Consider the following 68693-nt stretch of genomic DNA (forward strand, 5'->3'; position numbering starts at 1 on the left):
ACTACTGAGCATTCGTGCGGCTCGTCATTAACAAAACAAACCCCAAAATGTACTTGCAGATACATTGATTTTGCTTTATTTTATCATCTTAAATAGCCAGCAGAAACTAAGATTATAATCTGTGCCTTTTAAAAATTCCATTCAACAGATGTTCATAAACAGACTTGAGCCAAATTTCAGGTCCCCAAAAGGATATTCAGCCCGAGAACTTTTACAAATGGATAATAAAGTCCCGCTTTTCCCCTTGTAATCATTGCTTTTCTGAGACACTAAATCCTCTCTTAGCCTCATTACAAGTTCCCACCAGCATAAAATGTATTTTTCATTTCCATTTCCTATAGTATTGTTTTCCAAAAATGGCATTTCCCAGCACAAGACAACTCTCCTTCACTCCTTTTTAATGTCACCTCCTCAATACCAAAGGATTGTCTCAGTGACAAGGCTCTGTTCTTCTAAAAAGATGAAAAAAATCCAAGTGGTACTAATAAATATTTACTTAATGTAAAGAAAAGGGAATTCAACAGTTAAGGATGAAAATTACAGGGGGGAAAAAAAGGTGTTTGGAAAGGAAAGGCTGTAAGAAGTTCAGTGCTGTTTATGAGAACGACTGCTCAATGGCTCCTTGTGGGACACAGCGAGATGACTTCTTTAAAAGTATGGTCTAGAAATACCCCCAAATCACTGAAATGATAAGTCACCCGAGTATTTCAGCTGCAATACAAAATTAAGAAATATCAGGACACATAATGAAAATGGTGGAATGAAACCAGCATTGCGCTGACTTGTCTATGTTAAAAGGGGAAGGGGACTGAAGTGAAAGGTTTTATTTTTACTTAATTACTCTCAGTGCTCCCTGGGGACTCCTTCCAAAGCCTATTTTGTATTTGGACCTAAATGCAAGCAGGATTCAGCCTTGATCTGATTCCTTATGACAATATGTTTCTTAAATTAGAAGTCCCACAACTGGAATGTTGACACCACTGCTGGTTCCTCCAGCACCTCAGAGTCACTCCCGTGCTATCAATCCATTAACCCGGGAAGCAATGAGAACAGGAGACCACAGACTGTTCAAAATTTAAAAATCCATCCACAAAACAACACTTTGCGAGCATACAGCAGCTTTCATCCATTTCTATGTATGTGGAAATGGGAAGTCTCAAAATACTTAAAAAAAAAAAATCAACAAACCCACCTAACTTCAAGGTATTGTGAAATGATAACATATTAATTGAGCGAGCATCCACCTGTGATGCGATTTAAGAGTCTCCTACTGCAGCATTTCACACATATTCAATCCACCTTCTGGTTACAGCGTGCAAGTTTATGGTATGTAGAAGGAACAGCAGAGCTGGTTAAAGATTTTCTCTTGCTTCACATACTCTGCAAGCTTCTCATTAACTCATACATGACTTTAATCAGTGCTGAAGCACACACTTCCTTCAGCATGCAGCAGGACTGAGCTGGGGAAAAATCCTCCATAAAATATTATTGTAACCATGAATTAATAAAGAGAAGGGCAACGTTTTCCTAAAGTGGCTGCCGATTGTCATCTATAAAGGGTTAAACCGACCTTCGCTGATCCAGAAGAGGTAATAAAATAGAACTTTAAGGACAAAAATGGAGCACTTCAAGAGATTATTATGAAGAGCCACATTCAAGAAGACAAAACCTTATTCTTAAAGCACAGATGCTTCTGAAACAAGAGATCGCACGTTTTTAACAGCACATTGCCAAGCGCTTATAATGAATAAGCAAAACGAGGGGAATCAGGGTGTTTTTTTTTCCTTTTTCCTTGGAGCTCAGAGGGAAGGGGCATTCATGGATGTGGCAGCAGAGGCAGCTCCGCACTTCTGCAGGGCTGTGGAGCTGGTGCTGGTCGGCGTGTGGGGGGAGAAAACAGAGTAAAACCTGAGAAAAACCCATCAGAGCTCCTGTCCTCCCCTTCCAGCGTTAATGGGAGGGATACGAGTCCATGGGAGCTGCAGTGGGGGATGGTGCTGGCGGAGGGGGTGGGGAGAACCGAGCGAGGCCTTACAACCATCAGCAGCTCTTGTTCTTGTTCCTTTCAGCCTTAGCAGGAGGATGTGAAGCTCATGGAGCCGGCAGCGGGATGTGGGGGGGGGTGGGAAGCAGCGCAGGATCATAGTTTAGCTTTTGTCCTCTCTCCGCAGGGTTAATAGGAGGACACGAGTGTCACCGGGATAAGGGCAGGGCCGGGGGGGATCGCAGCTCCCCGCAGGGCTACCGGCAGCGTGTGCTGGGGTTTGTGGGGTCCTGTGCGAAGTCACAACACCCGCGGGCGAGGTGTGTGGGGGGGAAACGCGGGGCAAACTTCCCTCAACGTGGCGGCTCCGCTTATCCGGCACGGCGAGCCCGGGGTGCCCCGCGGGGTGGGGCGAGCCCCGGCCTTATCTGTGGGGCGCAGGGAGCGCGGCTCCGCAGCCGCGGGCAGGGAGGCAGCGAGGGAGGGAGAGCCCAGGTGCGCTGCCAGAGGGAAGGGGGGCACAGGCGGCCCCGCAGCCGCTCGGAGGGCGCTCCCTGCCCGCAGCGGGTGCGCGGGGCTGAGGCGCGATCCCGGCCCCAAAACAGGGGAAAGTTTCCCCAAACTTTGGCGCGGGGGTCCCGTCCCCCCTCAGCGAACCCCTCACGGCACCCCGCCCCCGCCGCAAGGGGAGGGGGGCGCTGTTCCCGGCTCCGCGCCGCGTTTTCCCGCTCACCCCCCGCTCCCCGCGCCTCCTCACTCCTCCGCGCCTCCGGATCCCTCCGCCGCAGCCGGCGCTGGGGCTTTTTCACCTCCCCCACCCCCACCGCTTCATCCCGATTATCCCGCCCGAAGTTGCGGCCAGGATGCGGGAAGGGAAACGCTTTTCCCACCCTGTTCCTGTAACGGGGTCCCGGCTACAGGGACTCTGGGACGGAGCCTTTTGCTGAGTGGCGGAGAAGAGGCGGTTGGGACTACTTGGCGTTCCTGCCACGGCCTCGGCGGAAGGAGCGCGCTTGAGCGAGAGGCTGTGCGGTACTGCGGCTCTCCTCAGCGCTTCCTGGAAACTCCCGCTTAGGAGCGAGGGGGGGCGGGAGCGAAAGAGTCCCAGGCCGGGAATGGGAGGGGGGCAGGGCACAGCCCTTTCCCCGTGCCCGGACGCCCCTCGAGCCCGCTGACACCCCTCAGACCGACACTCACCCCCTCTTCCTGTGCAGATGGAGCAGGGAGAAGTAAGGGATAAACTCCCTCGTAACCGCCGTGCGGGGCGATGGGGGCTGAACCTCTTTTCCCCTCACAATCTGGAGAGTGAAAAGGCAGACTCCCCCTTTCCCCTCACAACCTGCGGTCTGGAAGAGCAGACGGAAGACCCCCATTTTTTTCCTCAGAAGCTGGGAGCGCCCCTCTACCCCCAAAACTGAGGATTGGGAAGCAGGGGAACGCAACGGAGTGGGATGGGGGAAAAGAGCCCGGCATGGCCGGGGGACAGGGGGAAGAGACCCTCCCCGAAAAGAGCCCCTTTGCCCCCGAGGTCCTTGGGATGGGGGCGATCCCTGGATCCGGGGGCCTGGGAGCGGGCTGAGGCGGCGCGGGGGAGGGGAGGCCGGGCTGGTAAATGCAAAACGCTGGTACAGAAGCGTTTTAGCACAATCGGGCTGGAAAGCTCCGACTGCAACGGGCTGAGAACAAAAAAAAAAAAAAAAAAAAAAAAAAAAAAAAAAAAAAGAAAAAGAAAAACGTGAAAAGGCTCCTTTGCTGCCCTCTGCCTGCCGAGGCTGCGGGGGAGCCCGGCCGCCTCCGAGGCTGGCGAAGGGCTGACATTGCCTGAGTGAAAAAACGGAGGAATCCGAGCCAATTCGCACACCTGTGTTGCTTCCACAAAATCAGTTAGGTTGGAAGAGACATCTGAGATCATCGAGTCCAACCTTTCCTGGCTCTGGATGCACTGAGTTATCCTTTTTCCTACGTGTGGATGTGCTACTGTTCACCTCACTTCCAGACAACTTCAGTAGAGGTAAAACTCCTTCCTCTTACACTAGGCTGAAGAATGTCTCCAAGCCCAAGAGGGTTTTGGGGTCTGTGCTTTAATATTTGAATTATTTAATGACACAACAGTATAAATGCCTAACACATGTAAGCCACAAAAATTAAAAAAAAAAAAAAAAAAAAAAAAAAAAAGTGGAAAAAACAGGAGGGTAGAGCGAGTGTGCTGATAAATGCCTGTGATACACAAACACGGGCAGTAAATACCGTGTGGTTCATTAGATACGGGCTGGGGTGATCCTGCCCTGCAGTTAAAGGCCTCTCGCTTCCTCAGCCTTCTGCAGATTGGTGCCTTGTACCAGCTCCTCTCCCGCTCTGCCGGTTTCCAGTTTGCCACCCTTTAAATGTGGAGCTGTTGATCCTCTCTGTTATTACAATGCAACTCTTTGATGCCCAAAGCCCCTTCCTCCACTGAATCCACAAGTTTCAGGGATGCTGGGACTACACAGGAAAGGCAGGCAACGTGTAATGAAATTATGTGGAAGAGAAAGATCCATTAGAGCAAGGAGATACCCGTAAATCCTGTTAGCAGCCAAGTATTTCCATAGAAATTTCCTGATTTTAGATGCCCAGCACCTTTCCTATCTGTTTCCTTAACACCATTCCTAAATCCCTGCGTGGCTTCATTTACAAACCTAAACCCCAAATGTAAATTGGTGGGGGAGGATCTCTTTGAAATTCTGTCTCCTTGGGTTTTAGCTCTAAATTCCGTAGTTCAGGGTCTACTGGAAAGGGCAGCCTCCAGCTCTTGGACCAGGAATCATCTCTTGGCTTTAGACTCCTCCAGCACCGCTCAGTTAGAGATGAGCTGTGTTAACATCTTTTAGTTACGTGCTCTTTGTTGAACTTTTATTCCTTTGCTCTTTGTACCCCAGTCAGTGCAGAACAGCTTGTAAATACATGGATTTATTCTGTCTGCCCCACACTGCTTCCCTTAAACATCAAAATATTAAAACACAAAAGCTCCCCGATTACTCATCAGCAGATCAGTGACTTTACACACAGGCAGCTTTCTCTGGAGTAAATTAAAACAACTCCTTCGAAAAATTCGAGCTGAGGTGGATTGTTTCCAGATTCCCAAGAACTGGGAGGGACAATGTGCCCAACACCAGGATCCTCAGAGCGGCTGCAAAAGGTAAAGATACATCTTGGATCCTGCAATTAAGTCCAAATTAACTATTCTGGATTAATTTTGTTCAGTTAATGATGTTAATTGCCTGCCTGGCAGACTGTTTAGGATTTGGAACCGTTTAATGACTGCTACATAAAGATTTTGCAGTTGGGAGTGATTTTTTGATAACAGATCCAATACAAATCCCTGTCCGGCCTCCCAGTTGTGTTGGCTCCCCAGTGCCAGGTGGAAGGGCAGCGCTGCTTGGTTTGCAATGTTGCTTTTAAGTGATTACTACATCCAGGGCAGTATTTACACCTGCATTTTTAATGTTTTGGCTAAAAACATTTTGTATTTTTAAACTTATTCAAGTAACTCAATCCGAAGCAGACATTCTGCTGAACCCAGAGTAGCAGAATCCAGTAAAAAGGTGTTAGCTTTATAAAGCTGAGCACATTTTAACCGGGGGAAGCTGGGTTTATGGGCCCGGAGTACTTGGGACTCGCTGCATTTGAAGTGATCTCACTGAAATACCACTGGAAGGCACTGCAGGAGACCCTGCTTTTCAGCTTCCCAGCCTTCTGCCAGGCCTCTGGCAGAGGATGAGGGAAGTTTACAGGAGTTTCCTAAACGGGAGAGGAAAGAAAAGTCATTTAAACAGTGTAGTTGTGAATCAGAGGCTGAGGAAACGTGATCGTGTGAAGGGAATCCCACGGTTAAGGAGAGAAACGCTCCTGTGCCTCTGTGCTCAAGTGGAAGCCCCAGCAACGCTGCTGCCCAGTCACAGCTCCCACGTAGTGAGGTGGAGATTCCCCGGAGATTATCCAGCCAAAGCAAACACGCTGGAGGGGTCAGGCAGGTGCTTTTGGAGGAGGAGGAGGGTGTTTCAAACACACTCCTCAGCCCTCCACATGACCTGTCTGGCATCCAGCAAGGCTGAGTTAGTCCTAAGGCCAAGGGAGTAAAATGCAGGTAGAAGATAGAGGTGCCTGCTCTCCATGGCTGCCATGGAGAGAACACAAGACAGCAATGAAATTTCCAAGGCATCATGCTCATTTTTCATCAAACACCCGTTAGTAAAATTGTTTTCTTTGCTTTTGACAAATCAGTTCAAGCCCACACACATCCTGCAGGATACATTACACTGGGGGCTTGAGCCTCTTTCATTTCCCAAACAGCTCTGTCACCCTGTTAGTGATCATCTACCAAAGCACTCCATTGCACATCCCTCATGACACAAGAATTCCTAATATTTGTACTCTTCGTAATGAATGGAGGATGCATTGATGGATAAGCCAGATACAGCATAAATATCAACACAAGTGGCTAAACTTGATTCACATTTTTGGTGCTGTGGAGTTGCCCTCTTACAAATCTTTTTGCTGTTCTCCTGGCCTCAACAGATTTAGAATGGTATTTCAAAGACCACTGATGACACCATTCAGTAGCTGGCAAGACAAAGAATCCATGGATGGAGTTAATAAGGGAGATAAAAGCAGTCTGTGCCCCAAACCCAACATTTTCACTGTGCACGTGGGCTGGTTGTGTGAGCCAGATGCAGAGAGCTCCAGGGATGCTACGCCGCAATCCTACAACCCTAATTCTTGTGCATTTAAGGCTGTATCTGATTAGGCATTTCTGTATTTTCTGAGTATGTAATTATCTAGCACAGTACGTGCGAGTCATGGAGTAAACCCAGTTGGGAGTGGAGCACTGGGAAGGGGAGAAAAGGTCTGAACGTGGGTGGGTGGGTTTGTCCATGTCGGTGATTGCAGCAGCCTGGGAATACAGTGTGGAAAAAACCTTTCCTGGAAAGAAACTGAGATGAATCCCGGCATTGTGCTGCGAGCAGTTGTCACCTCCCTGTAGACCACGAATGAGGTGATGACTAGATCCCAGATCCTTGTGGGATCCTCATGAGGAAGAAATTATTTACTCAGAAGGTGGTGGGGCCCTGGGCACAGGATGCCCAGAGAAAGCTGTGGCTGCCCCTGCATCCCTGGAAATGTCCAAGGCCAGGTTGGTGGGGCTTGGAGCAATGTGGGACAGTGGGCCATGGCAGGGGGTGGGGGGGGATGGGCTTTAAGGTCCCGTCCCACCCAAATCACTCTGTGGTTCTGGTGGTCTGTGATCCAGAGCACCCCCTTGGGTACAGTCCCAAGCAGGTGACAGCTGAAGAAACAGAAGTTTCAGGCTTCTCAGAGTTGAAGAATTAAGGAAATCCAAGTGTCCTTGCTGTAAATGCAAGGTAAATTATTCATTCTCTCTCTCTCCCCCCTCTTTCCTCCCTCTAGTTCAGTTTTTCTTTTCATGCTTTAATCGTTTTGACACCAAGCTGTACAAAAGTAATTTAAAATTAACATGACTGACACTTGGTAGATAGCAGGACCCAGTGCAGGGCTCCACCTTCTACTGGGAACTGCTGAGAGGGGCTCTGGATTGGCTGCAGGACCTGAGGCAGTTGATGGGGACTAAGGAAAAACATGGCAAACAATTAATTTGCTAATTTCGTTTTCTGTTTAATTTGAGACCAGAAAATTGTCAGGCACTCATCAGCCCACGAGCAAGGCTGAGTGGACTCAGGGCGGTGCTGCACTATTGGCAGCAAGGAGGGGATGTGTTTGATTAGCCAGCAAAGCATTTTCTCCTGTGGTACAGGTGGCATTTCACAGCATGTTTGAGCTCTGAGGTTCTGCAGTGCAGCTTCTGTGTCACCTCTCCCCATTTCAGTGCATTTTGCACATCTGACAATGGTCTTTTTCACTTGGGAAGGAGGTGACGTGGACATGCGTGCTGCAGAACAGCTGGGAAAAGTTGTCACCTCAAACACAGAATGTGCCATAGTCCATCATTACCTGCTACTGCCACACGGTGCCTTGGTCAGCTGGGATGCTGACAGGGATAACTCCGCACACTGTGAGCATAATGGACCCGGATCAGGACTAATGTCCTTTGATGGGGAAAGAAATGCTCTAATTTGATTTCCTCCCTTCAGCTGCTGAGTGTGTAATTTCAGATCTGCGCAGAGCAGGCCCTTTACGCTTGCGTTTGGGCCTATTTTTGATTGATTAAATTGAATTGTATCTATTTATTTCACGCATCCAATTCAGGATTTCACTAGTGGCTCGTCAGAGTGAGAACGTGCACGTTTATCGTGAGTGAGAACTCACCACAGCCCTCAATTTCCTCTGATGCCTTTGCCGGGATTTGGTGCTGTGCGGGCGAGTGGGTGTGCGAGGAGCTGGGAACGTGTGAAATCGAGGAGCTGGTTGCCAGCAGAGGGAGCGTGGGGCAGGGCCGGGTTCAGCGGGGAGTCAGGAGGCTGGAAACGGGACCGGCTCCCCAGGAAGCATCACACAGCTCTGATAAAATATCCCGAGACTGTTGGAAGATCAGTACGATTTGTTTCCTTAATCCAAATGAACCGAGATGGGATCTCGTTTGCAAATCTGGGACCTTCTTGGCCTCCCTAATTCACAGATTCCCTCTTCCCGGCTAAGTGATGCTCCCGGGAAGCCCGAGTCACTAGATGGTACTGTTGCTGTTCAATATTGACGCCTCCGCGGGCCAGCTCCTTGGGAAACTCGCATTTCTGTCGGGAGGGAAGGACGGCTGTGTAATTTGTGAGGGAGACGTGAGCGAGGAGCCGAGAAGTAGGTCAGAGCTGCTTCCTGGGATTGGGCTGTGGGAGGGGGAGTGGAGGGGTGGCAGAGATTTTGTCAGGGCTGGTTTGATCCGAGGTTTGCTGAGCAGAGGGGCACAGGGTCAGGCCTTCATATAAACTCTGTAAAAGCTGGGTTTTGGTCAGACTCACTCGTGGTTCATCCCAAGCAGAAGGATGAGCCCTCTGTGGCCACAGCCTGGGGAAGTTTTGTCACTATGACCTCAGGGCACACCGAGTCACCTCCTGGCAGGAGGCAACGCAGCAAATCATAGACTCATAGAAAAGCTGATTTGGCTTGGAAGGAACTAAAGCTCATGTCGTTCCACCCCTTGCCATGGGCAGAAACACCTTCCACTGTCCCAGGTTGCTCCAGGTCCCATCCAACCTGGCCTTGGACAATTCCACGGATCTCCAGCTCTTCCCTAAAAGCCAACCTGCAGTGAGGGACCGATCACACAAATTCCTGGAGCGCTCTGAAATCCCCCCGAGCTTTCCAATGACATCATTGCCTGGGTCCCATCCCCGTTAGGAGGTCACCAAGCTCTCCCTGGCCAGGCTAACAAACAGGTTATTGTGCTCTGTGCTGCAAACAAGCCCTGGCCCTCCCGGCTCCAGCCCCAGTGGAGAGCCGAGGAGCTGCTGCCTGCCCGGCCTGCGCTCGGGTTTCTGTTAGAGGAGAAAGTCAGGCCAATTAAATCAGGCAGCATTGAATCTCTAATTGACATAAATGAGACAGACAGACAGCTGGGAAGACTGGGAGGAGGGGAGGGGAAGGGGAGCAGGTGCCCTGGATGAGAAAGAGATGGAAATACACCCTAATAGTACCACAGCTTTCCTTATTCTGTGTGTTTACATTAGCCAGCAACATGATGGAAAGTGTCTGAGCCCCTGCTGGAGAGAAATTAGTGAATAAATACAAGTTGCAACCATTATGGAGTTGATTAGAATGTTCCTAAAAATCTCCAACCAAACCCAAAGCAAAAAAAATCACCCTCAAAAAGACGTTTGAATTTGTGTAGTTAAATTAAGAAATCTGGTTTTTCCCATGCAGTTCGAACATGAGGGCCTGCAGCTGAACAATTACAAAATCATTTAAAATCATATTTGTTTAATTTTCCACATCTGAGCAGTGCTTACCCAGGTATTTCCCCCTCTTCTTTTACCAGGGAGTGCTCTTTTGTCTTTAACAGACCTTTCAAACGCTAATTTATACAGAAATAAGTTATTTAAATTCATACATTTCAGGAGGATGAGGCATAAAGAGGAGGAACTCACCCAGGTCCCACCCGGCACTGCAGAAGGAACCAGAATTACCAGCCTTTGCTCTGCCTCGCCCAGGGTGTGCCCTGATGGAAACAAACTGTGGGAGTTTCCTCCAAACACACCTCTGCTGCTGCACGGGTGAGAAGCGAAGGTGGGAAAGCATTCCCGAGTGGATGCAGGTATCAAGGAGGGGGGAAATACAGTTTTGTGGTGCTGGTGAATCCTCCAGTAGCACGACAGAACAGCAGTTTGGGATAATCTCTTACAAACCAACCCATAGCTTAGTTTTAAAATAATCAAGATTTGCACATTGTGGTGTAAGAACCAGAAATGTTTTTCATTTACATTTCCAGAAACTTTTGAGATCTCTTCCCGAATATTTCAACACATTCTCCTTGCCTGTTTTCCCAGCTGGGATAATTTTTTGCCAGCACAGGCAATTCTTCTCGGTATCCATGGGAATTGCCTCCATAATTAGACGTGCACCCAGTGCACAGATCAGAGCGCTCCAACCCAGCAGCTGGAACTAGGAGGCAGGTCTGATTAAATCTGCTCTGCCACGAGGAGAAAAGCCAGCTTTAATGAAACATCACAGGACTCCCTACCCTGTCTTTAAACAGGGCAGGAAAAGGGACTCCGGGATTACTTTGAGAGTGGCTGCTCGTGGTGCGCTCACAATTCACAGCGCAGAAAGCCAGCACTGAGTGATCCAGGGCCTTGAAACTGGGGATCTGCCTCATTAAAAAGGGGCTGATTGCCAGCAGCTTATTAAAGGGGCTCACTGTCTGCCTTCAGAACAGCAGTGAAGGTTGGAGGGGTCAGCAGGTGCAGATGGAGGTTTTCTCCTTGATAGTTTCTCCTCAAGCCAGTGAGATCAGGGTCAGCTTGTAGAGAGGAGCAGTTTCTCTGGGTTTTCTGCCCTGTCCATCAGTGATTGTTTGTGAGGATCCACCAAAAGACACAGAGCCAGCCAACAGCTCTTTTTTTATTGAATCCCACAAGGGTTTGGGTTGGAAGGATCTTAAAGCCCACTCAGTCCCACCCCCTGCCATGGGCAGGGACACCTGCCACCATCCCAGGCTGCTCTAAGCCCTTTCCAACCTGGCCTAGGGTACTCCAGGGATGGGGCAGCCACAGGTGCTCTGGACAATTTTCATGGAAAGTAAATGATTTCTATTCCTGCACACCCGGTTCTGCAGGTACCATGTGCTCTTCAGGAAAGGGAGCTGGTGAAAGAGGCAGATGGTTGGACGGAAATTATTAATCCCATACAAGTTCTTTATCTTTAGTTGCTGCCTGCACTTGGTGTCACAAACCCCACGACTCCTGGGGGCTTCCCATTTTAAGAAACAGAGCTGGGAGTTGGGGTGGAGCAGACGTTAAAATTCCAAGTGGTTTGGTGAGTGGGAAAAAAGCGACTTTTAACAAATGCGCTGGGGCTGGGGGATCAAACAGGGCTCTGGTCTAGACAGAAGCACACTCCCCGCCTGCCTCAGAAGTTCACAGCACACCAGCTGACAGAATTTAGCATCTCGTTTCCCTAACATGATTAAAATGCAGCTCTGTGTCCTGGGGTACTGACAGCCCCTCAGATCTCTCCGCATTCCGAGCCACGTTTCCATTTCCCCTGCTGGAGTCGCTCCCTTTGGAAACGCGGCCCTGCGGACGCGCGGCGCTCGCGGAGCCCAGCAAGGCAGGTTGCTGTAGCTGGGGTTTGAACTCAGCCCTTCCTGTAATTCTATGATTTGAATATCATTTTCACAACCCTCGCAAGCAGCAGATGAATGAGAGATTCCTGGCTTTGAGTCAAAAGCTGCGGTAATTAAATGTTTATAAAACACTTTAAGCATGCGAAGTGCTGTTGTAGACAAGGAACCAACAGATCTGGCAGATTGGAGCAGGATTTTAAGGCACACCAGCAAACAGAGCCCATTTCCCCCACTACATCTCTGTTTTAGAGCTGCTAGCAGAGGGTTATGGAGGCCATCACCAGGTTCCTTTTATTATAACCAGAATAAGTGAAATCAGAATCACTTTCTTTCATATGAATATGTGTAATTCAGAAGTTTCCCCTCTGTAAGAACTTGCCAAGCAAAGGGTCAGCTTGCTGTTCAGCTCAGGAAGGAACTACCCCGTGGGAAACAGAAATTGCTGCTACTTCTGATCTCTCACATAAAACTGGAGAGCTTCCACCTGTTACAGGTTTCTAACACCATCTGCTGTTTAGAAGGAAGATGGCATTGGAGCTCTGCAGCACTGAGAGTTTGTTTGATAAACCAGACGCGACACCAGTGAATCTGGAATATTTCTGTAATTGCCACAATTCCTTTTTTTTTCTTATTTCAAGCCCTGAACATATTTTGACTTGATCTTCATTATGAAGTGAATTATTTCTTTGCTAGAGGAAGCAGAATCCCAGTGAGCAGCAGCCGAATGTCAGGTCCACAACACTTCAGTTTTCATTCCCAGCCATGAGGCTGTGTCGTTTCAGCACCAACACAAATTTCAAGCAGAGTCACTCTCTCCAAAGCTTGGCCTGAAGAACCAACTTAAAAATGTTTTCATAGGAGAGAACCATGGTCGCCCTGGGGTATGAGGAGCTCCAAGCAAATAATTCTTTCCATTAAAAATAAAAATATTGACATTTTGCTGGCTCACACTGCTGCCTGTGGGACAGAATAAATACTCTAACCAAGGATTCTTCTGCTGCTTCCTAACGGAAAGAGATACAAACTTTGTCCCAGGAAAAACAACAGAACACAGGAGCCTATTGCACATTTAAATTGAAGGGCTCACAACTACTGCTCTTAGTTTTGGTTGCAGATATTTGTGATAACAGGTTTTTCTAAAACAAAAAGTCTTTTCTCCAGGGGGGTCCTTGGCCATTCACCCTGAGACAAGCAGGGGTTTAGACAAAAACCACCCAAAACCTCAAAATCTAACACCAAACAGAGGTTGTAGCTCTGGGATTCTTCTCCAGCCTGATCCCATCAGCCCAGTTACAGCATCACCCCCACCTCTCGCATTTCTCACCCCTGCACACATCCTTTAAAGTCAGTGGCTCCTTTTGTGAGCAGTCAGCTCCTCACCCCGGCACTTTCCCTGCACTTCGACAAAAGAGACCTTTTACATGTCAATTTATTTTCAGACAAGCATATCTGAAAGGGAGTTTCCCTCCGGAGTCGAATTAGTATTAATGGCAGGTGTTCAGTGGCACACAAAGGGAGGGAGGCTGAGCCGAGGCACTAAGACAGCTTGATGTTTTAATAACCAGAGGCAAGGAATGGAGTGGCAGCGGACCTGCGGCTTCCCCGGAGTGAGTGAAGGTTTTATTCACAGCCCCCATGTACTGCCGAAAGAAGACCTTGAAATATTTTAAATGTTTTCTTTGCCTTGAAAGAGGGATTAAATTGTTGAATATTCCATGAAAGCGCAGCATCCACCCCACATCCCGTGGAACTCACTGGCAGTCACCGAGTACTTCCGAAGCCTCCCGCGGCCTCGGGAAGCGGCCGTGGCCACCGCGAGGAGGTGGTGGCACCCAGGGGGCCTCCAGCTGCACAGGTCACCATCCACCAGTGCCTAGAGATGCTGAAAAAAGAATTACAAGGACTAACTCAAAGGTGGGAACTTGGAGACAGATTTGCATTAAAGTTTAAACAATTAGAACCACAGATCGGTTGCTCAGTGGAGTTTCACTATGAAAGAGAAGATGGTTGCTGGGAAAGCTGCTGGCCTTCGGTTTTAAACTGAATCTTGATGGGAATATTTCCCAGGCCAGAAGACATTTATTGATGCCCTGCTGAATTTGACAGAAGTCAGCAAAGGAAAGGCACAGCTACACAGTGGGAAAGAAGGGAAACCCTCTCAGCTGGGTCAGCCCCTGCAACAGAAAAATGGCTGATTTATGCCCCAAAATAGGAAAATTTAACCTGTATTCTACAGAAACAGTATTATATAGAGCTGTTCCACATTATTTTCGGGCTCCTTGACTTTGGATCAATATGCTTTTCCTGCAGAGGTTATTTCCAGGTAGACTCAGCAGTTTGAGGCTGGGTTCCGGGATTTCTGCTCCCTTGAGCTTTCATTCAGACCTATTCAGGACAAAAGCTTAAAGATCAAATCCACTATTAAATACCTGAACTAACAGAAATAGCTTTCCTTGTAAAGATGTCCTTATGTATGGAAGTTCAATCAATTTGTGCCTCTTTTAAAACCAAGCCAATTTGTGATATCCTCTGTATCCTCTGTGTCCCAAGTTACAGCTGAATGACCCCAACCTCCTGTAAGAGCAAATCACTTGGTCTCTCACCCTCCCACCAGTAGGCATTAGATACCCAACTTTCACCTCAAATAATGCAATTTCAGTTAATATGAAAACAGTACTTTGGCAAAGGTCAGGACAAAACCAGAAGAGGAAGGGGAGAGCCCAACCCGTCACAAACACTACAGTTCTCACATACAGAAAATTCACAAGTCCAATTTTATTGAGCACTGGAATTTAAAAAGTAACAGCACTTGGTTGATCTGGAACTAAAAATCAAGACATATTTTACTTATGGATAACTCAGAACAACGTGGTTAAAAGCCCCCTGGAGAGGAAGGTGGAGCCATTCTTGTTCTCTCTGTTCTCCAAGGGGATGGGGGTTTCAGAAGCTCCAGCTGCACCAAGCATAAAGTTCTTCTGACTGGAGATCCGAGCGTGGCAGAGGGGTTTGATGCTCCTGGTTTTGGGGTCTGAAACCCCAGGTTTTGGGGTCTGACACCCCAGGTATCATCTCATGGCCAGGCAGGACCTGCAGCAGCTGAGGGCTGCTCTCCCCCTGCCCACACTGATCTGCACCTGGTTGTCCCCACACCCCTGAGTTGTCCCCAGCTGGCCTCACACCAGCACACCACACGGAGGATTTAGCAAGGGCTGTAATGTTTTTCCTGACTGATATTTGAAAACATCTGCAATTTCATACAAATAACCAGTTATCCCCCAAACCAGGACAAGTATTTGGTTTAAGACCCCCTAAACCCCAGTGTTTAAGAGCTCTGATCCCCACCCACCCATGGTGGGTTGGCACCCAAGCCCATCCACCACTCCAGACCTTCCCTTGAAACACAATGTAGGAAATATTCTGAAAATCTGTGGAGGTTCCTGCAACATCCAAAAGCACCCTAAGGGACTGAGCCCAGCTCCAAAAAAATGTGATTATTGTATTGGTTGCAGGTACCTACCATTTGCACAGCACTGGCACAAGAGTCACTGTGGAGTTATAGGGAACATCATGCCACAAGTATTTTTAAGGAAGGCATTTTGATGGTGGAGTGTCCCCCTCCCCAAATCTCAGCAAAACATTAAATCCATCTCTGCTGAGGTTGGTGGCAATACCAGTAAGAGGATCCAGCTGGAGCTGGCCTCCTCCTCTCAGGAGCGCTGGCCACTCAGGCTGCACTTGGAATACAGAGAGAAAGAAATTGTGACTGTTTCAGCTTCTCACTGGCTGCTCACAGGACCTGCTTGGAGGAGGCTACAGGAGAAGAGCACTGTGCATCTCACATAATTGCTTTTATGGAATTCTCCATTTTAGAGTCAACTGGGACTGAACAAAAAAGCAAGTTTCCTCTCTTGTGACATGATCAGCTAAAAGTAGCAGAAATTCACATGAGAACCTTTGCTGGCTCCAGTCACATCCTTGAGCTCTGTTAGCAGCCCTTGTAGCAATCCTGCTGCTCCCAAAACTGCCACCACGGAACCATGGAGCTCTGGCAGTCCCTTGCAGGTCAGACTGGGGTGGGTATTTATTTCTAGCACAGTTTGTCTCCAAGTCTTGGTTTCTATAAGCACAGAAGAGTCCTGAGAGTAAGAAATTCCCCATTCCTGTTGGTTCTTGCCTCATTCCAGGACTGGTTCTGGTCACCTCCCACTGAGAGAATGTAGCATGAGAGGCTGCCCTAAGCAGCACTGCTGGTTTTCAGGGCCTGATCAAAAGCTTTGCAGCTTTTCCAGAAGGCAGACAAGGAGCACTGTCCCTGCATAGCACGGAGGAACAACCTGGGAACGGCGGGGAATGCCCGCGGATCGCTGGGGGTCGCTGGTTCTGCAGCTCACAGTCAGTCACAGGACAGCCCCTGAATGACATGTTTATTGTACGAGTCAGAAAGAAACCCTGAGTCACCGGCTGGAGAGCAAAGTTAAATTAAAAAATAAAGGGTGGTTTGGTTCAGAGGTTCCTGCTGAGGGGAAGGGAAACCCCAAATGGTAAAAGCAGCAGCCAGAGCCAGCCCAAAGCCTCCACTTTGCCAGGGAGGGGGTTCTGTCATCATCCCCCCCTGCACAGGTGACAAACTGCAGTGATGGAGAACTCAGAGATGGGAGAGCAGAGGGAAGGAATGAGCCAAACCTAGGAGGTGTCCTGCAGGAGGGCTTGGAAAAAACGTGGCGTGTTTTGTTCAGAGATCTGAGCTGCTGGCTGGGCTGGGGCAGCACGGGAGAGAGGGAGAAACAGAGGCTGCAAAATCCCCCTCACATGGAACAAACACACAGGACTTGGAGGGGAGGGAGGTCCTTGAGGGACAGGAGTGCTGCTGGCTGGGAGGCTGCAGGGCTGCCTTTGGGAAATGCATCCAACGTTTGAGGGAGGAAAAGCCCCAAAGCCTAAACCCCAAGTGTGACACAGTCTTCCAGCTGCTGTGGAGCTAGAGAGGATCAGTTCCAAGAAATGCTGTAGCAACAACAAATACCTGCTCCTACACAGGGAAGGGTGAATCAGAGCTGCTTTTTAGTGCCACTTGACATCAGTTATACATTCTAGTTCTCATATACACAGATGGATTTCTTTATAAATTGACAATTTACACGTCAAAAAAGTTTTACAGTGAAGTTCTCTCGGCAAAGATCAGTCCACATGAGGAGGAGCCAGTCTTTCAGGAGCAGGAAGGCACTTGGCCTCTTGAGAGCAAGTCCCCAGGGGAGCCCCTGCCCGTCCCCTGTCCCCCTCTTCCATAGGTGTGCAAAATCTGGCTGTTCCTGCACCGTGGGGCCTCACAGGGTGGTGGAGGGGAGCTTCTTCACCCGCCTCTGTGCCAGGATGGAGGATTCGATGGGCTTCAGCTGAGGGCTTGGCTTGGAGCTGTTCAGTGCCGAGTACGTGGCAGCCATGGCGCCCTGGAGAGGGACACAGGAGTCACTCAGGTGCAGGAGAGCTACTTCAGACTCATGGCTTTACAAGACAGGGGACCAGGGCAGCCACATCCACAAAGCCAGAAGCATCTTTCCTGTTTCTTTAAGTCTCCCTCCTGCACTGACATGCTGTTAACGAATCTCCCCTTTCTTTCCTCCCAAAAACCCCTGCTTGTGAGCCTGCCCTGGCTCACACCTCTCCAAACTTCCCTCCTGCTTTCCCACTCCAGATTTTGTACCTTTACAAGCTGAATGTCCTGGTGATTGAGCTGGCTCTGGGGTAAACTGTCCTTCTGGGTTATCCAAGGATGCTGCAGGACCTGCTTGGCTGTGAGACGCTGGTGAGGATCTACGTGGAGCATCTTTGATACCAGATCCTGCAGGCATCGTTTGGAAAGTCAGACTTTAGAAGATTTCATAATTTAAATGCAAAAATATCCACCCGTGTACACCCCCAGATTAGGATTTAAATGCAGAGGCCAAATTTAAAGTCCCCAGACATCAATGTCTTTTTGTGTGAAACATATTTTTGGCAGGCCTGGGGGGTAGAACACAGAGCAAACCCCATATGGGTCAAGCATGAGGTTGGTTTTCCATGCAAATATCACAGCCAGAGCTAAAACAAAGCTGCTGTGAGGGACTTGTGTAGGGTAGAAGCTGCAGTGCTGGTTTTCTTCTCTCTTGTGTGCTCCCTCCCCAAGCTGCTCTAAATTTACCTCACAGCAACCCCAACCCCAACAAGTATCAAACCCTACCTTGGCCATGTCAGAAATAGTGTCCCAATTGCCCCCACTGATGGAGAACTTCCCCCCTCCTATCCGAGTCAGGATCTCTTCTGGAGTGTCACTGGGACCATTTGCAAAGGGAGTGCAGCTGTGGAGAGAGGAGAGAGCCCTGCATTTACTGACCCAGGCAGGAGGAGAGGCCCAGCTGTCCCCACAGAGCACACTGGGGACAGGGGTCACAGCCCCAGCCACTGCCTTACCCTGCCAGCATCGTGTACAGCAGGACCCCCAGGCTCCAGATGTCACAGCCCTCGTCGTAGCCTTGGCGTTTCAGGACCTGAACACAACAAGCAAAGGGAAAAAGTGGGTTTGGTTCCTGTCATTGAGCTCATTGCAGAAGAGGGGCTTAACCTGGGTGCAGTCCATACGCAAAGCTTCCAGAGCTGGACAGAACAGCAAAGCCTGGGACTAAAATATCAGGATTCAAAATAGATTTATTACTACAAGTGGTATTTCTGTAATTGCCTCTTCCGGGGTGGGATGGAGATGAGAACAGGGCAGACCCACTGTGCCAAGTGGGAGCACAGGTTAGGGGAGGGGACTGCTGGAGGGTCTCAGGTCAGTAAGGTGCTCACCTCGGGTGCCACGAAGTTTGCTGTGTAACAGGGGGTCATGAGGAGCCCGTTCTCAGCCCTGAGCTGCTTGGCAAAGCCAAAGTCACAGATTCGGATGCTCTCGGGGTTCCCTGATTTATCCACGTAGAGGATATTGCTGGGCTTCAGGTCCCTGTGAACCACCTGTGGAGCCAAGAAAGGGCTGTGCTCGTACCCCACGAAGATAAAGGTCTGAAAGCTGCCTGAGGTCACTCATCCCCTGCTCTGGCCCCACATCTGCTTTGCCAAGAGGGCAACACCAGCAAGAAATAATTGTGATGGGCAGAGTTACTCCCTGGAGGAGAGGGAGCACAGTGTAACGCCAGGGAGCTTCCAGAAAAACAGTTGTGACCACACTCACCCCTTGGGAATGCAGATACTCCACTGTTTTACAGATCATGTGCAGGACTGAACTGGCTTCTCTCTCCGAGAAAAATTTCTGTCTGAGGATTTTATCCAGCAGCTCCCCTCCCCTCATGAGCTCGGTCACCAGGTACACGTACTTCCCATCATCGTACACCTGCCAAAGAAAACACGGGTGGGGTAATCAAAATGTGCTTCCACAGCTTCCCTTTTGTACTCCCATCGCCAAGGAGCAGAGGGGGATCAGCAGAGGTGGCTCTGGGGAGGCTTCCCCACCCCAGAATCATGGAGTATCCCAAACTGGAAGGGACCCACAGGGGTCACTCCTGATCCAGCTCCTGCCCTGCCCAGACACCCCAGTAATCCCACCCTGGGCATCCCTGGCAGCGCTGTCCAAGAGCTCCTGGAGCTCTGGCAGCCTCGGGGCTGTGCCCATTCCCTGGTGAGCCTGGGCAGTGCCAGCACCCTCTGGGGAAGAGCCTTCTCCTGACAGAGAAACAGCAACACGTGGAGCTGTGTCGCTGGGCTGCCCCTGCTGGGCTGAGCTCTGCCCCCACCAGCCTGCACTTCCTAAAGCAAAGCACGGGGAGGTCTCTCAAGCCACACTCACATCTTTCAGGGTGATGATGTTTGGGTGCTGCCCGTACCGCAGCAGGATCTCGATCTCCTCAGAAGGGTCTCGCTTGCTCTTGTCAATCACCTGCAAGAGTGGGGACACACTGCAGCCACCACAGGTGGGGAAGGGGCCAGGACAAAGCACATGAGCTGAGTTTGGGGCCCTGCAGAGCTCCTGTGCTGTATCCACTCCGTCCCCTCATCTCTTTAGCTCTAGAAATCCTTAAGCTTCATCAGTTCTGTCTCCCCAGCCCACAGAATTTTATGTCTTTTGTTAAGAGCTAATGTAGCCACAGCTTTGCACAGGAAGATGAGATGCTCTCCCCCCTCTGAGGGAGGAGGACACTGCTTCCCTGCTATTCCTGGGGAAGTGCAGGTACCTGCAGAGCAGCACAGAAATTGTCTTTTACATCCTAGATGAGCCTAAAGCTCATCCTGTTCCACTCTGCCAGGGGCAGGGACACCTTCCACTATCCCAGGTTGCTCCAAGCCTTGTCCAACCTGGCCTTGGACACTTCCAGGGATGGGGCAGCCACAGGTGCTCTGGGCAAAGAAGTAACAGGGGAGCTCAGCTGGGAGGGCAGGTCCCGGACCTTGACTGCGTACTCCATGTTGGTGGCCTTGTGGATGCAGCGTTTGCAGACGGAGTAGGAGCCGACGCCGATGGCCTCCTTCACCACGTACCCATCGCTGAACTGGACGTTCTTGCCGTGCAGCTGCTGCCAGGGCACAAAGGACAGCTCAGCTGGGAGGGTTCAGGGAAGGGTTTGTGCAACATGATGAGTTAACTGCAGCACAGAGAGAGCTGTCAGACTGTCTGCTACATCCCACAGCTTCTGCTCCCGGCGGGGAGCAGGAGGAGAGGAGAACAAGGCAGATATGGGTCAGTGGGCCAACGCTGCCTGCACCGAGCACAGTGCCTTTGCCTTTGGTTGCCCATCCCGTGGCATTACAGGCCCCCTGCCAGCACAGATCCACCTGGGGACAGGAAAGCCACAGCCCCGCACTGCCCTGACAGCCTGTGCACAATGTGACAGTCAGTGGTGATGAAAGAACAGGAGGCAAGACTTCCAAAGAGAACTGCCTCGGGCTCCAGGTGGTGCAGAGGTCCCGCAGACCTGGAACATCCCTGCACCTCCAAAGAGCTGTTCCTCTGTCCCCATTCCTTACCTGCACAACTGAATGCAGGGCAGGCTGGGGAGGGTGGACTTTGCCATCCTCCATTAACCCGGTTGCCACGAAACTGAAGCCTCGGAAGAGCTGATGGGCCCCTGCACTCGGGGGCACACCCGGGGAATCTGCAGCAGGAGTTGAGAGACAGCTCGAGAAGGGCCTGAGGAGCAGAAGCCTCCCCCTTGCTCCCAGGAGCTACTGTACTTTATTTGAGACAGGAGTCACACCAGCAGCACTGAGTTTACCCCTAACATCCCACAGAGAATCGTGGAATTGTCCAGCTTGGAAAAGGCCTCTAAGACCAGTGAGTCCAACAATTCCCCCAGCACTGCCAATGTCCCCAAGTGCCACATTCACATGACTTTTAAACCCCTGCAGGGATGGTGACTCCACCACTGCCCTGGACAGCCCGTGCCAGGGACTGACAACCCTTTTGGGAGAAGAAATTTCCCTGATATCCAAACTAAACCTTCCATGTGCAGAAACCTTATCCTGCTGGTGCCGAATACTCCCTGGTATGAAGTCACAGAGTGACATCTCACAGGAAAGCTGGGCTTTGCCTCAAGTCATACAAACCTTTTGGTGTCCGTGACGTGAACTCTGTGTCAAAATAAAAGGTGTCATCTGGCTGGCCCACTGCAGGCTTGAAAGGGGGCTTGATTTCCCTGCGGTACAGCTTCTGCAAAACACACAAACCCCAAAAAACAGCTGCAAAAACAGCTTGGAAGTACTCCCACAGACACCTTCTCCCAAAGGGTACAAAGGCTGCTGAGGAATGAGGGCCAGGAAGAGATTTTGTGAAACTCTGTGTCTTAGCTACAGCTCAGAGAGGTGACAGGCAGCCCAGGTATGAGACAGTTACATGACAGAGAATTTTGGTTTTGGAAAGGGTTATTGAAATGGATGGAGACAGGGGCTGGTGGGTCTCCCATAGCTGGCCAGGCTTCAGGACTGTGCAATTCCTGCTGCCAGAACTCTGTTACTGGTGCTGAGTGGTGCAGAAATTTGCTCTTGCTGATACTCACGTTCCAGTCGATGGTGGAGTAGAAAGGGTGGCGCTTGATCTCCTCTGCCCCATCTGGCCCAGACCCTGCAAGAGACACCACGGGTCATGTTGTACTGAACCCCAACAGAGCCAGGGAGGCAGCACAGCCAGGTGTCACAGAGAACCTCAGAAACCAAAAAAAAAAAAAGGTCTTACCTAATCTGTTGGCTGGATTCCTTTTGAAAAGGGCTCGCAGGAGGCTCTGAGCCTCAGTGCTCAGGAACTGTGGCATGCCCAGTTTCGCTCTGAGGAGGAAGTTAGGCAATCAGCTGCAGGTCTGAAGAAAAGCCACAAGGCAACTGCAGCACCTCCACCCCCAAAATGCACAATCATCTCTCTGGCATTTACACTGCACCCTTTAAACGGGTGGCTGATATGGCACCACTTGCCAAATAACGCCACAGAATTTCAAGAGCCCCCGGTTGCAACACCCCTACTGTGCAGACAGGAGGGAGAAACTCTTACTTGAGGATGAGGGTCATCGTCTCCTTACGGTCCTTCCCCTGGAAGGGCAGTGCCCCCGTAAGCATTTCAAACTGGGAGGGAAAGAGAAGAAGGGGTGGGTCATATCTGAGCACGGCTCAGGGCTGCACAGATCCCACTGCCCCTTCCTGCTTGTGAGGGGTCCCAAGCCTGGCTGTGCCAGAGCTCACAGGCACGGCGAGTTCCGGCAGCAGCTTGGCTCTCAGGGTTTGCCTGGGAACGCGTCCAGGCCGGAGCCCTGGGATCCAGCAGCTGCCAGACGGTGGCACCAGATCTGCACTGACAGCGAGGGCCCGGCGCTGGGGTGGACACGGACACCCCCACGCACCCCACAGACACCCCACAGAGACCCCCGTGCATCCCACACACCCCACAGCCCCCTCACAGCCCAGCACCCCCTGGCACAGCAGCCTGCAGGGACCAGCGCTCCTGCCTGGGGGCCTGGACAGCCCCTAGGGCTCTCTGGGGGTGTGGGGAGCCCCCCCGGCCAGCAGGACACACAGAGCCGTGTCTGGTGTTCCAGGGCAGGGGAGCTGGATTCCAGTCCTGGGCAGGTACCCACCATGAGGACCCCGTAGGACCACCAGTCAGCACTGTGCGAGTGGCCCTGGCGATTGACCACCTCCGGAGCCATGTACTCCACCGTCCCACAGAAGGAGTAGGCTTTCTTCTCGTGGTCTATGGCCTCCTTACTCAAACCAAAATCTGCACGAGAGAAAGCTGTCAGCACACTGCTCCAAAGATTTCAAGCAGCTCTGTGTTTCAGGAACCAGCCTTGCAGGAGCCCAAGGCTTGGTGGAGCCCCTTACCTGTGAGTTTGATGTGCCCCTCTTCATCCAAGAGGATGCTACAGCAGGAATGGAAAAACAAGTGTTACTGTCTGTGCTAAGGGCTGGTGAGAACAAGCACAGCAAGAGATGGTCTGAGATCATCCTTTGGCTCCCAGAATCCAAAGCAAAAGTTACCTGTCCCTTCTCCCAGTGCTTTAAGCTGCACCACCAAGATAGGAGTGGGACCAGGAGCAGCTCCCTCCTCTCCACACCCTCAGCTTCACAGCAAACCAAAGGCCCCAGAGCTTACCTCCCCCTGACCCCCGCATACCCCAGGCAAGGATAACCAAGCTGGAGTGGGCTCTGCAGACCCCAGCCTGGTCCCTTCTCCCTCTGAAGGCTCCCAGCTGCCTAAAGCTGGAGCCTGGAGGCTGCCACAGATCTGTGCTCAGCCTGTGGCACACACAGCTCCTGCTGGAGCCACTGATCCGAGGAGCAGCAGCCTTGGGTTGGCACCACCACCTCCCACGTGTCCAGCCCCAGGGCACCCTCCAGCCCCTCTGGAAGGCAGGAGCTGTTCCCTGACTCCAGGCTGGGCTGGATGCAGGGCTGGGCTCCTGCCTCAGCTGCCCACACGTACTTCTCTGGCTTGAGGTCCCTGTAGATGATCCCCAGGCTGTGCAAGTGGTCGAGTCCCAGTGCCAGCTCTGCCAGGTAGAACTTCACATCCTCCTCAGTGAACATCACCTGCAGGCAGGGGCAGAAAGCAGAGAGGTGCTGGGTTACAATGCAGCAGCTCTCCTGCACCTTTCACATCCATGTTGCTCCCTCCTGCCCTAAGTTTTCCAGACTTCACCCACTGTTCATGGTTTGGATCAGAATGGACCTTAATGGATCCAGTGCCACCCCTGCCGTGGCAGGGACACCTCCCACTGTCCCAGGCTGCTCCAAGCCCTGTCCAGACTGGCCTGGGACACTGCCAGGGATCCAGGGGCAGCCACAGCTGCTCTGGGCACCCTGTGCCAGGGCCTCACCACCCTCACAGGGAACAATTTCTTCCTTAACTCTAATCCAAAATGACCTTCTTTTCATTCTTGTTCTTTAGGAGATGCTCATCTGAAGCTGTTGCAGGGGTGGACCTGCCACCTGTGCTGCTGCTTTTCTGCTGGAGCACAGGGCTCCCACAAGAGCCTGTCCTGGTGCCAGCTCTGGACTAGCAGCAGGCTGGAGGCTGTTTTCACCCTCTCAAGGACTGCAAGGCTCAGTTACTTCTCCAGGCCATCAGCAGAGATGAGCTGAGCCACAGCAGCCCACCGAGATGCCAGAGCATACCCACCTCTTTGGAAAGCCGAGTGAAAAGGTCACCTCCTCTGAGGAAATCCAAGATAAGGTACAGCTTCCCCTCTGTCTGGAATGCTGAAATACAAGCCAGAGCAGGAATCAGAGCCCTGCACTGAGGGAAGGCTCCGTGGTGTTACATTAATCACTTAAATCCCAGTGGCTCCAGCTGGGCACATGCCCTGCATGGCTCCTGGGTCAAATGCAGGTAGGGCTGCTGGGGTAAAGGAGATGGCCTGTCCCTGCTGCTGAAATGGGAGCTCCCCACAGCACTCTGGCACTGCAGAAAATCCTCATTTTATGGGGGTCTGGTTCCCTTTCTGCCAGTGATACCCTCCTGAAAGGGCTGTGTTCCCAGGAGAGGTGCTGGTCACCTTACAGGAACAAAGCTGTCCTTGCCTTCCCCAGAGTCAGAGCATTAACCCTGTCAAACTCCAGCTCAGCTAGTTAGCTCTGCTTTCTCAGTTTCTCATGGTTTAATGTTTTAATCCCAGGGATTTGATGTTTAAACCTCCTCTCCCAGTCCATGCTCAGTTCCCCATTCCTTAGCTGGAGCAGCAGTGGGACCACAGATCCTTCCAGGAAAGGATTTGTGTTCAGGGGATTGTGTCTGCTGGAGCTGCAACCCCTCTCCCAGCAGCCCAGTGAGCCCCACTCACCATAGTGGAGTTTCACCACAAAGGGATGGTTGACATCAGCCAGGATGTCCCTTTCTATCTTTGTCCTCAGTCGGTCCCGCACTGTGGGAAGAGAGGAACAGCTCAGACACAGGAAAAGGCCCTGGCCAGTGTCCAGCCCCATCCCAGCCTGAAGCACCAGGCTGCTTGAGCCAGGTGTTTTCCCATGATGCTCTTAAACAGGTGAAAGAAAAGGAGCATGTTTTGCTGGGATAAAGATGTTTCTCTTGCACCCAGCCCACCCCAGGGCCAGCAGTGACATTTCCCCAGTGCTCTTTGAGTCACAGAGGATCAGAGCACTGCAGGAGGAGTCTCCTTCTTACCTTTCAGCGTTGCCTTCTTGAGCACTTTCATAGCATAGAGGTGGTTGGTGTCTGGGGGAGTTATTTTTCTCACCAAGAAAACCTGAGGCAGAAGAACACCACATTCACCAAGTACTAAACACTGGCAGTAGGAGCTGGATGCTTCCCAAAGTGGCAAACCCCAGAGTGTCCCTAAGAAGCTGAAGCTTTCCCATGGGCTTTCCAGGGAAGTGCTGTGTGTGGACTCCTCTCACCCCCCAGTTTCATGTTGCACTTTCCTCCTTTCCAGCCTTCCACTCCTCCTGACTCCTGCAGCTCCCCTGGGGCTGGGGCTGATGCCTGGGAGCTGTGACTGGAGGCACTGGGGCTTCACTTTACCACTAAAGCCTCCAGGTTTGTCAGTCACATCAACTCTGGATTTTTATCTCTACCCTTCCCTGATGTCTCATTCTACCTGGTTTTAGGGAGCATCAAAAGGAAACCACCTGCAAGTGGTGGGCTTGGCAGTGCTACTGGTTGGACTGGGTGATCCCAGAAGTATTTTTCAGCTTTTCTCTGATTTTACAAAGCATCTGCTGCATTTGCCCAGGCAGCAGCACACAGTCCTGTCCAATCCCCCTCTGTCAGGTGGTAACTGACTGACACCAAGCTGATTTAATGTGTCAGCAGATGGTCTGTAAGAGACCTGGATTACTGAAATAGATAAGAGCTACAGGCTACTTCCTTCCTCCTTCACAGAAGGGAAACTGGACCATAAACAGGGGCCAAACCCAGCCTGGGGCACACAGCAGCACTTCTGAGAAGGGAGGAACATGCCCGGGAACATTCCTGGGAGTCAGGAAAGTGTTTTTGTTGGGGATGGTTCCTTTCATCACCAGAATAATTTCCCTGGCATGGCACATATGAAGAAGTGATCTCACCTTGCCAAAAGAGCCCTGTCCCAGCACCTTCAGGAGCTCAAACTGTGAGGGATCAGCCTTCTCAGAGCCCTCCTTCACGTGGTGTGTGATGTTGATTTCCTGCACGACACCTTCCCCCTGAAACAGAGGGCACAGGGTTGGCAGGGACTCCTGACAAGGGAAAGCAGCCTTCAGGGATCATGGAACAAGGACTGCAGCTCCAGACTCACAGGAGCCACGGGGGAGAGAACCATGAAGGCTGGTGCTTGTCACAGGTATCAGCATCTGCAATCAATAAGTAGGGTAGGGAGGACCAGGTAAATACAGAGCCCTCCCTCCCAACCACAGGAGCTGCTTTGAACTGCATTTCAGAGGAGTGCTTGAGAAGCACCTTCCTTTTTGAGGCACTGGTAGCAAAAACAGGAGTGTTTATGCCACTAAAAATCCCACAACACAAAAAATACGGCACTGTTGTCAAAACAGGGCCAGGGCTGGCAAAAATCAGACATGTTGGAGCCCATCTGCTCAGCAATCTGAGCAACTCTGCAACATAAGTCTTAGTGCATCTTCAGCACATACAGATGATGCTTTAACAGACTCCAGCCTTCAAGAAGATTGAGGGGAAGCCAAGGTCTCTGGCACATGTTTTGTTTAAAACACATTATTTTACTTAAAAAAAAAAAAAGAAGAAAAAATAGATTTAATCAGCATAAATAGAATAAACTCACCAAAGGATCTGGGCCAGCACAGCCTCAGACCCTAAGGTGATGCTGAATCACCTCCTATTCCCAGCAAAACTTTTGGACCCAAAGGACAGCAATTATGTTCAAAAATGCCTTACACTCTGCTGTCCCCAGCCCTGGGGAAGCTGTGGCCAACGGAGGCTGCAGAAAGCTGGAACTACAATTTATTTTTTTCCCTTGCAGAGTGGGGGAAAAAACTTACACTTTGTTTTCTAGACCTATTCAGACACTTGGTCTGGAACCACCTCATCAAAGCAGGTTTTAAAGGCAGCCAGAGGCAGGTGCCAGCCCTGCCTGTCCTGCCCAGCCCACTGCCACCCTCCAGTGCCCATGGATGTGGTTGCCCACCTGCACCCAGCTCCCTCCCCTTCCACTCTCAGGCTGGGCTTTTCTCAGTTTAGGAAGTGGCTTTGTTTCCCTGGTGGGAGCTCTGCTCTCTCCTGTGCTGCTCAGGCACTCAGGGCAGGGGCACAGGAGCTCCCTGGCATTATCCTGCCTTTCCCTGGGCTCGGTGATCACAGGCAAGAAAGATCCCATCATCCCTTAAACAACACATTTTCATATTCCTGATGATCTCCCAGCTTAAACCAGCCACTTTGCACTTCTGGGTCCATCTGGAGGCTTAGTCCCTGCAGACAGCTGCTGGGAGGAACAGCTTCCCACCTCCAGAGCTGGAACAGGAGCTGGCCACGTTCAGCTCCTCCTGCCAGCTCAGCTCTCCAGGGAGAGAGCCCACAGCAGGGAGAGACCCGTCAGGAAGAAATTCTTCCCTGTGAGGTTCCCTGGCACAGGTGCCCAGAGGAGCTGTGGCTGCCCCTGGATCCCTGGCAGTGCCCAAGGCCAGGCTGGACACTGGGGCTTGGAACAACCTGGGACAGTGGGAGGTGTCCCTGCCGTGGCAGGGGTGGCACTGGAGGGGCTTTAAGGTCCCCTGCAGCCCAGACCATCCTGTGATCCTCCTAGCACAGAAACACTTTGAGAAGCCCTTTGGTATCTTGCTGACACAAGGGAGGATTTTCCCTCATGGACTCATCCACCAGCTTGGAATTCAACACTCAGGACTCTTGTGACGAGCTCCTACAGCCTGGCTGGCAGCACACACAAGTCTCCAGCACAAAACCACCAGCGTGCCACTGAGGTCAGCTTCTTCCAGAGCCACCACAGCAAACCATCCCAGGAGGCAGAGAAAGAACAGCAAACCAGAGTGCCCTGAACATCCATGGGGAGCAGCCAGCGGCAGGAAGGGAAGCAGAGGGAGGTGGCAGCAGGAGGGGGCAGCAGGAGGTGGCAGCTGGAGGTGGAAACAGGAGGGTGGCAGCAGGAGGGGGCAGCTGGAGGTGGCAGCTGGAGGTGGCAGCAGGAGGGTGGCAGCAGGAGGTGGCAGCAGGAGGTGGCAGCAGGAGGGTGGCAGCGGGAGGTGGCAGCTGGAGGTGGAAGCAGGAGGGGGCAGCAGGAGGGTGGCAGCAGGAGGGTGGCAGCTGGAGGTGGCAGCTGGAGGTGGCAGCAGCAGGAGGTGGCAGCAGGAGGGTGGCAGCAGGAGGTGGCAGCAGGAGGTGGCAGCAGGAGGTGGCAGCAGGAGGTGGCAGCTGGAGGTGGCAGCAGGAGGTGGCAGCAGGAGGGGGCAGCAGGAGGTGGCAGCAGGAGGTGGCAGCGGTACTGACCGGGCTGGCGAGCTGGCTGGGGGCAGGCAGCTGCAGGCTGCAGGGCTTGGCTCGCTGCTTCCTCTGCAGCCAGAGCGTCAGGAACGCCCAGACACGGGGAAGTTTGGGGTCCCTCTCCATTGTCCCATCCCGACGAGCATTGTCTGGCCCCGGGAGCTGCGGCCCTGCTGCGGGGCTCGGCGCTCTGCAGGAGCAGGAGCTGCAGGTGGCTGCACCGGCGGCGGATGCGCAGTGCGGACGAGACTCGGTCGCACGGGAGCTTCACGCTCCCCCTCCCCAGCAAGAAAACTTGTGGTTGGGGCTTTTTTTTTTTTTTTTTTTTTTCAGGTTTGCTTTTAAGAAAATAATAATCTCACAGCTCCTCGCTGGCATTTGGGTTCCCTGGCTCTGACAAGACACTGATAGAAACCACACAGAGTCTCCTATAGAAACCACACAGAGTCTCCTATAGAAACCACACAGAGTCTCCTATAGAAACCACACAGAGTCTCCTTAAAGTGATTTCCATCTAATGCTGCCTGAAGTTCATGTCAGGCTGGGAGCTTTGGGTATTTCCACAACAGGGGAAATTGTGAGAAGCCACATTCCTCTCTAAAACAGAAGAGAAAAACTCACAGGAGCCCACCCAGACGTGTGACAACACCTTGGAGAGCTGCACATCTCTGCTCTCCACTGGCACAGGGATGAGGGGACACCCACCATGGGATCTCTCCTGGAAGCTTTGGATTGGCATTCTTCACTTGCCTTATGCTGCACAAGAGTCCTTGCTGTGGAGTCTGGAGTTATTTATCTGAGAGCCACCCTGAAGGTCCACAAGGTGTTTTTAAGGGCATTTCTTGTTTCTGAGCCCACCATGACTCAGATTACGGGCAGGACAGAGCAGAGGTATTTTGAGGGCTTATTTTGCCTCCTTCCCCCTCCATACCTGTTCACCTTTGACCTTTCCATTGGAACAGACAGATGTTTCCTGCAGCAAGACCCCAGAGGGTGCTGGTAAGAAAGCAGCCCCTTGAAATGAGTCAAAAGGCACCCACACAAAAGGAAATAGCCCCGTGTCAGTGCTGATTTCTGAATGTCTCCTGAGAGTGCAGAGGATGGAACCAGAGAGACAAATTATGACTGTCTTGCCCCCTCTGCCCCCACCACGTGCTCTTTGAGAACCCATAACGAAAGAAACAAATGACTGAAGAGCAGTGAGGCAGCCGGGCCCAGCCCCACCACGGAAAAGCATGGAAAAGCACCTGCAGCTGCTGAGCACAGCAGGAGCTGCTTCACACCAACACCTCCTGCGTTCTGACACAGCCCAGGGAGGGAGAAACCCTGTCCACCCCGTGCTGCCCAAGAGAAGCACCAATCCCACAGCAGCTCCCTGTTCTCCGTGTGGAGGAGCAGCAGACTCCCTGTGCCTGGGCCTGGCAGGAGCTGGCAAATCTCGTTATGACCCAGACAATTTTTCACCTTGTGTTACCAGCGTGGGAGAGCAGCCTCGGAAAGGCAAGAAAATCTCCCCTGTACATCCACGCAACCGAAAGTGCCCGTCCTGGCTCGCTGACAAGATCAGAAAGCCACAGGAGCCACAAATGGCAGCGCGGAAAGGGGGTTGGTGTGGGGAGGAAGGAGGAGGAGGAGGATGAAATCGAGTCCAGGATGTCACGTGAGCAAGTGAGCAATAGCTGCTCTCTGCACAGCAGTCCCACAGAGCTGAGAGGGGCTGGCAGGGGAGGCAGGCAGGAAAGGGTTTGGTTTTCAGAGAGGGCCCTGTGAGCTGTGCTCACGCCCTCGCGTGTGGGACAGAATGCAAATGAAACGGATGAGTCTCCCCGGGGTGCCCACTGCAGCCCTCCTACCTTGTCTGCCGAGTCCACGAGGTCTTTCTCTATCCAAGTGATGTCAGACTTTGCCTGTGGGTCAACAAACAAATGTCAGCACGGAGGGGCTGTGATTGTCTGCTAAAGTTTCCCCAAAGATTTTGTTTGGTAAGACCGGGTGAGCTGTTCACAGCCACTGGGGTTTCTCACCAGCCATCGCTCCTCAGGATGTGATTCTGAGCCATGTGGTGGCTCCAGGACAGCAGTTGGTGCCAGTAGATAAATTTATATTGATTTGATTTGATAAACTCAGGGTGACCTGGAGGTGGGACAGGAGTTACTGAGAGGGAGAAGAGAAGGAAAAGCAAGCTCTGAGGAAGGGAGGAGCTGCGTGAGAACAGTGAGATTAGAACTAAGAATTAACTGATTTTCAGCTCCAGAAGGACCAAATCAAATTGGAGGGGCCCCTGCAGTCACCTCTTCCCTTTCCTCCTCTGCACGCTGTGCCCTTGCAGGGGGAGCAGCTGGAGAGGGTGACTGTCCCACTGCTCCAGGAGCAGCAGGGTGACAAATCTGCCAAAGCCACTGCTGAACCCCTTCCTGAGCGAAAAGTGATCACAAGAGCCTCAGCAGATCCCGGCGCAGGGATCCCTCCCACCCCCCAGGAAAGCAGCTCCATCCTGGCTCCTTCAGACCAGGCCCCAGCCCCTGCCTGGGATGGGGTGGGAGGTTGGACTCCCACAGCTTGGACCTCTGCAGGTCCAGCCCTCCCTGCTCCTGGGGGCTCCCAGCACCTGCTGCCACTCACAGCCTCCAGAGAGGCATTTTCCACAGATTCCTGCACTGCTGGGAATGAGATTGGCTTCTCCTGGAAAATAAAAGCCCGGGAAGTTGCTCCAGTCAGAGGAGGAGACAAGTTCTGAACCTCCCTGTGCCGCCTTCGCAGGGCACAGACGGCTGAGTCACCCCGAGCAGGGGCTGGCCACAGAGGAGCAGGGGGTTTTCCCAAGTTCCAAATACAAGTCCTGTTTTCTACTTTCCTCTTTTTTTTGAGGGAGGATTTTACAAGGCAGAAGCCAAGAGACAGGTTTGTTTTTGCTCGCGTTTTGTCACTTTGCTGGTTGAGACCGTCACATCTAAATGCAAGGAAAAAAAAACCACCCTGCAAAAGCTCGAAACAGATTCTGCTCTTGGCATTTTGCTTCCTATTCATCAACAACTAACCAGAAGCTGTTTTAATTTCTGTTGCTTCAACACATGCTCTGGTCCCAAAACACTCCCAAAATCTGGCAGCACCTAGGAAAGACACTTCTTAGAAAGCAGTCATACCCTCCAAAATGCCTTTTCCAAAAGAGTGCTCAGTTAAACCTGGATAAGGTCTGCCTCTGCAGGATCAGGAATTCCCTGATTCCTTGTGTCCTGCAGAAGAGACAGAACCCAGCACGGCAGGCAGAGCAGGTATTTTATCAGACACTTGCCTCCTGGATCCTTGGCTTGCTGCGGAAGAGGAGCCTCAGCATCTCCAAAGCTTTGGGCTGTTATCCTGCCATCCTTCCCCTGCTGGCTCCGGAGCTCGCAGCCCGAGCGGCGCCCGGAGCGGCGCGGGAGCCCCGGTGCCGTGCTTGTGTCGCTGGGATGTATTTTGGGAGTTTTACTGAAAGGAAACGGCGGTTTCGTATGGGGAAATGGCTTTGTGTGGCCGTGGCTGCACAATGCAGCAGCCAAACGAGAACACTGGCTGGCTTTACGGGTGCTTAGGCATGGAAAGAGCCATCAGCAAATCTCAGCGGGCTTTTCAGGAGGAGCAGCTCAGTCCCCCTGTCACACGCACGGAAACTGGCTCAGAAAGAGCAATTTCAGGCACTGCACAAGGCAGCGATGAGCAGCTGAGAGCCTCAGTAGTTTTCTTTCTCAACATTTCTCTGCCCCTGCTCTGAGCAGCACAAATGATGATCCAGCAGGGATGCTCTCCCTGTAGGATCAGTGGAATTTCAGCTCTCCAGGGAAAGGGCCAGGAGGGAGCAGCAGCTTCTGGATCAGCACAGGAGCAAGGTGGACCTGCTGGGGAAGGCCATGGAGATATTCCAGGGGTGGAGCCCCTCTGCTCTGTAGCCAGGCTGGGAGAGCTGGGGGTGCTCACCTCGAGAAGAGAAAGCTCCCAGGGAGAGCTCAGAGCCCTGCCAGGGCCTGAAGGAAAGCTGGGGACAGAGTTTTTAGCAGGGCCTGTTGTGATAGGACAAGGAGTGATGGCTTTATGCTAAAAGAGGGGAGATTTAGATCAGATATAGGGAAGAAGTGTGTTCCAATGAGGCTGGTAAAACCCATGGCTGAAAGCAGCTGGTCTCCTGAGGGAACTGGGAGTGCACATGTGGCTTCCCATTTTCCTTGCATGGAGCAACAACTTCCCTGTGGAGCAGCAGCTCCTGCTTGGGAGGGAGCCTGGGATCAGTGGGAAGCACGAGGGGCTGCAGCTCTGCAGAGGAAGCAAGGCTGGAGTTTGTGGAGAGCAAAGGCTGCTCTGTCTGGAACTTTTTTCAAGTGGTGGTTCTCAAAAAGGGGAACAAATAAAGTAAAGAAACCTCCCCACTCACTGCCTGCCCTTCTGCAAAGGCCTTTTTTGGGCAGGGCTGGCCCTCGGCCTCATTTGCAACAAAAGAATTGGCCAGAACCTGGTACTTTTGACTGTGCTTCTGTGGTGGATCCTCTTCAGTGCTCCTGGGAGCCCCCAGCCTGAGAAATCCTGCAGGACACTGAGCAGAGACATGGCCCAGGCTGGGAAGGGCAGGGTTCAGCTGGGGGTACCTGTGCCTTGGGGCCACGGACACTCTTAAAAGAAGAGGGGGAACTTGGAGCAATCCTGGAGGATCTGCAGGGGGAGAGAGGCTTCCTTGGCCCTTTAACTCACACTCAACAAGGGCATTTGCTGACAGACAAAAGCCTCAGGGACACTGGGGCCCGAGGAGGAAGGGACACCGCGGGGTGGCTGTGAAGGTGGAAGTCCTGCACAAAGTCACTGCTACAGACACAGCCCGGGGACCTGGACTGGAGCTTGCCAAGGAGGGGATGGGGACGGGGCAGATTCCTGGCAGGAGGTTTGCAGGAAGGGATTACTGACAGGGAGCAGGGCTGCACGTTTCACCCCACCATCCCCAAGGACTGTTACTGGTCTCCTGAAAACCAAAACCAACCAAAAATGGGAGAGCGAGGAGAAACCCAGAGGACACAGTCAGGCCTCTGCCCACTGGGGGTAATGTGGTGTCCAGAAATCCTCAAATTCTCAAATCATCAAAGCCCTCTTGCCCAAACCCTTACACAGCCAAGGCAGCTGAAGAAGGGAATGATCAGCTCCATCCTGACGTGGAAAACATCAGGAGCCTCCCCACACGTGGCTTAAACAAGAGTCTGACTCCTGGCAACCTCTGCCATCCTCCTGGGGGCAATTCCTCCCCATCACAGAGGTGACCAAACGGTGTCAAATTAACCCGGTGACTGCTGGGAAGGACTCTGCTGCTCCTCCAGTGGTCCTGGCTCCCCACAACAGGGCTGACATGCAAATCTCTAAAAAGGGAGCACTGCCACCAATGCAGTGTCACACTGGCACCCCTCGAGCACATTCCAGCAGGTGGCACTCAGAGCATCTTCAGTGTCCAAAATGTGTTTTCATCTGGGGTGCCCAAGGCCCTTCATAAGCACCCACGTCATAAACCCCCCTCTGGGAAGATTCAGCACCCCTGAAACAGAGGGATCTTGGAAATTATTAAGGCATGAAGGGTTTTCTCAAGCAAAGCCTGAGGCTGAGGAAGGGAGGAGGCAGATGGTGGCTCACACAGCTGAGCCCCTGTCCTTGTGCTTCACAACATCCTTTTTGATCTGCTCAGTTTTTAACCGACTCATTTCACAGGGAAACCAAAATATCTTCTTTATGTCAGAGGGCTCAGGTCAGTTTTGGGATGGAGAGAGCAGAGAGGCTCCAGGACAGACACCCCTGGCACTCCCCAGGCTCCTCCTGCTCCTGGCTCTCTCCAGGGCTATGCTGGCAGCAGATCCTGAAAGTTTCTTCAAAAAATAAATAAATTAATACCATTTCTCCACCCTTTCCAGGCACCACAAGCTGCAACTGGCCAGGATCAGCTGACAATGAGCTGTTTGGGCTAAAGATACAAGCTCAGGCAAAAGATGTTCCCAAACCCACGGAGACTCCCTGATGGCTCCACTGCAGTTCCAGGGCTGTGAGAGGAGCACGGGCAGCCAGCAGGACTTTGCACCCAGTGAAACGTGACACCGGGGAGGAGAACACCTTCAACAGCCAGGAGATAAGGAATCACTCAGTTCTGCAGCTTCTACAGAGCAAATCAGCCTCCAGTGCAAAAGAGCAGAGGATGCAGCCTCCCCTTCCTGCAGCCCTACACACACTTCCCAGCAGGAGGAAAGCTCTGCTCAGCAAATTCCAACCAGCTCGGGCTTTGAAGGTGGTAAAACCAGGAGACCCCATCCCAGGCTGTTCCAAATGCAGAATCCCACGCTGAGGAACCAGCAGAAAAGCACCACCTCCCATCAGGGCATGGGGCAGTTCTGCAACTTTCAGTAGAAAAGCTGAAAACTCTTTCTAGCTGAATTATAAAATACAACATTGGTTTCACAACAAGAACCAAGACTTGTTTGCTACCCTTGGAGTAATCGTGGGATGTGGAAACTATTCTGTATTGCAGGAACGCTGGAATTCCACACTCCTCCCACAGCACACAGGCTGCCCTCCCCTTGCAAGGCACACAAAAAGTGTCTCAGGACCTGGAAGAGCCTTTGCCTGGTACCTGCCGGGGTTGGTCTGTGCAGGCAGGGAGAACCCAGCTCTCTCCCAGCCTCTGGGAAGGTCACACGTGTGGGACACGCTGAGAGAAAGGGATTGGGACATTTTGGGGGTGGCTGTGAACTGCAGCAGGGTTAAAAGCAAAACAAACCCTGTCCAAAACACACCCCGAGCTGTGCATTACCAACACCCCAGTGAGAGTGCACAGGATGAGAGTCTGCTGGAGCAAAGCTCCAGTTTATCATTTAATGTCTATAAATCCATGGATGCAGCCAGCAGCCACCCCCTGCATGGCTCAGCTGCTCCCTGTGCCAGGGACAGGACCAGAACATGGACATCACATCCATCCCAAACGTGGAGGATACATCCAGCCCTTCCCAAACACAGAGATCACATCCAGCCCTTCCCAAACACAGAGATCACATCCAGCCCTTCCCAAACACAGAGATCACATCCAGCCCCTTCCCAAACAGGGAGATCACATCCAGCCCTTCCCAAACACAGAGATCACATCCAGCCCTTCCCAAACAGGGAGATCACATCCAGCCCCTTCCCAAACACAGAGATCACATCCAGCCCTTCCCAAACAGGGAGATCACATCCAGCTCTTCCCAAACATGAAGATCACATCCAGCCCTTCCCAAACACAGAGATCACATCCAGCCGTTCCCAAACACAGAGATCACATCCAGCCCTTCCCAAACACAGAGATCACATCTAGCCCCTTCCCAAACATGAAGATCACATCCAGCCCCTTCCCAAACACAGAGATCACATCCAGCCCTTCCCAAACAGGGAGATCACATCCAGCCCTTCCCAAACACAGAGATCACATCCAGCCCTTCCCAAGCATGAAGATCACATCCATCCCCTTCCCAAACATCACACCACAGGGATTGCAGCCACCCCCACACTGGGAATACCGTGTTCTGTCCTGTTCCCCTCAGATGCTATTTTAATGAGCTTTTTTCTCCTCACTCTGTCCCTGTGGAGACCCCAGGGGTCCCCTGCTGGACCCCAAAGATGACCACTGACCCCAGTGCTGGTGCAGACCTTCACCTCTCCCTCTGACAGCAGTCCTAGCACATTCCCAATCCATATCCAGGCCAGCCTGGGCTGTCCAGTGAAATCCACCTCTCTGACAGCAAGGGGATCAGTTCAGCCACATCTCAGGGCACAGAGTGTCCTCAGCCCACTCAGCATTCCCAGAGCAGCTCTGCCCCCCTGAGCCTTCAAGCACAACCAGGGATAAACCTCCTCCCTTCCTTCTTTTCCACATCCAAAGGGATGGTGGTGTTTCCCAGCTGCGCTCTCCAGGACTGGCAAGGGAAGGAGCTGGATTTCACACTGCAGTTGGGAAACCCTTCCTGCCTCAGAGCTGCAATGAGATCAGCAGGAGCTGCTGCAATCCTCTGCTCCCACTGCTGGGAGGCTGCCCCGGGCACACACACAGGGGATTTCCTAAGGGAGAAGGAAAAGGGCTCCAGGCAAGGCAGGAATTCTTAGATAACTGGGACTCCCCTCCCTGGATGGTCCCCACCCCGTGGCAGCCCTGGCAGGCAGCACAGCACAACCAGAGGGAAAACAGCTTTTGCAGCTTCACCTGGAGCTAGGGAAGGAATTTACTGCTCGTGTCCAAGCCAGGCTTCACTTCCAAATAAAGCTGGGACTGTGAAGCCCTAGGAGCCTCAGGCAGATTTGCCTGTGTGTGCAGGGACAATCCCAGTCAGCATCTTGCCAGCCAGGGGCCCAGCAAACCCAGCCAAGGGCACTCCAAGCTCCCATTGCTGGGGTGGATGACCCAGTGACCCAAACCCAAACTCTGGCCCCTTCAAAAATCAAATGTGAATGAGCTCTTCGGGGTCCTCTCCAGTGCCAGCCCTCACCACTGTCCCCTCCAAGTACAACACACAGTAACAGATTTTCAGGGTTTTTTTTTCCTTCAGTACAAAGGCTTTCTGGAGACAGAACATGAGGCAGCTTCTACAAACTCACCAGGGGGATGGAAATGGCAGAGAAGAAACCGGAGTGGTTTGGATGGGTCAGGGACCATGTGGGAGGGCTGGAGCAGACTCTGCTGCATTCCTCGTGTGCAAGTCCTGTAAGCTGACCCCTCTTCAATTATTCGTTAGAGTCTGCAGCTCATCAGAGACTCTGCTCCTCAAACAGGCATTTATTTGTGTTTTTTAAGAGCTCAGAATCTGCTGCTCGCCATGGCCCAGCCCTGCCAAGGACACAGAGCAAAGGCTCTGCCAGGAACAGGCCAGGCAGCTGTCAGGCACTCTGGAGCAAACTCTGCTGCATTCCTCGTGTGCAAGTCCTGTAAGCTGACCCCTCTTCAATTATTCGTTAGAGTCTGCAGCTCATCAGAGACTCTGCTCCTCAAACAGGCATTTATTTGTGTTTTTTAAGAGCTCAGAATCTGCTGCTCGCCATGGCCCAGCCCTGCCAAGGACACAGAGCAAAGGCTCTGCCAGGAACAGGCCAGGTAGCTGTCAGGCACTGCTGGAGCAACAAACCCACTCAATTCCTTCAGCTGACAAGGCAGAGCAGCCAGTTTGAACTCGGAGCTTTACCAGTGACAGGCTGGAAAAGCCAAATGTTAAGAGTGGCTACAGCTACTGCCCAGTCCCTGCAGCGTCAGGGAAATTTCCAGGCAGCACCACAGCACACTGGAGATGCTCTGCTCCCAGTCCTGCCCAGCCAAGGGGCCAGTGGGCTGGGAGCCCCAGGAGAGGGGCAGTGGGCTGAGAAGGGATTTGCTGAGGTACCTGCCTGTTGCACAGCTCCAAGGCTGTCCAGCTCCTGGAGGAACCAGCAGCAGCTGTGCAAACAGCACGGAGCAGAGCACTCACTTGTTTGTTTTGAAACCCTTCACGTTAAGAGGCTGAGATTCGTGGTGTCCAGCACTGAGCAGGATCACACCACTGGATGTGGGTCCTGTCCTGCTCTCAGCCTGGAGCTCAAGGGCAGTGCTGGCCCAAGAGCTCTCCCTCACCTGGAGCCTCACAGGTCAGGCTGGGATAGTGGAAGGTGTCCCTGCCCAGGATTCCTCCATGCAGGGAAGGACCTGTCTGCAAGCTTTACCTGGTCAGGATAAACCAACAGGAGCTACACAGATCTGGGGAAAAGCCTCATCTCTCCCTGTGCTGCCCTGCCCCAGCCAGGCTCAGCCTGCAGCACCTCCTGCTTGGGCCTGAGGCAGAGCACAGCCCTTGCTCCATCTCAAAGGTCTTTTATGGTGCAGAGCTGGGAGAGCTCAGTCCTTCGTTCCCCAGCTCTCCCTGTGCTCTGTGATTATCACCCCAGAACAAGCTGATCAGCACCCTCAGCCCGTTCCCCAGAGAGAGTGTGGGCACGCTGCAATTCCACTCCTCTGCTTTTCATGATGAAGTGATTTCACTAATTGGGTGTTGTACTTCCACGTACAATTCCTCATGCTTGGCACCTGGGAGCACGGGCTCACCCCTCAGCCAAGCTGGCTGCAGAGCAGGCTGAAAAAACCCCAGTTATGAGAGGCTCCATTTTCCCACTGAATTCAGTTGCTGTTCCCCAGGTGAACAAGGACCAATTTCACCCAACCTGGCAATTAAAATCTGGAGAACCAGGAGAGAATGAGGTTCTGTACCCAGAGAGGCTTTTAATCACCACCACCAAAGAGGATGAGAAAAAAATCCATCCTTGTACCCATCCTGCATTGGCTCAGCAGCCTGGTGTTAGGGATGTGGCCATGATTAACCCTGTTTTCAGTGCAAATTCAAACCACAGCCTCATGCCATCCCTGGGAGCACTGACTGTTCCCCAGCCCCAACCAGCACAAGGATCTTGCAGACATTCCCCAGGTAAACGCTGAGGAATGGGGCCTGCAGGGACTTGTGTACCACGACTGTTCTTGAAGGGCAGAAAACACAAGAGCTTGTGAAATGCACCAGCTGTCCTTGCTAGGAAGCTGAGCTGGAGCTACAAAAGCAGCAAGAAAGTACCAGAACAGGGCCAGCCTGGCCCAAACCATGCCCTTGGTACCTCTGCAGCGACCACATCCTCGAGCTTCAGGGGAGATGGCCACGGAGGCATCCCACTCCACAGCACCAGCTGTGAGCTTCCTGACTCTTTTGAGGAACTCCTGGATTTCCTCCTTTTCAGAGAGCCTTTGCTTGTGGCCCAGGCACACGAGGGCTGTGCTTTGGCAGCATCCTGCTGGCAGGGCTGGGGAGGGACAGGGCTGCCGCGGGGGCGGGCGGGAATCGCCGCTGTCGCCGCTTCTGGTTATTTTTAGCAGAGATCACAGAATGAGCTGCAAAAGGATAGCACAAACCTGGAAAAAAGGTGCCTCTTCCCCTTGCAGCTCTCCACACACAGCACAGAAGGGTGTGGGAGGGAGCCTGAGCAACCTTCAGTGTGAGAATGGTCACCTCGGATGGTGGTGGACACTTGGTAAAGCCAGAGCCAGGAGCTGCTGCTGATGTCTACCCACAGAAAGAACTGAAACTCACAGATATTCTGGGTGCTGCCTGTTCCCCCATCTGCAGCATCTCAGGGCAGAGCTTGCCCTCAAGTTAAAGGTATGTGTTTACAGGAGGGATTTAATTTGTGCTGGTAGCAAACATACCTTGTACAAACTTGGAAAACGCCACCGAGGTTATTTCAGGAGCAGGCAGCAGAGCTTTGGGTGCTCAAAAGTTACCCAAAATGGGATTGTCAGATGCTGCTCACGGGCATTTTGGCCACGGGGCCTCAGGAAAGTGGAAAGCAGGACACCTACAGCAGCACAGGGCTCTTGAGGCTTCCCTGCTCTGGGATGTTGGAGAACTTGCCCTCTGCTCTGCTCCAGCTTGGACTGCACATCCACGACCCACAGAGCAGCAAAGGGAACCTCAAGTGATTTTTGGCTTCTATCCCATGATCTTTCTGTGGAATGGCACCTACAGAATGGAATCTGCCAGGCTTTCTCTCAGTGATGTCCTTCAAAGAGAAAAAAATCCTGAACGATTTTTAAAGCAACATCCATCAGCAGCATTTAGAGAAGGGCAGTTTAGCCAAGTGTTTGAAGATGAAAGAGGCAAAGTCTCAAACCTTAGAAACCCAGCTGGAATCCAACCAGAAGACACAAGATTCCTTTTTCCCCATGCCAGAGATGCAGGCACAGTGAAGAGTTGTAAACCCACTGTTCTCAGGGGAGGGAGGTGCAAGTTCCATTGACCTGAATTCATCTGACCCAAAGATTTCTTTGCAAGCCACTGAAGAAGTGCCAGGCCAGCTCCAGAGTGCACAGAGAGGCAGAACAGGTAGGGGAGACTTCTGGCACTGCTGGAAATCCACAAATGTCCCAGGAAAAAAAACTGGCTGAAATGTAGACAACTGGGGTTTAGGTTAAAATGTCTTTTACTAAAAATACAACGTAACCAGCTGGAAAAACAAGCCAGCAAGCCCCCAGAGCCTTGAGCGGGGCTGATGATTCAGAGAAGCTGCCACAGGGCCCTTGCTGAGGGTACAGAGCTCGGGAAGGCTGCCCAGGGCAAATCCAAAGTGTTGTGTCATTCTCCACGGTCAGAGCATGGCTGGGTCAGAAAAGGAGATCCTGAAGGGATTATGATTTCACAGTACTGACACGGCTCTTCTGCTCTGCAGTGAGTGCAGGGCAGAGGAAGGGGCACAACCAGGAGACAGCCACGGGCAGCACTGTGCTGCTCCTGCACCTGGGGAGGGCTCACAGCACACAGATCAAGTCCTTCCACACCACGCTGCTCATGTGTGGAGCAGGGTGAGCTTCAGGTGTCTCAAGAAGGAGCAGCAGGTTCAGATCCCTGCCCAAAACACGGAAGACAGCAGCCCAGGTCTTTCTGTCATTCCCAGCTGATGCTAACAGGGATGCAGAGGGCAGCTTGGCAGAGGTGGAGCTTCTCCCAGCCCCACCAAGGCAAGAGAACAAACAGATACCAGACACTCAGCAAGGGCAGCTGTGCCAAAACCATCAAATACTCCTGTACTTCTCATCCCAGCTGGCAAGATCACCCCACAGAGAAAGGCATAAACACAGCACCGAAACACCCCAGGGGCTCTCCCTTCTGCCCTTGGCCACAGCCCCACTGCAGCTCCGAGTGCTGCACCCAGGTGGCCCTCTGGAAAACCTTCCAGCATGTTTGGATGACCAAAGGGACAGGAAGACAGGGGTTTATCTTTCCTCTTCCCTGTCTGCAGTCCCTTGCACTCCCACGTGCACTCCAGCAGATCTACAGAGCAGCAGCTTTGCAGGGTTTAAAAATAACCATCCCCATCCTGCTCCCTAGCCAGCTCACACCCCCACGCTCAGAGGGACCTGCAGAGGTAACCTGGGGCGTTTTTTACCTGGGATGGAGGATTCCCACCTTCTTCTGGAGCTGGCTGCCCGTTCTGCAAAGCAAGAGAACCTGCTGTTAGCACATGCTGGGCTTGGGATTGTTCCTCATGTCCCTCACAAAAGCTGGTGGCTTTGGGAGCCCCTCACGTGGGACAAACAGGGCAGGGTGGCACTTTGCACATGGTACAAGGTGGCTGAACATTTTCGCATACACCAGACTATTTTAAGTTGTTTAAAAGAAAGCCTCTTGCCCAGAGAGTCTCTCCACACTTCCCTCAAATGAAATTTGGGCTCCTTATCCACGCAGTGTTGCTCGTGGGGCACAGGGCACCAGGGAGGATCCCTGGGGTGCTCGGTGCAGATTCCCACCCCTCCTGCGCTGCTGCTCTGGGGCCGCAGCCCAAGAGTTAAAACCATTGTGCCGTGGCACCGCTTTACTGGAGCGTTTATCAGTTATTTATTACCCTATCGCAGCTCCTGATAGCTGCAGGAAATCTGCCCCACCCGCCTGGCTCCAGCCCCAGCCCCGCACAAAGTCACGGCAGGTGACCCGAGCCACCCCGAGTGGCACCGGCCCCGGTCAGCCCGGGCTGAACCGAGCGGGGATCGGCTTCAGACGGCACCGGCACCGCCTGGGGAAGCCGGGCGGGCAGAAGTGGGTGGGATTTCACTGAGACACGGATACCCAGAGCAGGGTAAGCACGTACAGGAGCTTTTCTGCAGACTCTGGAGAAAAACAAGGGCAAGAAGACTTTGCTTTGACATCTGTTTGCACTGCAGTCTGGGCTCCAAAAATCATGGCGTTCCTCTCCTCCTCTGAAAGAACAAGGGCAGTTCATTCCTTGCTTTTCAGAAGTCATGGGCCAAGGGAAGAGCTGCAGTGCCAGTCGGACCCTCAGTGGGATGAATGGGTTCTAGAACCTTTCAGGAACTGACAGAAAGGAAGCCAGCTCCTTCCCCGGAGCAGCACGGATCCATTGAGATATCAACCTGACTTCTTCCTCAGGTCTCCACTATACTGCAATATTTACATCTGTGTGGGCCCCACCTGAGCTCCACAACTCACCTTAGTCCCAGCTTTAGTTCCCAAGTAGTTTCAGCCAAGGCCTGGAAGCAGGCCCCAGCAGCCCCACGCAGTTCTCCAGAGGAATGCTGCCCCGGTGTTTACACGGAGCCCTCGGTGCCATTAGCACAGAGAATAGCTGAGCAGTGAAGTAAGAATTGGTGTTTATGAACAGCCCCCACAATGCAGGGGGAGCCACGCACCGAGATAACCAGACTTGGAAAGAGGCTGATGTTTACTGGCTCAGCTGTCACCCATCCACAGCTCATAAATGGCTGCTAACCCAAACCACAGCTCGGGGAGGGCTGGTTTTCTCTCAAACAGCTTAAGAAGCAGAATTTCTGTGCTGGACAGAGGGAAAGAGTGCCTGGCTCTTGGTCTGGAGAGAGATCCACGAGGCACGTGTCAGGAGAGGGGTGAGTGGATGCAGGGGGTGTCCAACCCCTCAGCTTCAAGGGTGAGCTGGGACACACCAGATGATACCTCCAGAGCCACCAGACTTTCGAGGGCTGAGTTTTATCAGCTCCCTGAAAAGGGAAACTTGTCCTTCTGCTGCTGACAGAAACCCATCCTACCTGGGATGGAAGGGATGGGGAAAGAAAGGGAGCAGTGTCCATGCCAGGGAGGTGTCCTGGGCATGCAGCTCCCTGCTCCTGGAGGGATGAAGCTCCTGATGAAACTCTCGCTTTCTCAGGCTGGCAGGAGTCAGATGTGTGAGCAGAGAATTGCAGTGTTTAGAGCCAAGTGCTCTCCTTCCACCCCAGAGCAAAAGCAGTTCTTATTCCCTCATATGGAATTGGAGGGCCATTTGTATACGTTCCAGATGGAAACAGCTCCAGACTCATCACCTCCCGAGATAAAATACGGCCGCTCAGCACGCCACGAGCAGGGCTGAAATAGTTTGTGGGTTTCTTGGGTTGACATTTGCCTCTTCAAAACCGATCCAGAGCCACCAGACTTTCGAGGGCTGAGTTTTATCAGCTCCCTGAAAAGGGAAACTTGTCCTTCTGCTGCTGACAGAAACCCATCCTACCTGGGATGGAAGGGATGGGGAAAGAAAGGGAGCAGTGTCCATGCCAGGGAGGTGTCCTGGGCATGCAGCTCCCTGCTCCTGGAGGGATGAAGCTCCTGATGAAACTCTCGCTTTCTCAGGCTGGCAGGAGTCAGATGTGTGAGCAGAGAATTGCAGTGTTTAGAGCCAAGTGCTCTCCTTCCACCCCAGAGCAAAAGCAGTTCTTATTCCCTCATATGGAATTGGAGGGCCATTTGTATACGTTCCAGATGGAAACAGCTCCAGACTCATCACCTCCCGAGATAAAATACGGCCGCTCAGCACGCCACGAGCAGGGCTGAAATAGTTTGTGGGTTTCTTGGGTTGACATTTGCCTCTTCAAAATGCTTTATTTCTGCCCTGCCCCTGCACACCACACCCAGGGGGGAGCAGGTGCAGCTGCCCTCCCACAGCCCTCTGGGGCTGCAAAGGAGCCTCCCAAAAGTCCTGCTCCCAGAGAACTCCCAAGGTCTCCCTCCTGCAGCCACCAGGCAACGTCTGCTGCAGGAGGGAGGCACAGCTCCTCGCTGGGTGCCCGGGGCAGTGAGGAGCTCACCCAGGCTGTGTCAGAGCAGGGCTTGGGCTGCTGATGAGGCAGCCACACGAGCCCCACCGGGAGCCCTCAGCCTGTCCTTGCAGCTCCCTGCCGGGGTGAGCGGAAACGGGGATTAGAGCTCTAATCTGACGGGCACGTGGAGCAGCAGCCCCGCTGCCACGGCGCCTCTGGACCACTCCAGCTGCCCCAGGGCTGGCACAAACCCCTCCTGAGCACACGCTGGGTGAGTTTCCTTAATAGCACACGGAAAAGTATCCTGGAAAACAAGTGTGCTCAGTTACGCAACTGCCAGCCTGGCTGAACTTGGGAGATATTTATCTTAGGACATCTTGCGCTTTAAATCCTTTTAATTCCACATAATCCACAGCACAGGGAGCAATTTCCAGAGCAGGCCAGTGTGCTCTAATGTGAAACCAGGACAAGGTGCATCCTGGCAGGGCTGTGGGATGGGGCCCAGTCCTGCTCTGTGGTTACACCACCAGCTCAAGGCATCCCTGGTTATGGACAGCTCTGCCTGCAAAAGCAGCCTGCTGCTGCTCCTGCATCCTTAGGCTTTGAGCAGCCACCCCAAAACAAGTACCAGGCACCCAGAGATGCTCTTTCACCCAACTCTGATGAGCCATGAAACACTCAAGGAAGGAGCAGAGGAAGAAACCTTTCACTCCAGAGCTCCTGCTAGTCTGACACGAGAACAAGGCATGTTTAAATTATTACTATTAAGTGGAATTTATGGATCTTGCCTATTGCAGTTCAGAGAAAGGAAATAATTCTACAAGAACAGAGATCTCCAAAGGAACTGTGGTAGCCCAAACAGAGGAGTCTCTGCACAAGGCATATCAGAGATGACAGCCACTCAGCTGTCTCCCTTGTCTCTCAAGTAGTTTGCACAGCTCAAGCTACCATGCTTGAGAAAAGAGTTATTAATGAGCAGCTCTGCTCAATAAAGGGTGATACACATATACAGGCAAAAAATAATTAGCTTGAAGTGGTGGAGTTTGGCGTAACCCCACGTCAGTTGCATTGTTGTAGGTTTGTGTAATGAAAGAAGAATTTGAAGCAAAGCGGAGCCCTGATGACAGATCCATCGCTATGGGGATGAAGTCATGGAATCAAAGAAACTCAGGATGGTTTGGGATGGAAAGGACCTTAAAGCCCTCCTCATTCCCCCTGCCATGGCAGGGACACCTTCCACTGTCCCAGGCTGCTCCAAACCCCATCCAGCCTGGCCTTGGGCACTGCCAGGGATCCAGGGGCAGCCCCAGCTGCTCTGGGCACCTGTGCCAGGGCCTGCCCACCCTCCCAGGGAAGGATTTCTGTGCCACCCAACTCTGTTCTCCAGCGTTTGAACTCTGCCCCAGCCACCTTTTTCTACTACATAAGCAATATTTGGAATAATATAAGCAGAAGAGAGAATGGCAAGGGTAAAAAAGCAGGAGCAATGATTACAAAGCCCAGACTCCAGGACAGAGGGACTTGGCTCCTGCCAGGGAGCAGTTCAAGCTCCCATTGCCACCCACTCCCACGTGTTTCCCTGGCAGGGCTGAGCTCTGGTGGGCCAGGAACAGGGACACCACATGGCCAATTCTCCCGGAACACAGTGGAAAAACCCCAAATCCCTCAACAATAGGACTGATGCCTCCACCAGCACGGTGACAGCACCTCTGCTCCGTGACTCAGAAAGCAAAGGTCGGAGGAAGCCGGTTTCTAACCTGGATGGCAGCGATCCCAGGGCAGTTTACGTAACCGGTGTTCCAGAAACGTCTCCTTGCTTTCTCAGTGGTGCCACCTCTCCCAGGAGGGGTGAAAACTTCCCCCTTGGGCCCCTGCCCTTGGCGATTTTCACCTCAAGGTGCAAAACTCCTCCCAAGCCCTGTTCCAGCTCTGCTGCTGGACCTCAGGGAGCTCTCTAACATCTGACCCAGGTGTGGAGGCGAAGAACACCTGTATTACTTTCCTCACTGTCATTAAGAGTGTGTCCTTATCATTTTAAACCAAAGGGAGGCAAACTGCTAAGTCCCACTTGAGATCCTGAGACGCAAAACCCCCTGATCTGCTGGAATCCCACCTGCACGTGGCGCCTGCCCCTGACCCGGCGCTGCGGCCAAGGTGAGACGGGGGCAGGGGAGAGCCAGAGGCTCCCTCCAGTTTCAGCTTCCGAGGAACACACCCGCTCCTGGTGGGGAAATGAGCGCCCGCCGCTGCCCGGAGCCCGCAGCGGACCCGGCCGGCAGCAGCCCGGACCCCCCGGCCATTTCCGCTCGGAAGCGACCCCGCGGCGCTGCCCCAGCCCCGCCGGCACCGGACACCGGCACCGGACACCGGCACCGGGCACCCAGCGGAGCCTCGCCCGCCGCTTCCCCTGCCCTGGGCACCGGCGCTCGCTTCCTCCCATTATGAGTCGAGCGGCGTTTTCTGGCTTTTGAGGCATCTCCCTTCTTAGGAAGGGAGAAACCACAAATAAAAAGCCCTGTCTGCCAGCAATAAGCTCCGGCCCGGCTCTGGGCACATGACGTGATTTGGGAACCGCCGCAGGACTTCCCTCCTCTCCCAGCACAAACTCCTCCTCACGGCTCCAGAGGTGTTTCAGGGCAGAGCTCTTCACCCACCGCGCCTTCGTGCCAGGTGTGTGGCCCAGGCAGAGCCTCCCCACCTCACGGGGGCTCCAGGAGAAGCTGTGCCATACCTGGCTGATGAAAATTAGGAAACCTCACCTCAAATGGCCAGTGCCTCCCTGCTGTCCCTGCAGCAGGGGGGAAACACTGTGCTCAAAGCACAGACCTCTGAAGAGGCAATTTTGAACAGGAATGAGCAAATCTGACCAATTAACCATGGAGACATCCCCAGGTATGATAACGGAGTGTGACAGCACCAAATCCAGACAGAACGACAAGAAATCACCACGGTCTGTGAGACACCTGGCACCAAACCCCACCTCCCCTCTGGTTCCCCCAGGAGAGCTGCTGGCTCCAGTGTGAGTTGAGAGGATGTTGAACTGAAGAGTGCCAGAGCACAGTGCCTCTGCCGCGGGTGACAACTGCTGCAGGCTGTCCCTTCCTTCGGCAATGGCTGTGCCAGCCTGCAGATGTGGACAGGGGATGAGCGCCCTCCTGCACATCTGGCTTGGGGGTCTCAGTAAGGAGGAAAGGAGCCAGGAGGGAGGGAAGAGCAGGCGTCCAGCAAAGTGACACCGGAGCGTGGTCGGAGTCGGCGACGCAGGCCTTCGCGAGAAGACGGCGCTGGGAAGGTGAGGGAGAAAACCCCCAAAACTGAGATCTTCATTCCCCGGGCCTTCAGCCGGGTCCGCTTTCCCGTGTGCCGGGGAGATTTGGGAGCGCTGCCCGCACTGCCCGAACGATCACAGCCCGCACGGGCAGCAGCGAGCCCCGAGCAGCCCGAGCAGAGCCCCGGGCGCTCCCGGCGAGCCCCGAGCACCCCGAGCAGAGCCCCGGCAGCGCAGGGCTCCGGCGGCCGCGCTGCCCCGGGCGGGGCGCGGCTCGGCCCGGGCGGCTCCGGGGGCGGGGGGCGGGCGGGAGGCTCCGGGGAGGGGCTGCGGGGATCCTCCGCCCGGAGCATCCGGCAAACGCAGCCCGGCGTGCGGCGGGAGCGGATGGGAGCGGGCGATCGTGCGGGTTGGAAAAGCTCCCCCCGAGAGCATCGAGTCCAGCACCGGCCCAAGGCCGCCGCTAACGCGTGTCGCCAAGTGCCACATCCGCACGGCTTTTAAATCCCTCGAGGCATGGTGACTCAACCTGGGCAGCGTGTTTCAATGCCTGACCTCCCTTCTGGTGAAGAAATGTTTCCCAATATCCAACCTAAACCTCCCCCGAGGCAGCTTGAAGCCGTTCCCTCTCCTCCTGTCCCTGTTCCCTGGAGCACAGCCCGACCCCCCTGGCTGTCCCCTCCTGGCAGGAGCTGTGCAGAGCCACAAGGTCCCCCCTGAGCCCCCTTTTCTCCAGGCTGAGCCCCTTTCCAGCTCCCTCAGCCTCTCCTGGGACTCCAGCCCCTTTCCAGCTCCATTCCCTTCCCTGGACATCCCCAGACCCTCCCTGTCTCTGACCCCACAATTTGAGGGGTCTCAGCAGTGCCAGCACAGGGAACAGGCACTGCCCTGGGCCTGTGGCCACACCATGGCTGGGACAGCCCAGATGGTTTTCACTGCAAGGCTGAAACCTTGGGAAGTGAAGCCTGGGTGCACCATGAAATACCTGCTCTGGGGGCTCAGGAGCCTCTGCCAGGGAGAGCTGAGGCTGAGCCAGTGAAAGATGTCCCTGCCCATGGCAGGACAAGGTGGTCTTTACAAATCTCTTCCAAGCCAAGCCATTCTGTGGCTCTGCACAATCCTCACAGCACCACAAACACCTGAAACTTACTCCGAGTTCATGACACTGAGTCCTGCTCTTCTGTGCCTTGGAAAGATTTTCCTCTGGGAGTGTCCAGCTGTTTCCCTGTGTGCACAATCCCTGGCTGCACCAGGAGAGGTGGTGAGGACAAACACGGCTCAGATCGCTGCTGAACTCAGGAAACTGCTCCAGGAAATCCGGATTCCAGGTTTGGGATGTGCCATGAATCACTGCTCATCACCTCCTGCAGTGCCCCTGGAATTCCCTAAAACACAGGGATAAAGAACACATCCACCTTAAAAATGGGTGCTCAGAATTCCTGGCTATTCTCAGGACCTGTCAGATCCTCACAAAGGAAAAAGTTTCTTTCTACTCACATTTTTCCAAACCCCAATGCACTCCAAGAGAAGCCAGAAGTTCTCAGGCTGACCTTCCCTCCATTCCTGCTCCAGGTAATGCTGAATCCCTGCTGGGTTAACAGAAGGAGATTGCTGCTGAGTTCAGGGCAGGATGGCAGGGTAAGAGAAATGAGGTAGTGGTGTCCCCCAGGATTTATTTCCAGTCAAAGAACAGCTATATAAAGCATCCTTGATCCTGGAAGCAGGGTGCAAAAAGCAAAATCTGCTGTTTGGGTGACTGTCATGGCTAAATACAGTGATTAAAACATATAGCCTGGCATTTTTCTGAGACAGTAGCAGGCTGGGAAGAGCTGCTGCTGAGGTAAACAGAGACTCAGGATCAGCTGGATGCTTTGTCAGTGCTGCATTCGCTGCAAGTTCAAAATACTGTGGGTTTAGTTTGGTTTTAAAACCATCAAATCCCCCTCAAATACAGTTGTAGATATTTTTGCCTCTGCAGCTGTAACATTTTTCCTTTGCAGAGAGGCTGACAACATTTGTTAAGCCAGTTAAGAAGAAAATTAACTCTATCCCAGCCGAAACCAGGACATCCCCAAAGCGCTTGCAGAGCAGATGGAGCCTGATCTGTTTCATCACTACCAGAGCCAGTTTTGACTCACTGTTCCAAAATCTGGCCAGGTGATCCTCCCCATGACCACGCAGTGCTCCCGTGGCTCACTGCATCCTTGCTTTTTTCTGGATCCATGGGCAGCTCACCCCCTGCCTGCTTTGTGTGATGCTGCTTTTACACATACAAGGAAATGCAAAAAAGCCCACAGGCACAAGACCTTCCTTGCAAGGCTGAGTCCCAAAGATCTGCTACAATTTACAGACTCATCTAATTTGCTAAGACAGTCAATTAATTAGAGCTTGCAGCAACCCTCTCTGTACTTTAAATATTGACCAAACAGATCCAGAGCTCGTTGTTGTCCTCACAGGGAAACTGAGTCATGTTTTTGGTGCCAGGGCAGAACCTGAACTCCACATCCTCTCTTCCAATCCCCAGCTCTCCATTCACCATCTCATTTCTTTGCCTCTTCTGCTTTGTTTTCCACTATGGAGGAAGAGATGATGGATCACCTTGTTTTGATCCCAGGAACATTTTTCCTTACCGTGGTACAAACCACGTTGAAGATACAAAGCAGGGGCCCTGGAAATGAGAAAAACTGGCTGCCTCTGAGAGCTTTTTGCTTTTCTGACAGATTTCTTTCTGTTCCTCCACACTGGGTGCGATTGCAGCTGCCTCAAATGGCAGCGTTTCCCAAGGCAGGTCCAGGCAGTGGCTGGAATGCAGGAATTGCAGCACAGCAGGCAGTGGGATGCAGAGCTCTCGGGAAGCACAGCCAGGCAGCTCCTGCTCGCTGCCAGGGATTGTGCAGACTGAGGCTCATCCACGGAGCAAGCTCCTCCAGCCCCTGCGACATCCCTGCGCAGGTGAGCACCACTTCGCCTTGCTCAGCTCAGGTGCATTTCTGAAGGTGCCCAGCGCACCTTAACCCTTGTTTTTTGGCAGAATGAACTGCATTTTGCCTGCTGGCTCTGCCGGTGTCAGTCTGCCAAGCTCACCGTGCTGCTGGCAGTGTTTCTGTGGAACCACCCCGTCCCTGCGTCCGGATCTCCCGGCGCCCCTCGCAGCTCAAGGCAGGGATTTCTGCTGCAGAGCCGATGGAGCTGCTGGCTCCGGGGAACGTGCCTGACTTGTGGGGTTTGCACCTTTCTCTCAGGAATTCTGAACTGCAGCCCAGGGCCAGGATGTGCCCAGGGCCGGCGCTGGGGAAGGAAGGAGCTGCGAGGCAGCGAGGCCATATCTGCCGGTTGTCATGGATACCATCGCTGCCCGTCTCCTGCATCCCTTCCCTTCCCTCTCCCGGATGCCAGCAAACCGGTGCCGGGCTGGCTCCCGCGCAGGACAGCCCCTGACAGCCGAGGAGAAGCAGAAAAACATCTGTTCAAACCCACACATCTCCTCTCGGCATCCGAGGGGAGAGTGGGAGGTGACTCGGCTGTTCGGTATTCCAGCTATGCGCCGATAGTGCTTTGCCCAATTCCACGTGGTTCTGTCCTTTGGCTGTTTCCTGGGATCTCAGAGGAGCTGTTCCACGGCCCTCCATCCTTTTGGGTTCCCGAGGAGCTGCTGAGGACTTGGGATCTGCGCAGGGACATTAAAGCCCATCCAATTCCATGGGCAGGGACACCTTCCCCTGTCCCAGGGTGGCCCAGCCCCAGTGTCCAGCCCGGCCTTGGACACCCAGGGACAGCCACAGCTGCTCTGGGCACCCCGTGCCAGGGCCTGCCCATCCTCACACAGAATTTCTTTTGTAAAAGATCCCTTTTCCCACCTGAAAAAGGCTTTTTCAAAACCCCGTATAAAACACAAGCATTTCCTCACCTTTTTCTTTTTTAATTTAATTTTTAGAACAGGTCTGCAGCCCAGGTGGGAAGGTATTTAGAGCAAGTTATCAATCAAATTTCGTTTTTAATGAGCACACAGCTATGTTTGGAGCTTATTTCGGTGTAGGGCTATGTGAGGGAGTGAAAACATGAAAGAAAAAACTATCAGAAACTGTAAACAGAAGTGAAGCTGCTGGGGCTGTTTGCACTGTCCCCCAGGAGGGAGAAACCTGAGTAAACACAGCACTAAGTACAGGCAGGCTTTATGGTTCTTTTAGGTTTAAGAACTTGTAAACAAACGATGGGGCTTTTAAGTGGATACAAAAAGATACCCTCAGTTTTGTGCTGCTTCCAGAGCACACAGTCCCACTTTCTCCAGAGAGGGGAGGAGAAAACAAAAGCACATTTCAACAGAATTCCAGCTCCAGGGAGAGGAAAATGTCATTCCAGGGTTTGTGGTCTCGAGCTGACATCCTGCAGCTGAACAAGTCTGGTCCTGCTTGGCAGGAGGCACTCACAGATACCTGCTCCCAATTACCCCATCCTGGGGTTTGGGATGCCATCATGCCACAGCAAAAATAAAGAAACCATCTTAGACTTGGAAGCAAAATTCAGAAATCCTGATGATTAGCCCAAACACCACACAAACTGATTTTCCTTAGGGGGACCCTAAACTTGATTTCTGATTTCAGATCAATGTATGACTGGCAGAATTTCACTTCTCAGTCCCCTTCCTAAGCAGAGACCCCTGCACACATCCAGCCTTGAAAAGCCACATCCCAAAATAACCACAAACTTCTAAAAGATGAGAAATTACCCTGGCCAGGAATATCTTGGCCTGATGACTGATTGGATCAGGTAGGAAGGCACACACACAGAGTGTTTGGAGAGCTGGGGAAAGAGGTGCTTTAATCATTTAGGGATAGAGAAACAGGTCTCTCCCAATGACAATTGTTTCTGTATTTTATAGGTGCTTCAGGCAGTGCAGAGCACAGGAGTGACTCAGCTGGCTTCAGGGCCAGGTAGAGATTCATCCAAAGAGTGCTCAATGGGTTCCTTGTTGGGGGCTGAACAAAAGGCACAACAGGTTCAGTGATGGCAGAAACTTGACTCCTGGAAAAAGAAAATCTATCATCTGTCCCTCATCAGCATCCCCCAAAACCCCAAACAAACAGACTCTGGCCTTAGGGAGGCTCTCGGATTTCTGCAGCACTGCACGTCTCACAGCACACACAAAATGGGTCAGAAATGCAAGGCTGCTGCTTTGCTGCTTCACTATTAAATTGCTGTTTCCCTCAGGAGTATCAGGCCTGCCCAGCTGGGCCTTCTCTGGCTCTCTGAGGAGAGCTTGGTGCATTTCTGGGAGCTCTACCAGGAGTCCTCACACCTCTGCTGGTGAGGCAGGACACACTTGATCCTGCATTAGAGAAATCCTCTTACAGAACACTTTTCAGTGCCCCTCCAAGCTCAGCCCAAAGGGTTTTCACCAGCAGGCTACAAATCCACCTGCCTGATTCTTGTGTGCTGCTCTCATTTCACTGTCATACAGCAGAACTGCTCAGAAAAGATAATTTCTAGCAACAAAAGCAAGAATTTACTTTTATCTTTCTTCCCCTAAACTTTGTGGGCACCCTTGTGGTGGAAGCCACCTCTCCATACACTGTGGCTCTGCCTTTCCCCTGTCACGGTGCAGAGGGGAGGGTGGTGCTGCCCAGGGTGACATTTTACCCCTGAGGATTGGAGATCTTTTCCAAAGAAATGTGTCCCCAAGTTCATGTCCCAGAATTCAAGAATGGCCCCTCTCACTCGCCTCTGCTTTGCACCCCCAGGCACTGAGGAATGTAATTCACAAAGTAAAAACTTGATTAATTGGTAATTGGGAATTTTGTCACACAGTGGGTCGATAAAAGCTTCAGAGGATGTTATTTTATGCCAAGGAGGGTTGGCCAGAGGCACTGGGCAGTTTAGCAGCTCCAGCCCTGGAAGGTGCTTCGGATTTGCTGCTGGCTGCAGTGAGAGCACAACTGGGGCTTGCATGGGAGGCAGGAGCTCCCTCCACCCTTTCCTTGCAGCCTGGTGTCAGAATTGCTGGCCAGAGCTGCCATCTCATTTCTCTATTTACAGTCTGCTCAGAATCATTTTCCCCCTCAGCCTAAGCAGCCACTGACCTCATGTTGGAGATAAATGTCCTGTGGCAGTGGCCCAGCACAAGATAGGATGCAGAAAGGGTCAGTGTGTCGGAAATAGATAATAAATAACATCAGATGTAACATTATTGAACTCAGAACTCATATTAGATATAAGGACTCTGAGATATGCTACAGTCCTTAAAATAGGATAAGAATCATAGTGCTATTAGCTGTTAACACTCTGCAACACCAGATACTTGTTGAAAGGCACTATTGATCAACAGAGATGGAAAACAGGTTTTTGGCAGCTGCTTGCCAGCTGGAAGTTAATATGGGAGTCAATTACCACCAGATAAATGTCCCTTCTCCAAGATCACCCGCAGAAGCTTTCGGGAGAGGAAGACACAGGCATGGCTTTGAATATCATCACTATTCAGACAAAACCAGATGGGTTTAAGTATCAGCACTATGGTCCTAGAAATGAATTTTTCAGTGAAGGTGGAAAGCCAAGCAGCTCAAGAACGAGGCAAACCAGCCCACACAGGGTGTGTGTTACCCCTCACAGTCCTGCACCAGCCAGGGGAAATGAGGTGATTTTTCCTCCCTGTGCCTGAATGCCAGAAAGCTACAGGACCCGAGGGAGAGGTGAGGGTGCTGCTGAGCACAGGGACCTGCACAAGGCAGGGAGCCACAGAGAGCTGCCAGCAGGCACAGCTCTGTGCTCACCTCTGCCCACACGCCACTCCTCACGCCGGCAGGAACCCACGGAGGCTGAGTTTAAAACAAAACCAGTTCGGATTTTTCCTCCCCGTGCCTGAATGCCAGAAAGCTGCAGGACCCGAGGGGAGAGGTGAGGGTGCTGCTGAGCACAGGGACCTGCACAAGGCAGGGAGCCACAGAGAGCTGCCAGCAGGCACAGCTCTGTGCTCACCTCTGCCCACACGCCACTCCTCACGCCGGCAGGAACCCACGGAGGCTGAGTTTAAAACAAAACCAGTTCTCATTTCCAGCTCCAGTGCCCAGGGAATGCTCAGAGCCAGCTCCGGGCACGCAGCATGTGACAAGGACCTTGGGCTGACATTGGGGAGGTTTATCTTGAACAATCTGTTTGCTCCTGTGAGCAGGGCAGGCTCACAGCACAGGACATCAGTGCCAGCTCTGGGGCTGCCAGCCCGGCCTGCTCTGGGGCACGAGGGAAGGGCTTGGGCTAAACCAGCCTATTGCTTTCATAGAATTTCATAAAATCCCAGGTTTGGGCTGGGAGGGACCTTAAAGCTCCTGTGATCCCATCTTCCACTGCCCCAGGCTGCTCCTCACCGGGTCCAGCCCGGCCTTTCCTCCCCACAAGGTGAGGGCTGGGTCATCCCTGCTTTGTTGGTGGAAGTTGTTCACTCACTGAGTTAATCACTAAACCAAATTCCCAACAATTCACTGCAAATGGGTGGAACCCTGGCCTGCTCCCTTCCCTGATCACAGAACAATCACTCCAGGTTTGTTATCTACAGCTAGCAGGGCATGGTGACAGGGTGTGCTCACTGGAGACCGAATAAAATGTGGTTTTCAGCACTCAGATGTCCCTGAAACTCTTGGCTTCCACGTTTGCTAATCTTCCTGTCACAGCATTTACACTTGTGACTGGAAATCCCTGCATTCTGCTTTTCCCCTATAATTCTGGGTGGAGTTTTGCCCACTTTATCCAATAAATCCTCACCCCAATAAATGCATAAATCCCTGCCCCAAGCAGGCACTGAGAACTGAATAAGAGGAATGAGTTTGGCTTACCAGGAGCTCATCTTTCTGTTTTGCATCCATTTCAAGGAAGTGTCATGAGGGTGTCAAGTGCTTTCCCTGCAATCTGGCCAGCTCTGGGAAGCAGCCACTTCCTTCCCAGCTTTCAACACCGTCCTTGGAAAAGATAAACATGGAAAGCATGTGCTAGGAGGAGATAACCCAACGACTGAGGCTTTTGGGAGTGGGAAAGGTGAAGGAAAACCAGCAGCTGGTGGCATTGCTTCAGCACAATGCAGGTGACAGGATATCATTCTGGGAGTCTGTCATACAAGGTGGGTAAAAGTTGCTGGCTGGCAAAGTGAGCCCAGAGTTTTACAGCATCAGAAAAATCACTCTGGTCAGACTTTTAAGGAGATTAGCACAGATGTTACAACTCAATTTCCTAGGTTTGGCTTGCAGAGCAAAAGCACAAACTCAAATACTGGAATATAAAAGCAAAGTGAATTAACACAAAAAGCACAGGAGAGTTTTCAATAATGAAGTATCACTTCTTTGAACACCACCACTTATTCTGTGATCTCAGACTGAAGATTCAGCAAGCCTGATACAAGTAGTTTGTGCCAACAAACCTAAAAGAGACTTGGCTTATTGGCTGCCTATTTAAATCTGGGTTTGGGATAAAGTATTCCCTTCCCAAGACGAGGACAGATGAGATGGAGAGTGGCAGCTCTAGTTTTAGGCTCAAACTTTCAGGACATGTGTCACAGCAGCTGCAATAATGGCCCGAGGAGGAAAAGGAATGGTCCAGTGAATCTTAAAATAGAATATGGGAAGCCCAAGTTCAAAGGCTTGATATACCACGGGTAAATTCCTCTGCAATGTCAGCTATGCCTGTAAACCGATGAGGAACTGAGCATTCAGTCTGGGTTTTGAGTAAAACCATAACAAAAACTGGAAAGGGAGGCTCAGAGAGGGCTCACACTGCTGGGCTGAGTGGAGCTGGTCCAGCTCTGGTCTCTGAAGGTGGCAGAGGATGGAGGCTGCCGGGGCAGCGCTGATTCTGCCTCCTAGAAGCAAGCAGCTCTCCTGAGACTGTGAGAGGCCGGGCCCAGGCCTGCCGAGCAGCTTTTGGCCGCTGCCAGCCCCATTCCGCGTTTCCTGGTACCACCGTGTGGCGGAGGGAAGGAACAGGCTGTTAATCACCGCGTGTTAATGAGCTGAACACGAGCGCCGGGAGGCTGCCAGGTCCAGCCTTCCCCTGCCGTCGTGCCTCGGAGCCAGCTCGCCTCTGAAATCACGGATAGCTTTTGCAAGAGTAATTATTCAGTATCAAGGGAATTTTTGTCTTTGGGGTTTGGCAGCACAGAAGTGAGTTGGATCACGGTGTGGCAGGGAAACCTGGGCACCTCCAACCAGGCTGCAGCCAAGAAAACCCATCCACCAAACACCCCCAGCACAGGAACAACCTCTGCTATTATCTCCTGTGAGGAGATGATGAGAAAAGCTAATTTAATTTCCCAAGTTTACAACCAGTCCTCAGGCTAAACTCGGAACCCCTAATACAGGAATGTTCAGCTCTTGTGCTGAGGTAAGACTGAATTCCATCAAGAAGCACCAAGACACCACTTCAATGGAATAAAAGCAAAAAAAAAATCTGTCTGGGCAATGCTAAAATAGTAATCCAGATTAATAGTAATCTAAGAGCAGCTCCTCTCCAGGAGGAGACTGCCACACACACCCACCCCTGCAGAGCCACCAAGAAACTCCAGAGCAGGGGAGAGCTGCTGCCTGCAGGGAATTCTGTTCAAAATCCAAAAGTAACCTCAGCAGGATAACTGAGAAGAAGTTTATTCTATCAAATCTCTTTAGAAGAGGAAAAGCAGAAATTTTGTTTGGGGTTTATGTGTCCAGCAAAATGCAGAGAATTGTGGTACCTACTCCACACCTGGGCCACTCCCACCTGGGTCTGCTCCTTGGTTCTCCAAGTGCTTTCTCCAGGCTGGTTTGCTGTACCCAAGGCAGTGAAGTGTTTTGTTTGGAGGCTTTAATGCTTTTTAAAAAGTCTCACATTGACGAAGTTTTCCCTGAAATTTTCTACTCCTGTTTCTTCTGCCACACCATAGATTTTCTGGCTCCCTTTGTAAAGAGATTTTTTTAAAATAGTATTTTAACAAAGACAAAACAGTTTTTAATAAAAGGTCATTAAAAAGCCCAGTCTCTCACATCAGAAATCTTCTAAAGCCAACTTATTAAAGATCTTAATTAGCTTCAATCAACTTTACCACAGCTCCCCCTGTGCCATCTCCTCCCCATCCCTTACAAATGATGGGCTCACTCTGTAAATTGTGAGTTTAACTCAAGCTCTGTTTCATCTCCAGCAGCTGCAGGAGAAGGTGCCATTTCTCAGGAATTATAGTCAGCAACATTAGTCCCTGGGTATGGTATTACCATACCTGGGATGATTTAGGGACAATGAAACCCCTGTGCCATCAAACTGTGTGATTCTTCTGACAAAAATGATCCTGCAACTGAATATCCTCTGGATGCACTCACTGAATTCTGTCCATTTTCCTTCCTTGCTCCCTTTCAGCCCACCTGTGGCAGGGCTGGAAGAAACTGTTGCTTCTTCCAAACAGAACTGAGCTCTGTGAAGGCAAAAGGAAAAGTGCTGCAGGGGGAAATGATCCTGAAACTCAAAACTGTTCATCCCAGGGCACTGGGGAGTCCTCCTGGCATGTCCAGTTCACCTGTTCCCATGGTTTTTAGCCCAATCCACTTTCAGTTTGACATAAACCCATGGCTGGGGGAAAGGTGGCTCTGTAGGACACTGGGAAGTGGCTGGCAAGAACTTCTGCTCAGTTTAATTGTCGCTGCTTTGGGGGGAGTCCAGAGATTTTGCTCCATAATTTATCAGTAATTTCACTGTTATTAAAACCCCAGCAAAATCCTGAAGTATTGGGAAAACAAGGGTCATCCCCAGTATCCACTTCCAGCATCCCAAAGGCTTCAGCCCTGTGCAGAACTTGGCCATTCCTTGCAACTTCACCTATTAAGAGGCAAATAAATGACAGCAGCAGTTTGGCCCTATTTCCCAGGCGACTTGTGCTGAAATCAATAAATGGAGAAACAAATTAGTGGCAGAGTTCTAATATTGCATGGATTTAACCCAAACTGGTGCCCAGCCTCAAGGCCTGCTATGGAGCACAGAACTCATTTGTTTTCTGTTGCCAGTGTTGACTTTGTGGACCCTGGAGCTGATGCTTCCCAAAATTCCAGCAGGACAAAATCCCTGCTGCTGCAGAGCCCACACAAGAGACCAGCCTGTTAACTGCACCTGGCAGCTCCAATCCCATCCCCAACAGATATAAAAGAGACAATTTTCCATGTGAAATGATCACAATTTAGCAGAAAAAATGTCTGTTCAGCTTCAGGCGTTCTGGCAGGCGGCGATGCAGATTTGTGGTGCCTCCAACCACGAAGCAGGCACGGGCTGCAGCTCAGCTCCTGCTCCCCAGCTTTCATTTACACAGCTAATTAGTAGGATTTACTGGCTCCAGCATCCCTCAGTCCCTATTTGCTGAAGGAGAAATAGATGAGCCCTGCCTGTGGAGTCAAGCCCAACAGGCCCATAACTCCACAGTGCAGGGCACAGCCAGGGGAAGCAGCTCAGGTGGAACCTGGACCCTCAGCACCCAAAATGTCCATCGCTTTCCGAGGGATTGAGGTGGCAGACACTGCTTAAAATCATGTGCTTGGCTGGAGAAAACATCCTGCAAGGAACCACACAGGGCAGCACAGGCTGCTGGGGGTGGGAGGATGAAGTTAAGGAGTAACTCCAACAAAGAGCAGCCCCGAGCTCCCCTTCATTAGCAGCACTTTGTTTAATGGCCGGGGTGAAGAGGTCACCCAGCCCCTGATGGACACAGGGACACCAGAACATCCCAGCTGCCAACCCCCTCAGCCCCAGCTCCTTTGCAAGTACTTGATCATTTGTAGATGCCCAGCAAGGTAAGACTCTACAAAAGCAAGGTAGGCTATTTCCAGCTCTCTGATTTTAAGATTTAATGATGATTTTCCTTTGTGCAGTGACATCCCACTGCCCGGCCCCTGCGGAGGTTTGGTGGCCGTTTCTGGGTGGGTTTAATGAAGATTATTAAGCAGGATTATTCATTATTTCTTTTCTGTTAGACATACCAGCGATGGGAACACGGGCTGGAGCAGCTCCTAGGGGTACATCCCAAAGTGCCTTTTGTGTGTGCAGCCGCTCCAGGACACTTCCAGCACTCCCAACAGCGGAAATTTCTGGATGTGAAACTCAGCCCTGCTCGTTTTCACTGGATTCCCTCTGAAATCAGCACAGGTTGAAACAGGTCACTGAACTTAATCACAAACAGACTCTGAAATCCCAGGGAAAGCCAAGCAGAGATGGAAAAAATATTCCATCTGACAGTCACTGAAGGAGACATTTACACAGGGGGGTTTGGGTTTGGCTCTGCTCTGGACTCTAAGTAGCAATTATAAAAATGGTGCATTTCTACTCAAAAAAATCTCGTCTCCTGCTTAGTCACTACCCCAGCCAGGTCTGGATTCGATTAGCAGGAGCAACAATATTCAAGTTTAAGTGCAGAAATGTAACACATCATCAGTTTTATGGAGCCAGTTCTGGTTTCACTCCCAAGAAAAGCTCACCAGAATTTTACTTTTCTCTGCAGCAAGATCACTGTATTCCTTCTCGTTTTGTACAGTGCTACATTTTAGAAAATAAAGAAAATTATCTCAGTAGATTCACTTACACGTTCCATTTTCAGCTCCAAGTAAGCCAAGGCTCTACAAACATCCTGCAGTGATCTAGCTTTTAGGCAAGGAAACCTCGCTTTTAGGTAAGGAAATCTTGCTTTTCAGGTGTGAATTACAACAATTAATTATCTGAATGAAAACACAAAACACAGACATGCACAAAGGAAATGTTCTTAAACCACATGAGCTAAAGGCAAGAGAAATTAGAGAGCATCAAGAACAGTCCAAGCCAAACCGTATCCAGCTTTATTAAAGGTACTTTTCATGAACAATCATGGTCATTTAGGCAGGACATGGGCTACAATCCGCAACATTTTACAACAAGTGTCAAACTCCCCTCCCTTTGTGGACTACTGACATGGAGAAGTTGCTAAAAACCGTAAGAATCTTCAGCTTGCACCTGCAGAGGGCAAAGTTTAGAGTGAGGGTGGACACGCTCGCATCCGCGCGTTGTCTGACAACTCTGCACAAACCCACCCTGACTTTGAGAGCAAAACAAACTCGAGAGGCAGATTTCTGTATCTGAGGGTCCACAACGGAAAAGAGGAAGTGCAGCTCCTTTTTGAGCCAGTACATCCCAGACTGGCCACCAGAAATCCGGGTCATCTGACACTGGGATGTCCCAGAAGGGCAGTTCTGCTGTGGTTGGGAGGGACTGGGTGAGCAGGGGACACCAAAGGACAACTGGTGGCACTGGGATTTGGAGCAGGCAACAGCATCTTGGGAGCTTTGATGTTCACCTGGGCAGGACTGACAGGCAGCACGGGGGAATCCCTTCTTCCTCCCTGCAGGAAGGGCCCTTCTTCCAAAAACTGGGGGACTGGCAAAAGCTTTTCTTATTAAAATTTAGGTTTTGAGAAATAGACTAAATGACATTTGTCCCCATTGCCCCCCACCCCCCCAGAACACAACAATGAAGCGGTCTGTGTGCTAACAACATAGCTTAAAAAAAAGTAAACCAAAATTCTGCATTGTTATAAAACTTGATAAAAAATAGTATTTCAAACTGTACAGTCACCAGAAGTACACAGTTATCAAAAATTCACACGTTTTACTTGGCTTCACCAGCACCTTCAGCTTTCTGTGCCTGAAAAGGAAAAGAGGAACAAGTGAACACGTTGAAAAAATGGACACTCATTTTCCTACACAGCAAAACCCTGAGCAGAACAAATCCTGTCTGGGCTGCGCAGCTCTGATTCCTAATAAAATTAAACTGAACATCTGTTGCACCCTAAAACACAACTTATAAGTTTCTTTTTGAACTTCACAGAAGAACAGTAACTTCCATGTGGCAACATCCCCTGGCAAACAGACAATTTAACTCTTTACCAACACCCCCCTCCGTGCTGAGTGTCGCAAGCTGCCGCCACAAGCCAAGACCTGTCCTGGTCTGAGAGGGAAAGGAATCAATGCTGGTGCACCACAGGCTGCTGGGATACCTGGTCTGTTTTGGCATCTCCATTTTCTGCAGGGTTGTTTCCCTCCTTGCCAGCATCAGCTTTTCCTTTCTTCCCCTTGGGCACCTTCTCGCTCTTCTGTAAATGCAAGACAACATTTGCTGCCAGCTGCCAGGCACGAGGCACAGCCCCAGTGAGGGGTGCTGGCCCCAAAAGAGCACAGACACCACCAAGGTTTGCTGGGTAAGGGATTGACAGCCAGGGTGAAGCCTTCACTTGGGTATTTTTTATCAAATCCTGTAAAATCTGCAAGTGGTCAGTTCAGCTTCAGGCAGCGGCGCTGCAGCTCCGTCTCCTCACACACGGCTGCTCACCAGAGGTTTGTCAGATGTCAGGATTGCCAGGCAATGCCAGACCTCAGCACCCGTTCATTCATTCCCCTTTCCAAAGAGCCCGGACCCAACTCACCTTTGGAGCTGCTTTTTTAGGTTTGGGCTCTGGCTTGGGAGGAGCAGGCTTCTGCAGGGAGAGGAAAGCTGTGTCAGACACCCGTGGAATGGTCTGGCTTGGGAGCACCTCACAGCCCCCAGGGCCACCCCTGCCACGCAGGGACACCCTGCACTGTGCCAGGCTGCTCCAGCCCCTGCCAACCTGGCCTGGGCACTGCCAGGGATCCTCCACCCTCACAGCCAGGAATTCCTACCCAACTCCCCAGTCCTCTGGCAGTGGGAAGCCATTCCCCTTGTCCTGGCACTCCAAGCCCTTGTTCAAATCCTGCTCCAGGGAAACAAACCACTTTTTTTTTTTTTTATTTAAAGCATTCAGGCCAAATAGCTTAGCATTAGGAAAGCAAATAAAAACATTTGCAACTGCAGCAGCTATTTGGTTTGCCCATTATTTTACCACTCCCACAGCAGCACACAATGGGGCAGGTCCTTAGGGCAGGAACTCGGTTTTCACCTCCAGGGCTGACACACATTCACACACGCAGGGGTCACGGCTGCCACCTCTGCCCAGCAAGGGGATACTCACAGCAGATAACCTCGCTGATCTCCGCTGCGGCTGTAGGAAAAGGACAACGGTTCTATTGAAATGACACCAAACGTGAACTCTAAAAATCTCATAAACTTGCTCTCTTCCCAAACCCCCACAAATTATGTTTACATTCTTTAGTTTTTACAAGTTAAGGAGGTAGTTTCCCAGTTTCCCTTTTTCTGTGTTCTCAAGAAACATGAGGCTATGCTGTTGAAAATACTAATAGCTAATGATAGTTGAGTAGATTTTTCACGGTTAAAAGTAGATCTCTCATGGTTAAAAAACAGTTAAGACTTTGAAAAGTCAGAACCAATTGAGACCAACCCTCCCCCCTACTCCCCAGTTATTCCGACGCCGTTAAACCCCATCTTCCAACCGAAACACTTGATGATCCAACTTTCTCAAAACACCCAACTTCTTACCTCATCCTTAACTTTGGCCTTATCGCCCTTGGTCTCTCCTTCAGCCTGGGGACACGGACACAGGTTGTGAGGACAAGTGATGGGCAGGACCCGCAGCCACCGGCCGCTGTCCCGGGGGGACCATCCCCGTCCCGCCCGCGGCGGGCAGCGGCCCCTCCCCGGGGGCCGGGCGGGGGATGCCGGGGCACAGCCCCGCAGCGCAGGCGGGGTGGGCTCGGTGCCGGCCGGGGCTGCGGTGTGCGGGCTCGGTGCGGGGGCGCCGCCGCCCCCTCAGGGCGGGCCCCTCCCGTTTTGGCGGCAAAGCTCCGCCGCCGCTTCCCGCCCTTTCCCGCCCCGCACCGGCGCTCCCCTCCCCCCCACCTCCCTCCCTCCCCTCCCCTCACGCCGACCTCCCGCCAAAACCAACCGGTCCGGACCGGCGGGCAGCGCCGGCCCCTCCCGCACCGCGGCCCTCGCCGGTAACGGGCCCCGCGCCGCCCCCACCCCCGGTGAGGCCTCGCTCCTCCGTTACCGCCCCGAACGCGGGGGGGGGAGCGCGTAGTCCCGCCCCCCCTCCCGCAGGCGGCTCCGTGAGGGGGGAGCGGACACCGTGAGGGGGGAGAGGCCGGCGGGGGCGGGGGGCGGCAGCTGCACGTACCTTTCTCTTCGGCATGGCTCCGCGCGTGTGTGCGAGTGTGAGTGAGTGCGTGTGTGTGTGTGGGGGAGAGCGGAGCGCGCCGGGCGGCGTGAGGGGGCGGAGGGAGCGGCGGAGGGAGGCGGGGGTGCGGGAGCCGGGCGCGCTGCGGGCAGCGGTGCGGCGGAGCGGTGCGGCGGGGCTGCACCCGGCGGGCTGCGCTGGTCCCGACCCCACTAATTGGAATCGGGTGTTTATAAAGTTTTATATAGAGCCGGACGCGGCCCAACCGGTTCCAGCCGGATCCCCGCCGCCCCGCGCGCCCATTGGCCGGCGGGGGTCACGTGGGGTGGGGCCAAGGCGGGGAGGGAAGGAGGGGAAATGGGGGGGGAAAGGTGAAAATTCGGGATGTGAAAAACGGCTCCGGGGATAACGGGGTTGGTGGGGGGCGGGTGGGACGACGCCCGCACCCCGCGGCGATCCCGCGCGCAGGTGAGCGGAGCTGTTCGTTCAGCACCTCCGGCCCCGCGGGGCCCCCATCCCGGAGCGGCTCCCGGGGGAAGCGCGGGCGCCGCTTTTCCTGTAAAAACACCGCAGATGCGGCGAGCTGCAGCCCAAAAAGGGAGGCGGCAGTGCTGGAAGGAGAGAGGAAAACGTTAAAAAGCAATAAAATGACGTTAAATCAATTCACACAGGTGCCTGCTGACCCGGCAGTTGGGGACATTCCTCACACCTGGCACAGCCACGGCCCCCGCGCCAGAAATCCAGCTAAACGTCTCCATCACCCTTCACTGTGCCCTGAACTTTCCACTTCTCAGCCCAACCTCATTCAGAAAATCACCCCAAGGAACAGCCTTTCCCCCCGTCCCTGCACAGGTAAATTCAGGTTTTGCAGACCTCAGCTGCACATTTTTCCAGCCATGCTGATTTTTCCCATTTTCAACCCATATAAATTAATGATGGAGGTTCTGTTCTCACTGACAGGAGCCTGTGGCTCTAGTCCCACAGATTCACGGGAAAGATGCACTCCTGAAACTCTGGAGTTTGCCTGGGTAACTCATCTCCACCCTCCACCAAAGGAAGGCTCACAGGGGGAAATAACTAAAACTTGCATTTACTGAATGACTGATGCAGGTGAAATGCACAAAGCCAGGTAACAGGAACCTTTTGAAGGGCTCTTCCTCCTCCCCTGCTCCAGTGTTGCCTTTCATAAAATGGATTAAAACTTTCCATACAAGTATTTTATAAACCAGATCCTTCACTTACCTCCTGCAACAGGACCAGTACTTTGTGGAAAGCCACCACTGTGGTTTTTGTCACCTGCAGAGTCATAACACAATGGAATTTTTTTTTTTCTTAAGGCAAAAAAAGCATTTTTTGAGTAGAAGAGTCTCCCCATCAGCCTGGCAAAGCAGACTGGAGAGTTTCCATCTCATGGAGAGTACACTGTTTCCACAGTTTCCTGAAACATGGAGAAAATAAAATACAGCAAAAGAAGTTTAACACCAACAGCTCTCATCATCTCAGCACATTTTCAGCCAAATTCTCTTTGCTACTTACACAAGAGGTGGTACCTGCACACAGCTCCACTCGGGCAGGCTTTGGGGTATCAGCAAACTGCTCACACCACTGTAAAAATAACCTTCAAATCATTCCCAGGCTAGCAGGAACCACATGAGGAGTCTGCCACAGATTAAATATTACTGTATTAAACCTGGATTCCAGCTTCATCACACCTTAAAATAAGCAGCTCTACTTACTTTTAAACATTCAGGTTATTTTTTAAGTAACTTTGGTATGAATATACTTTATTCCCAGTTTGACTACACAGTTCTTCACAATCACAGGCCAAGTGCTCAGAGTGCAGCACTTACAAGGCTGTTAAATCTGCATTTTGTGGTTTTCACCTGGAGGTAAGAAGAAACACTTCAAAGCCAGCAACAGCTGGTACTGCCACACGTGTGTGTGCATCAAAAAAATCAAACATTTTCAGTTATTTTGATGGTGAGGACGGAAACCAGGAGGAAGGAGAGATGGAAACAGCCTTGGAAATCAGCTTGTCCATCTCCCTGCCAGTGGAAAAGTGAGAACAAGCAACACTCCACAGCTGCTCTGGCCACTCCCTTTAGCATCAGCCAAACTGCCCTTCTGAACCATTTTGGCTGGGGTCAGAGGCTGGTTTTGGCCATTGTATTCCTAAATTAAGCCCACCCTCATTCCCTGGAACTCCCTCAGAGGGTTTGGCATATGGTAGCCATCACCAGTGTTTAGCCAATTTCCTTCCTGAGAAGGTTCATTCCCAACCAATCCTTTTTTCCTGCCTGCTCAGAGCCTTTCCCAAGGTCAGTGTGGTCCAACACCAGCACCTTCTGCACCTGGGTTTTCCCCACATCCACTGCTCAAGAGAGATCTCAGGAGCTGCTGAAGCTTTGGAGCAGCTTTTTTTCTTTACAGCAAGGCTGGGAACCCTTCCTTTAGCTCTCTGGAGACCAGGAGTGGGTACATCCCAGCCAGCAGTCAGGTGGGGAAAAGACAAGCTGCTGTCAGCGAGCAGGCAGTGGGGAATGCCCCTGACACCAGGAACAATCCTCTCCCTGCAGAAAGCAGGGCTCTCTTGATGGGACAGCAGAGGACATCCCAACAGAACATTCCCTACTGCAAAGCCATGGGAAGAACCCGAGCCCAGACTGATTTAATGGGACTGAACTGGTCTGGCTGGGCCAGTTCAGGAGCAGTCAGAGAACTGGAGGAGGCTCACTGCAGTTAACTTCTTGTCACCAGAACACCCGGCCTGTCAAGGACCCAGCAGCAGAGACCCAGCAGGGTGCAGGGATCTGTCACCAGGGCAGGGAGGTGACACAGGACGGCACCACCTTCCTCAGCAGCATCCCAGGCCAGGAGAGTTCACAGCAGCCATCCCTGCTCCGGGCAGGGCCGGCAGGAGGGAGCTCCTGGAGCAGCCCTGGCTGCCACGGCAGGGCCCGGCGAGCCAGTCCCTGCGGGCAGCAGCTCTGCACGCCGTGTTCCCCAGAGCCCAGCACCTGTGTCACGCAGACACTGGGCACAGTCTCTCCAAGAAGTCTGCTCTCTTGTGCTCCAGGGCCTGCAGGAAGCCCTGGATCCTCTCCTCCCGCAGGGCCGTGCATTTCTGCAGCAGCGTGCGCCGGCGCCGCGAGTCTCCGTGGGTCACACAGCCCTCCTGCTGCAGCTTCTTGGTCACGTAAGCCTGGTCCCTCTCCATCTGCTGTCGCCTCCTCTCCTCCAGGTAGGAGTCTCTGGCCTTCTGGAGTGAAAAGCAGAGAGTGTTAGCACCTTACCAGGCCTCTGAGCCCACCTGGGGTACGGGGGGACAAACGGCCTCTGCCCGGCCGTGGATCTGCACGTTCACTCAAGGCTGCCTCTTCCACCTTGAGGCAGCCTGCTCAGAAAATACAGGGATAACCTCCTGGGCTTCCCCTCCAAGACACAGCTCTGCTCACAGCGTTAAATTCGAGTTAGAACAGGTAAAAGTCAGGACAGATTTGGGAAAACCCTCAGATACTGGAATCAGAGAGGAGCAGCTGCAGGAGAACTCCTGAACCCCAGACATGCACACTCTTATCCTCACCAGGGTTATCACAGAACTTTTGATGCTGAAAGGTTTTAGGGGATTCCAAACCATGACTTACAGGGCAATTCTTTGAGATGATCGAGTATTGAGCTAATCAGCTCTAAAACAAAAGCAGGAATAAGCTCAGCATTCCCAAATTTCTGTGATCTAAGGGTGAACTGGCTTGAGACACTGCAGGAGAAAGGCAAAGGCAGGAGCCATCCTTGTCTACCCTTCAAGTATTTGAAATATTTTGTTGTAGAACACCACTTTTAGATTTCTCCTTATTGCACACGTCCTGGCCTGCAGCTTCCAACAGCCAAAAAAACATCAGCAGGGAGGAATATTGAGGTTCTATTTTTAAATACTGTAAAACTGGTCACTGTGACATAAACTGACACACACACACTTGGGAAGTGCTGGTCTTTCAAACAAGCAAGAAGAATAATTACTCTAATGAGAGCCTGACTCACTCATCCCCACACTCTTCCTGAGCCCAAGGCAGCTATAGCTCTGGAAATTAGCTTTTGTTGTGCTGGCAATGTGAGCAGCAATATCCCCAGCAAACCCACTGAAGGGATGCTCTCCAGGGCTGACCTGCACTGCAAGGATCATCAGCCTGCTGAGCAGAAGACTTCCACCCTCAAAGTGCAATACTGTTTATTGCCCAGAAAAGACTCAGCTGGCCAGGGCAGGGGCAGGCTGGCCCTGCACTCCTTCCCAAGATCTACCAGCTACCAAAAGCAGGGTCCAGCTGGTGCTGGGACTCCATGGAGAGCAACAACCAGCTGGGAAATAAAATGGCAGCCACTAAAGTGATGCTGTTTGAGCTGATGGAAGCAGAATCTCTTTTGTCCACTACCTCCAAATCAAGGAGGGTTTCTGTACCTTGTCTCCCCTTCCATCCTGCTGCCCATCCACACCCCAAAAGCAGCAGCACACTCCCAAAGCAGACACAACTGCTGTAAAACATCATGGCTTCTCAGCAAGGCCCCCACAGTCCCACCATCCTCACTGACAGCAACCCTTCCACCAAGAGAATTTGCTTCATGACTTCTTTTGGATTTCAAGATCACCTATTTTAAATTTTAAAAGGCCCAGCTCCTAAACCTCAGCTCCTCTGAGGGAGAAGCCCTCCCTTTGCACAATTGTGAGGGTTCCCTGGGAAAAAAAGGGCAGGCTCAGACACTGCAAAGTGGCTCTTACAGGGAGAAAACTGACCAGAGAACAAATGTGGACAATGAGAAACCTTGATAATAGCATGGCATGAACACATCCAGCCACCAAGCAGAACTAGGAAAAGATGAGGATAGCTGGGAACAGAAGCTGCATTTGTTGCCTGTCAGAAACCAGCACCAGGAGCAAAGTCAGAACAGTGACCTTACTGTTCCAGACAGAGGCCAAGCTCATGGCAATGACAAACACTACTGCCTTTTTTGCTTCCCTCTTCATGCAGAAGGTGAACTGCCATTAGTTGTACTAATACAATGAATTGCTGGTAGGAAAAGGGCAGACTTGGGCCAGAAATAGGAACAAAAGAGGTTAAGGA

At 52.2% G+C, this 68693-nt stretch overlaps 4 protein-coding genes across 7 annotated transcripts in view; all 4 read right to left on the reverse strand.

Annotated features, from left to right (window-relative positions):
* The window catches only part of LOC121342705, a 13229-nt gene extending 9872 nt beyond the window's left edge, over positions 1 to 3357 (reverse strand). The window contains exons 1-2 of the mRNA XM_041417301.1: positions 3324 to 3357; positions 2875 to 3274 (exon numbers count right to left, since the gene is read on the reverse strand). Of these exons, the coding sequence (XP_041273235.1) occupies positions 2875 to 3274; positions 3324 to 3357 (434 nt within the window). The remainder of the gene's footprint in view (positions 1 to 2874; positions 3275 to 3323) is intronic.
* An 11182-nt stretch (positions 3358 to 14539) lies between these two features.
* Positions 14540 to 41670, reverse strand: RPS6KA1 (ribosomal protein S6 kinase A1). 3 transcript variants are annotated; one of them, XM_041417718.1, is made up of 22 exons: positions 41641 to 41670; positions 30528 to 30581; positions 26298 to 26414; positions 25399 to 25480; positions 25058 to 25138; positions 24397 to 24476; positions 23701 to 23807; positions 23100 to 23137; positions 22853 to 22995; positions 22273 to 22343; positions 21964 to 22052; positions 21788 to 21852; positions 21339 to 21441; positions 20760 to 20887; positions 20183 to 20308; positions 19585 to 19674; positions 18973 to 19131; positions 18594 to 18755; positions 18219 to 18295; positions 17989 to 18106; positions 17473 to 17610; positions 14540 to 17218 (listed from the first exon to the last, which is right to left on the reverse strand). In XM_041417718.1, exons 4-22 carry the CDS (start codon positions 25427 to 25429, stop codon positions 17096 to 17098), a joined length of 1929 nt encoding a protein of 642 aa, XP_041273652.1. In that variant the 5' UTR covers positions 25430 to 25480; positions 26298 to 26414; positions 30528 to 30581; positions 41641 to 41670; the 3' UTR covers positions 14540 to 17095. The 3 variants fall into 3 exon arrangements, with proteins under 3 accessions (XP_041273652.1, XP_041273650.1, XP_041273649.1); XM_041417716.1 differs by lacking the exons at positions 30528 to 30581; positions 41641 to 41670 and adding an exon at positions 28681 to 28833 and having other exon boundaries at positions 20183 to 20305; XM_041417715.1 differs by lacking the exons at positions 30528 to 30581; positions 41641 to 41670 and adding an exon at positions 28681 to 28833.
* An 18641-nt stretch (positions 41671 to 60311) lies between these two features.
* Positions 60312 to 64252, reverse strand: HMGN2 (high mobility group nucleosomal binding domain 2). 2 transcript variants are annotated; one of them, XM_041417729.1, is made up of 6 exons: positions 63580 to 64252; positions 62943 to 62987; positions 62518 to 62547; positions 61954 to 62004; positions 61528 to 61623; positions 60312 to 61175 (listed from the first exon to the last, which is right to left on the reverse strand). In XM_041417729.1, the coding sequence occupies exons 1-6, from the start codon at positions 63592 to 63594 to the stop codon at positions 61140 to 61142; spliced, it is 273 nt and encodes a 90-aa protein (XP_041273663.1). In that variant the 5' UTR covers positions 63595 to 64252; the 3' UTR covers positions 60312 to 61139. The 2 variants fall into 2 exon arrangements, with proteins under 2 accessions (XP_041273663.1, XP_041273662.1); XM_041417728.1 differs by having other exon boundaries at positions 63349 to 64252.
* A 1094-nt stretch (positions 64253 to 65346) lies between these two features.
* Positions 65347 to 68693, reverse strand: part of DHDDS (dehydrodolichyl diphosphate synthase subunit) — a 9889-nt gene continuing 6542 nt past the window's right edge. The window contains exon 9 of the mRNA XM_041417720.1: positions 65347 to 66838. Within this exon, the coding sequence (XP_041273654.1) occupies positions 66602 to 66838 (237 nt within the window). The 3' untranslated portion in view covers positions 65347 to 66601. The remainder of the gene's footprint in view (positions 66839 to 68693) is intronic.

This window comes from Onychostruthus taczanowskii, unplaced genomic scaffold (assembly GCF_017590055.1).
Source record: "Onychostruthus taczanowskii isolate IOZ18803 unplaced genomic scaffold, ASM1759005v1 scaffold56, whole genome shotgun sequence".
Taxonomy (NCBI): domain Eukaryota; kingdom Metazoa; phylum Chordata; class Aves; order Passeriformes; family Passeridae; genus Onychostruthus; species Onychostruthus taczanowskii.

What these genes read in the sequence shown, in the direction of transcription:
- RPS6KA1 (XM_041417715.1), bottom strand. Translation starts at nt 28,800, where the DNA reads ATGGAGAGGGACCCCAAACTTCCCCGTGTCTGGGCGTTCCTGACGCTC. An exon ending in CAAACTTCGTGGCACCCGAG is followed by an intron (nt 18,296 to 18,593) that starts GTGAGCACCTTA and finishes TGTTGTGTTCAG; the next exon opens with GTCCTGAAACGCCAAGGCTA. An exon ending in CTGTACACGATGCTGGCAGG is followed by an intron (nt 18,107 to 18,218) that starts GTAAGGCAGTGG and finishes CTCTCTCCACAG; the next exon opens with CTGCACTCCCTTTGCAAATG.
- HMGN2 (XM_041417728.1), bottom strand. Translation starts at nt 63,594, where the DNA reads ATGCCGAAGAGAAAGGTACGTGCAGCTGCCGCCCCCCGCCCCCGCCGG. An exon ending in AGGCCAAAGTTAAGGATGAG is followed by an intron (nt 62,548 to 62,942) that starts GTAAGAAGTTGG and finishes CTTTTCCTACAG; the next exon opens with CCGCAGCGGAGATCAGCGAG. An exon ending in GATCAGCGAGGTTATCTGCT is followed by an intron (nt 62,005 to 62,517) that starts GTGAGTATCCCC and finishes CTCTCCCTGCAG; the next exon opens with AAGCCTGCTCCTCCCAAGCC.